The 72,089-nt window shown below is 42.5% G+C and overlaps 3 protein-coding genes across 6 annotated transcripts; all 3 read left to right on the top strand.

Annotated features, from left to right (window-relative positions):
• Positions 1-2,131: 2,131 nt before the first annotated feature.
• On the top strand, positions 2,132-20,460 carry LOC121880220 (sarcoplasmic calcium-binding protein 1). Of its 4 annotated transcripts, none has more exons than XM_042387375.1 (6): positions 2,132-2,281; positions 6,148-6,203; positions 13,815-13,981; positions 14,717-14,846; positions 19,607-19,710; positions 19,961-20,460. In XM_042387375.1, exons 2-6 carry the CDS (start codon positions 6,152-6,154, stop codon positions 20,087-20,089), a joined length of 582 nt encoding a protein of 193 aa, XP_042243309.1. In that variant the 5' UTR covers positions 2,132-2,281; positions 6,148-6,151; the 3' UTR covers positions 20,090-20,460. The 4 variants fall into 4 exon arrangements, with proteins under 4 accessions (XP_042243309.1, XP_042243308.1, XP_042243310.1 ...); XM_042387374.1 differs by lacking the exon at positions 14,717-14,846 and adding an exon at positions 15,862-15,991; XM_042387376.1 differs by lacking the exon at positions 14,717-14,846 and adding an exon at positions 16,152-16,281.
• Positions 20,461-35,977: 15,517 nt separating this feature from the next.
• On the top strand, positions 35,978-44,996 carry LOC121880223. The gene is made up of 3 exons (XM_042387382.1): positions 35,978-36,106; positions 41,609-41,774; positions 44,516-44,996. The coding sequence occupies exons 1-3, from the start codon at positions 36,061-36,063 to the stop codon at positions 44,655-44,657; spliced, it is 354 nt and encodes a 117-aa protein (XP_042243316.1). The 5' UTR covers positions 35,978-36,060; the 3' UTR covers positions 44,658-44,996.
• Positions 44,997-67,210: 22,214 nt separating this feature from the next.
• LOC121880224 (neurogenic differentiation factor 6-like) lies at positions 67,211-70,824 on the top strand. The gene is made up of 2 exons (XM_042387384.1): positions 67,211-67,297; positions 67,656-70,824. Exon 2 carries the CDS (start codon positions 69,476-69,478, stop codon positions 70,259-70,261), a length of 786 nt encoding a protein of 261 aa, XP_042243318.1. The 5' UTR covers positions 67,211-67,297; positions 67,656-69,475; the 3' UTR covers positions 70,262-70,824.
• Positions 70,825-72,089: the final 1,265 nt, after the last annotated feature.

The raw sequence follows: 72,089 nt of genomic DNA on the forward strand, positions 1-72,089 counted from the left end.
TTCACTCCCAATCAATTTGTTTTAATTTTAACGACAACAAACAACGAATACAACACAAAAAACACCCCAATTCCTTCATAACCATAACAAAAACAACAACAGGGTAATGAAATCTGGCCTCAAGACACACACACACACACACACACACACACACACACACACACACACACACACCTCACAGCAAATCAAAACTGACATTAAACTTTAGCCAATTGTTGATAAAAGCAATGAAGAAATTCCACCACCTGGGTAGTACAGTATTACCTCCCCCTCCCCCTCCCCACCCCCCCCAACTTACGCCTTGGCTACTTGGAGATGATTTTTTTTCCGCCATAATGAGTCTGTTGTCAATTTCTACCGAGTGATGTTAATAAATTGTGGTTTTCTTATTCAATTTTTGCTTTGATTTCTTGGTTATTCATTGAGAAATATTTTGTTTTTGTTTTTGTTTTTACTCTGGTGTATGTGTGTGTGTATGTATATGTACGTGTGTGTGTGTGTGTGTGTGTGTGTGTGTGTGTGTGTGTGTAGGTGGTCATGGTACTAGGGAGCCAGCCCCCCGGTCCCCCCCCTCTCTCTCTCTCTCAATTCTTCGTTTCCTTTTTTTGTGTTATTTTAAGCTTTTATTTAATATCGTTTTTTTTCTTTTCTTTACATGATCTGGATTTTTTATTGTTCTATCTTTTCTTCTCTTTATTCTTCTTTGTTTCCTCTTTAATATCTAGTTTTTTGTAGTCTATTCCTCTTCCTATTATCTGTCGTTTTTCTGTCTCTTCCCGTCTGCTTTATTTCTCTTTTCTGATGTGTCTTGATATCTTCCTTAGAGAGAGAGAGAGAGAGAGAGAGAGAGAGAGAGAGAGAGAGAGAGAACTTGACCCAGAATCCTCGTATTTGTTTTTCTTTTCTCTACTTACGTTTGGTTTTATCACTCTCCTATCTTCTCTGTTTATCTCTTTCTCTTAATTTCTCTACATTCATTTCTATACCTTTCGTTTTCTTCATTCCCTCTTCTATAATATCTTATAGTGTTCTTGTCTTCCATATCGCTTTATACTCTTGTCTTCTCTGTTGCTGTTTATTCTTCCCTTCTTCTTCTCTGGATATTTCTCATTCATCTTGTTTTCTCCTTTTGTTATTGTCTATAATCTTTTCACTGTTCTTATATTTATCTTTCTCATTTTAGCTTTTCCTCTTTTTTTTCTAACACTCTTGGCGCATGCTTAGTGTTGCATCTTGAGCTTGGTGGGAGAATAGTGTTGTGTCTCTCTCTCTCTCTCTCATATGCCAGATTCACTTAACTATTGTTTTCCTTTATCTCTCACCTTTTGTATATATTTATTCCAGTTTTTCTCCTCTCCTGCGTATCTTCCCTTCTTTCTCCAGACAGTGATAGTGCTTCTTCTTCTTCTTCTTCTTCTTCTGCTTCTTCTTCTTCTTCTTCAGGCAACGTCTGCCAGAATAGTTCCTTCGTCTTTCTTGCTCTTTCTTCTTATTTTTTTTCCTTGCTTTAACTTCAATTTTATCTTTCTGTCTTGGTCGCCTTTTTCTTTACGTTGGAGTCGTGTGTAGTGGTGACGGTGTTGAAGTTGTTCCTCGAAGTTGAATTCGAATATGGTAAAGCTACTCCTCTACGATGGTTTCGAGTGTGGTGGTGAAGTTGCTCCTCTAAGATGGTTTTGAGTGTGGTGGTGAAGTTGCTCCTCTAAGATGGTTTCGACTGTGGTGGTGGCGGCTAAGAAGTGAGGTAGGTGGTAAGACAACTGTCCAGGGAGGGGGACGTCCCACCACTGGGTTCGTCCCGGCCTCCACCAACACAGCGCCCCGGGTATTTTTACCGAAGTTTCACCTGAGGGCCAGCGTGGTATTCGCCTCACCTGCGACTCCAACAATCAGTGACACTTATTTTTCTCGTGGTCAGGAGGGGGGGAAGCCCAGCTGGCGAAGGATTGGGGGGGGATAAAGGGAGGGGGATAGAGATGAGGGGAGGAGGGGGTTGGATAAGTGGAGTGGATCGTCATCCAAGGACCCCTGCTGGCAAGGAGTGTAACAGAATATGCAGGTGGTGTGTATATTTGGCGCGGCTAAAAGAAGACAACTACCTGGCCCTGCCCTCGACTTTGGGGTAAAGATGGCAGGGTCTACGACTGACCAATCAGCGCGCAGGAGCGGCCGGCCGCCCGGAGTATATAAGCCAGGGACCCAGGCCCAGAGCGGCATCGTGCGGCTTCGGCTTTCGAGATACAAGCGGTCCTTAAAGGCTTAGACGACAAAAACCAACTAGGTGAGTTGACTTGAGTCAGTGAACAGACTCAGTGGCGAGTGCAGGAGTACAGTGCAGTGTGAGGAACTACACTAACAACAGCAAGTGCCGTTAACTCATGTGTACAAGTGAGAGAGAGCACAAGTGACCCGTGAGAACACGACCCCAAGTGTTCACTAACAGAGATAGTGACAGTGCAGTGACAGTTCTCTACACCAACCACTTACAACCTCTCCTTGCTGTCTTGGTTCATTCATTAAGAATTTTCTTACAAACAAAGTGAAGTTTTTATTAATTTAAATTTTCTAAAGGGAATCTTGTCTACGATTTGTCAGTGGTCAGTCTGAGACTCCTCACCCACGGTTATGAGTTAAAAGTAATGTTTGGTTTTTTTCTATCACAAGTGTAACTACTCGTATTTCTCTTAAGTCACCCCTCAATTCAAGATTCATTTTCGTCGAGTAGAGTCACAACGTAGCAGTAGTAGTCATGGTAGTAGTAGAAGTAGTACTCGAAGTAGTAGAGGCTGTTGAGGCCCCGTTGATGGTCTCAAAATCAAAGTTTTAGCTTAGAACAATTCACCTGGACAGCTTAAAGAGGAACCGCTCACATATGACGTAATCCATCACTGCCAGCATTCTAGAAGCTCCATCAACCTCTCTCTCTTTCTCTCCTAGAAAATATCTCTCACATAATTGTATAATACTCTACCATATCTCTCTATTTCTTCTTCTTCTACTTTCCCTCCCTCCCTCTTCCATCTCTCCCTCTATCTACACCTTTCTTCCCTCCCAGTCTATACCTCCTTCTTCTTCTGTCCCAACCTTCCCCCGTTCCCCCCACCTCATCTCTTGACATCAACCTGACACGAAACAACGCTTCAACGGAGATAACTAACCAATCAACCAACCAACTTGATTCCTTTTGAGAGTGTTTGGGACAATTTTCGTTCACAAACTTAAGACTAAAATCAAAATGGATGAAATCAGATGACATGTAAATCAGGACGAAAAATAATCAGGATATACGAAATGTTTTGACGTAGGAGGATCTCAACCAAAAGACGGAAGTGGGACACACACACACACACACACACACACACACACACACACACACACACACACACACACACACACGGGAAATCAGATGACAAAACCAAGTTAGTACTACAAGAGGATATCGAAATCAGCATAAAAATCAGAAATAAGGGAATCAAGATAACTAAATCAGGAATGGGAATAGTGTGTGGTAATAGTAATAGTAATAACCCTACCTCTCCACATTGTGACCCGAAAATAATACTCGACTGCAAAATACTCCTCCCACCTGTTACTCTTAACATAAATTCAGCTGTCTCTCTCTCTCTCTCTCTCTCTCTCTCTCTCTCTCTCTCTCTCTAATCACCATCATTCTACTCTTATGTCCTCGTAACGCGAATCATTGTATATTGAGCCTTATTTCTCACTGGTGTAGATTCTATTTCCCTCTGTCATGAATAAGACTTTTAGAGTAGAGCAAAGTATGGTGGCTCTATATTTACCAAGGCTTGACAGAGTTTTGTATAATAGAGCTCTATGTAGATATGACTACGATAAATTAAATCCTCTGTAGATGTAGTTCGGTAAAAATAAGTCCTCTACAGATTTTGTTCTACATAAATACAGATCTGAGACACTTCCTTGGGCCCCAGTTATAATAGGCCGCAGTCTTAGTAGGCCCCAGTTTTAATAGGTATTAGTCATTATAGGCATTGATCTTAATAGGCACTAGTTATAATAGGGGCCAGTTATAATAGGTCCCAGTCATACTGTAATAGGCAATTATCTAACTTTCGACCACAGGTGAAATATAAAATACCTGATTTCTTCTTTTGCATTACTGTGGCTTCTGATTAGACATAAGAAATTAATCAAATAATTTCCACCCACACGTAAATCAGAATCTCGAATCTGATTTCCATGTTTCTGATTTCCAGCCTTCATTAACACACGGGTCTGAAATCGATACACCTCTATCTATCTATCATCTCGTTGCTTCATCTAACCATTGCTATACAGTCCTTACAACTTCTCTTAGCTCAGTCTACACACACGCTCCCATCACACCTTAGTTCAGATAAATGATAAAATGATATACCCTAAGTTAATCAGTCAGTAATTCTCCTATTGGTCTGTAAGGTCAGTCAGGTCATTGTGTATATTCGCTCCTCTGATGTTTTTACCTCTCCCCCCCCCTTCTCTCCCTACCCCTTCCCCCCTCCTCCCTCCTCACCGCCGGGACAAACAAACCAGGGCAATTATTGATAACTCCATCAGATGGTTGTGGGGGTGGGGAATAAGCTGGGAAGAGAATTTTATGGAACGGGATTAATTCGTATTCTGCTCTTTCTCTCAGGTGAATTAATTCAATTAATTCCCAGTGGCGTCCTAGCCCTGACAACCGGTTGCCTGCGACAACCGGTTACCTGCAATAAGCCACCTCTACACCCTTTGACCTAAAAAAAAAAAGAAGATGGCTGAACTTTACCCTACACGAGAGAGTCAGTTCATTAATGGTGCCTCATGACTTGACTTCATTTCAGAGGTGTAAGGTTAAATGTGTTAAAAATAATATACGAATGTTATTAAAGCTTGAGTAACATTAGTGGAAATGGTCCCGATAACTGCATAGAGTAATATATTCAAACATATCTGCCGTCTATACTCTTTCTATCACTTGTAAATTAATAGTTTCTGAACAAAAATTATCCCCTCGGGTTTATGGTATTTACGCTCTTAGTTCGATTCTCACTGAAAATAGAAAATAAAACACACACTTGTAGTTTACGTGTCACTACTGCAGCTTACACACAAATCCATCCAGCGTGGTGTGTGTGTCCTGGTTGTCTCTTGTACAGTACATGTATTGGGTTGGTCTCGCAATAGCTTGACACATACGCCAACTTAGAGACCTCCAATAATTATCCTGTTGCAATTTGCTTTTCCTTATAGATATTTATTTGGGTTTCTCTAATACGTCTGGCAGCAATACTAGATTCCACTGTTTCCACCCCCCCAACTAAACGTGTTGCCGGACGCTCCAATGATAACATCGTACAGGAGCGCCAGATCACATAACAAACCACAACTACTTAGTAAATATAATAAACAATATATCACAAAAAATACAAGCAGTATATATATAAACACATGGTTAACTACCCCGTGAGAGCCGTAAACATATAACCACAGAGAACTGTTATTTGTTTCAAGTTAACAAGAAAGTACACCTCAAGTGGGTAATGTTTGCGTCTATATGAAGCCAAGACTCTCCACAGTGACGGTACAATAGTATGAGGACGTAGGTACTCACGCTATGATCTGTTTGCTACACCTGGAGTGAAGGAGGGAAGAGGAGGGGGGGGGGGGGTCGGTCCCTTGCCAGGTCACGCTAAATAATGCATCACTTCCCCCACCCATCCTCCAGCATCCCCACCCAGTAAATCTCAGACTATTCCGTTGTTCACCTGATACTCCTACAATACAACAAGATGTTCACCTGATACTCCTAAAATACAATAAGACGTTCACCTGATACTCCCAAGACGTTCCTAACAGAGGTCCAAGAACACACAACCACTCCTTGACGTGTGGAAAAAGCCAACGTTACGATACCAAATTTACGATCTTAAACCGAGAGAGTAAACGAATCATTATTATTATCATTATCTCTCGCTAATAAGACTTTCTCCAGGGTTTAATATTTACTGTGTCTATATAAATCTTAAAACCTAATCTATTTCCATTTTTTAGTGTATATACGAATCTTATAACATTCGTATTAGTTTTAATTTCTTTGGTTCTCTTCTGTTCTTTGTTTTCCAATTGTTTTTTTCTGGTCTCTTTCAGCAAAATGGCTTACACCTGGGACAACCGTGTGAAGTATGTTGTGAGGTACATGTACGGTAAGTAATCACTACAGTTTATTTGTATTTTTTGTCATATATATGAACTTCCTTTTATCCTCTTATTTTTTTGTAGTTCTTTCTTCTTCTTTCCCCTCCTTCTCCTATTCTTCTTCCTTCTCCTCCTTCTCCTCCTCCTCTTCAGTTTTGGTCATTATCTATAAGCACTTTCTTTTATTCTTTTATATTTCTATTTCTATTCCTCCTCTTCTTACTCTCCTTCTGCTGTAGTAGTACCTATCAGAAATACTCCTTATTCCACCTACTTATTCCAGGTCTCTAACTCTCTCCTCGATTTTTCCCCTCCAGCAAAATCCTAATATCTTTCTTGGATCTTTTTTTTTCCCGGGTATAAAATAATTCCCCAGTTGTGAGTGATTTTCCTCCCTAGCATTTGAGAATTGTTCTGGAGGGTATCAACTTAGGGGGAGTGAGGGAAAAGGGTGGGGGGGAGGATCACTAGGAGGAAGGGGGAAGGGGGCTGAATCATTAGGGGGGGGAGGTAAGGACATGAATTAGTAGAGAGAGAGAGAGAGAGTGTGTGTGTGTTCTCCAATAATCTCATAAATACTGTATGTATTCATTAAACCCGACCTCTTCTTCTCCACTACCATCTACCTCAAAGTTCTTAATCCCCCCACCCACCTATCCCCCCCCCCTTTCCCTCTCCCCTAAGAACCACTCGCTGTAGGGGTGACTCTCAGGTGTGTAGGGGTGACTCTCAGGTGTGTAGGGGTGGCTCTCAGGTGTGTAGGGGTGGCTCTCAGGTGCTCATAGCTTAATAAATCAGAGTACCACGGAAACTTGATAATACCACACAATTGCCAGCCTCACCTATCCACTTGGCTAGGTTAAGGATAGGAAAAAGGGAGAGAGGTAAGAGAAGGAATAGGGGGTGGGGGAGGGGAGGTCACTAAGGTAGAAGTCGTGAAGATTTAAGGAGATTTTCCCCTCCTAGATTACTGCCCTTAGTCTAGCCCTTAACCTGTAAACTCTGCTCCCCTCTCCTGTCAGAATACGTATTGTTTAAAAATGGTAAATTATTATGTTTGGAAGTCATTTAACAGAATAAAAAAAAAAGATGATTAGGTTAGATAGAAGTGAATAAATATGGAGGTATATACAACCCGAGACGACCCCATCACACGCCACCCTCACCAGGTATCCCCCCCACCACTTCCTCATCTCCCCACACCAATTAACCTATGACATTTCCCCTTTTGGATAATGAAGTAAAAGGAACACGGAGGCTAAAGTTAAAAAAAAAAAACTCTGATTGATCTGCCTGGAGTGAGTGTGTTTCTGTGTGTGTGTCGCTGCCTTCGTTAATAGTGGGGACCAAATCATCAGGGTATATGGTTCATGTTTCCTATCTCTCTCGTGGCTCCTTCGTAGCTAAGGAAGTCAATTCTGTTCTTTATCTTCATCTTCTCGACAAAAGCTTCAGTTAGTTTTGCTTCAAATGTAAAATAGAAACTTCATACACAAAGAGAAGCCTTAAAACTGCCCCCCCCCTCAAACTTATTTCTGAACACAACGTATTGAAACAAGGTAGTTTTTCCGTACACCTGAGTGAAGCCTAATTGCTCCTTTATTCTTCTTTGTACAAATTAATGTTAGAGTAGGAATACATTTTCTTTAAATGTTTGATAAATAATACTAAAAATAACGGCATTAATCTAGACACTCAACGCTTGTATAACTAGATTTTATTTAAAGTCAAAGCAAACAGGAGGCACACAAAACTTGAGAGTACTTCGGCTTTTATGTTCAAATGTCAAGAGTTGGGCTCAAACAGTTACACGACGGTGAAATAATAAAGAATAACACTGGTAGTTGAGTGTTTGTTTTCCAAATATCAAAGTTGATGAAGCTAGTCGGCGGTGCCTCGGGGTGGGGGGTGCGTTTGCGCCACGACAGCCACGACCTCATGAGATATTCAAACCTCCAGAATTACATCACTTCCTAAAAAAAGACCACGATGCCTTATTTCTCTCTTAAAAACGACAAAAAACAGTATTAACAGACATGACTACTGTCGTTTATTACTGGGTGACTTAGGAGGGGTTAAGTTCGTCTAAATGTAAACAATGGAGGATCAACACAGTAAACAGTGGTCGCTTCTTGATGCCTCTCAACTCCGTGTCTGGCGGCTGTGTTTTCTTTTTCACGTCTTCAAAAGTTGGCATCCATATTCTTTTATAGTTAAATATTTATCTTTAGTCTAATTCTCCTTTTACGAGTTATTACATTATTCTTGAGTCTTGTAATCTATTTTTAATACTCTGTAATCTCTCTCGTTCTCTCTCTCTCTCTCTGTCTCTCTATACCTGATCCGTCTTTCGTCTCCCCCAAACAACCAAGTTAGCACAGCGCCATCTGTTAAGGTCGCCTCATCCCCCTTAATCGGCGTTGTCTCTCCTTGACTAATCAATATTCCCCGTTTTCCGCCATTTGTCGAAAATATCTCCTGATCCGAGTTATAAATGTTCTCCAAGTTGTGGTCATCGTCCAAAGGGTCTCTCTGGCTCCTTGTGACGCCCCACCACTTGGGCTGTCCACCTGTAGCGGCTGCCTCATTATTTATCTACCTATCTGTACCTCCTCACTAAGACTCATCCTCCTGGTAGGTCAATAACTATAAATTATCTAAGTGATATTACAAAGACTCCAGGAGGCTCTCTGGTTGTATTTGTTAGAAGAAAATTTCCTCACGAAAAATGGAACCTCCGTTTAATGTATCCGAGGCTTCAAAAATCTGTAAGACACTTTTCCTCCCCCCAAAGCCACTGTTCTCTGTGGCTGGGTGAAAATAGCTCTCGAGCCAGGAGTCGTAAGGTCGAACTCCTAAACACTCTTACGTGGAAACATCGAGCTGAAGAAGGGCGGTGTTTGGCACTATCTTGGCCCGGGATGGCAGAAGGCCTGGGGCTGATGGTCTATATCGCTTCGTTGTCGCTCCTCCTTCACCCGATTCTTAAACATGACAAAAAAAAAAAGAAAAAAAAGGAGACAAAAAATATTAGAGGTCAATTGCTTTTTACAGACAACCCTTCTTGTTTCCCTCCTTCAGAGTACCTTGGTAATGATCCTCACCACCTTCAGTATTTGTTCTTCTCATATGAGGTTAATTTCAGTGGTGAGGTAGAACGGTCGGTGGTGTGTTGAGTGCCGAGGCTTATAGTAGTTTTTGATTCTCTACCTGGACGATCCCGCGCCAGCCTCGACCTTTAAGTCATCAATAAATAAAACTTTACTCTGCCACGCCCACTGGTACCGGAAACCACCGAGCTATGTTACCATCCCGTTACCATCACCTCCTCCCACCCACTATTGTTTACCGGCCCACGCTATATCCACAAACCATTACCCACCCACCTTTGCCCACTGACCCATTGAACGCCCACAAACTCACCTACCACCAGCACACTCACCAGCCCTTCACTCACCCCCCCCCCATAACACAGTGGGGAGAATATCCCTCTTCCCCTCCACTCGCGCCTCATCTTTCTTTATCTTTTCTGCCTCACTCACCCCTCCTCTCTCCCTTCTCTACCTCTTCCCCTCACCTCAGCCTCAACCTTCCACACCTCTGAGTCACCTCCACCCTCCCCTCTGTCTCACCCATGACACCCCCCTCCCCTCACTCTCCCTCCTCCCCCCTGTCTCACCCCCCACCCTCCCTCCTCCCCTCTGTCTCACCCCTCACCCTCTTACCTGACAGACCTGTTTCCCCTTCCCCTCGTTGGACTCGCTCCACTATCTCCAGGTCTTTTCCGTAACCTTTGTTCTTCCCACGAAACTATGTCAGCGGTGGAGGGAGGGAGGGAAGGCCTGCAGTATATCAATGGGGAGTGCCTATGTTAGTGGAGGAGAGAAGGGAGGGAGTGCCTAGAATGACCTCCACTGTGCCTACTTGGTTGTGGCGACGAGTGTCATCTTGACCAGTGTTCACTGTACTAAAGGTGACCCACTCTCAGCCCAGCACACACCTGCCCTCCCCCCTCCTCCTCTCTCCCACTTTCCTTCGTCTCCCCCATCCTTCCTCCTTCCCACTTCTCCTTCCTATCTGCATCTCTCTTTCTTTTCCACTCTCCTCTCTCAATTCCTTCTTCATTCCCTCATCTTTCCCTTCCTCCTCTACCTCTCTTTATTTTAATCTTTCTCCCTTTAACATACCCCCGTTCCTTCTTCATCTTCTTCCCCTTTCTTCTGGTGTCGGGCGCCTCTCCTGCTCTAGTTCCGGGATGGGTGGACCATTAGAGGAGCCTTCTGGTTGTCTGTAGCTTTTGGGATCCAAGGAAGGTCCGCGGGGCTCTGTGGGGCTGTAATTAATGTCAACTCGGAATATTTTGACTGTGCGTCTTCCTATTTTCTCTGATGATGGTGATGATTTGTGTTTTGTCTTCTTGTTTTTCTTCTTAAACGATACTGTAGCCAATCAGATTCCTTAATATTTTTACCCATAGAAGTCATCAGTAAGATTATACACGCTTAAGAATTCAATCCATCCTGACTTGATAGACCCACACACATCACTCTAAAAAAAATAATAATAATGTCGAAAAAAATATCTTATATACTTTGGTCAATTATTAATGGAGGGGAAGTGTCTGAGCGCCGATTGTTTATTTCAAAGAGTAGTTTTTCTCTTCTCGTGCCTCTGCATAGTCACACAAGGGTGAATCTTTAAGCTTAGTATCATGGCGGTATAGCCTGGCAGTGTAGTGCGCGTGCCGTCTCCCCACGCCCACGGATATTCTCCCCTGTGTTGTCTGTAAACAAACTCGCTATAAACTTAATGTATATTTTGTGTTTTCTCCAAACTTAACCCCCAAGAGAAGACGCCAACATGAAAGTCAAGTCTTCTCTTAGTCACTCAGGGGGATATATAAAAGCAGCCTTGTCTCACGTCACAGCTACCACACCAACGATACCTAACGCGACACAAAAATTTACCGCGTCAAAATCTGATCCCAGCGGCCTACATCAGGAGACTCCCTAGCGACGACGACGGGGCAGCAAGTTTATTTTAGTGTACGGTTTAGCGTTTCCTCAGAGAGTGTTGTGGGCAAACACTGTAAGGTTGCCAAGCCCATTGTTGCATTCCCCCACCAGCAGCGGCGCATTCCTCTACCTAGCGTACAGGATTTGGCCACACACACACACCTATTTTCAACCTGGGCGTGCAAGGACTCAATTTCATTTCGCATCTCATTGATTCCCACCTGTTAATAGGACTCTCACCAGTCAGTATACGGGAAGGAACGGAAGGTTATCATACTTTTAATTAATACAGTAGTTGATAAATATATGGTCCTCCATCTTCCGCTAAAAACACGCGCAAATTTGTTGGAAATATAAAGCGACACTAAGACACTTACACCTCAGGGGGCCACCAGGGTGGTGAGAACTGATGGTGGACCGCGTTTCTGAGACCCAAATGACAGGGTAACGGAAAATAAGAAATAGAGAAGCAGTGACGGTATTAAATGGCCCAGAGGAACGTGAGATAGTTAATGCACTTCACTGGGGGCAGGAAACAACACTGAGAAAAATGTATCGTCGAGTTTATTTCGGTTCCTGTCTCTGGCGTCTGTACAGCATGTTAAGCTATTTGGATACAGTCATTGTTTAGTAGAAAATATTGAAGTACTGTATACAGCTAAATAAGTCACTTACATATTTACATTAACATATATAGTGTAAATGCACGTATTAGGTGTCAGTTTATATAGTTCGTTAAAATGCGTCGAGATTTTGACAAATAATCCACTTGTTTTACCTCGGGTCACACCCTAAGTAGTTATAACTTCAGTAGCAGCGACGCGGCATACGATGTTGCATAAATAGAGTGACGGGCTGAGACCATATCAACTTACTACCCCGAGTATTTTACACGTCTGAACAGTGTTTTGAGAACATCACAATGGTAAATGATTCTTGGCAGGAGTGTTAGCCAGGAGTGGAGGCGCCGACATACATAAACGAGCGCCTCTTCTAGTGTTCCTCAGTAGCCAGGCTTTTTGCTCTGACCTTCCCACACCATCGTATATATCCCCAGCAGCTTCTTAAATCAATGTTAATTATCAACTCATTTGCTAATCTCTTGAAATAAAACAGATACGCTGCTTATAACCAAAAACTTTCTGTGAAGTTACATCCAAATATAAATAAAAACAAATGGAAATACTGGAATCTATATTTAGACTTATGGGTCAGTATAGTACTCCCTTGAGAATCGTCTTTAGCCCAACACGTCCTCAGCCTCAGATAGACCCCCCCCCCTACCTCCTCCTCCCTTTCACTGGCCCCTGGCCCCTAAATCCCTTACCACCTCCTGCCCTTCACAGACGTTCTTTCCTCGTAAATCTAGCAGGAATTTTTTGGATATAGCGTAATTTCTCCTCTTTCCTAGTTCATTACAAAAAAAAATATATATATGTAAAAGCAATAAACCGATTAAGATCGAGTGAACCCGGGGGGGAGAGGGGGAGGGGGAGAGGGGGGGGAAACTCCGCCGACAAGTTTTGCCAGCGAGACCAGCAAGGCGGCGCTAATTGGGGGCTTTTGCTGGGTGATCACAATTGATTTTAACGTTTAGGACAAGTTGGCCTCGTTCTGACAACAGTCCTAGGTAACAACAAAAAACTTCCTTTATTTGTTGTCTGTCACGTGCCACGGTCACTCACCATAGGTAGGTACTATACAGACTACGGAGGCACTCGGCAGGTACTGAGGCACTCGGCAGGTACTGAGGCACTCGGCAGGTACTGAGGCACTCGGCAGGTACTGAGGCACTCGGCAGGTACTGAGGCACTCGGCAGGTACTGAGGCACTTGGCAGGTACTGAGGCACTCGGCAGGTACTGAGGCACTCGGCAGGTACTGAGGCACTCGGCAGGTTCTGAGGCACTCGGCTACACTCAACTCCAGTATCTTATTCCTCACTTTATTCGTCTTGACTTTATTATAAAGGACATTTTCCCTTAAATATCGAATTTCAAGACTTCGATCAGGGTTGATTACAGGATCCCTCATTTACCGAGCCTTTTACCTATAGTAGAGCTCCGATATCTTAGCAGCCACTTAAGAGATTAATTTCCTCGGGGCCATCGATCTGGATCAATTTGTTGTTGGTAGGGTGGGCAGGAGGGCGTTGGGCTGATCCTACCTTCTCCTCCGGCTGCCAACATATTGATCGGGAGCCGTCCGTCTTGATATTGGCAATAACGTGGAGCAGCAAAGAAAAAAATATACGTGGAGAATGACTTATTTACTTCCTCAGGTGTTCTGTACTGTTTCTCCATCTCTCTGGCCGACACTTTTACGTCAGTCTTTTGCCTCCTGTTTCACTGCATTGCTCTCACTATCTGTATGTATTTTCAGCTTTGTCATCAGGGTTCATGTTTCTCGTCTGCCTTCCACTCACTTTATAACAATGTATAAATATGATTATCAAAGTCGACGCTCAATCAGAGGCACAAAAACCAATCAGATGTTCAAGTCTTCTTAAGGTTAAGGCCACGAGAAATTGAATCCTGGTGTCTGTAACTCCGTCCCCAAGTGAGTCATAAACTTTGCTAACCGCGTCCTTCTCCTTCTTCCTCAGACATTGACAACAATGGCTTCCTTGACAAGAACGACTTCGAGTGCCTCGCCGTGAGGAACACCCTCATCGAAGGCCGCGGCGAATTCAACGAAGCAGCCTACGCCAACAACCAGAAGGTCATGTCCAACCTCTGGAACGAGATCGCCGAACTTGCTGACTTCAACAAGGTAAACTTGAAATGGACCGATGGGGCGACTAGATGCTCGGGGTTTACACGTAGGCGGGTTACAGTAGCAGCTAGACATTAAAGAGGCTGAGTGGATTATCATGAAGAGCTGGCAGGTAGAGAGGGGTAAACCAAACAGTTTCAGATAGCAACCGCAGTCGTCATGAAGGAACAATGTAGGAGATAGTTGATGAATTAGACTCACCAAAAACACCTCAGTTTAGGAAAAGGAGAATCACAATACAAATATGGATGTGAAGTCAGTAGGCAGTGGGGGAGGATGAGAGGGACACACACACAACTAGACAGTTATCAAACTTTTAAACAAAAGTATTTATCTAACATTTTGTGGTAGTAAACATATCTTGCTTAGATTAAGAAATGATCTTTTAAAGACATTTATATTCCATTAATATTCTTCACCTGAATTATTTCTCGACATTTACTGGGAAAATCCCTCAGGAGGAGCTGCAGTAGATGGGTTGATATTTTTTTACCTTAGAAACTTCACATAAGATTGGAGTGAGCTGAAGCAAGGGACAGTACAACACTCACTGCAGGATGCCCGGGGCAGAGAGGATAGCCAAAGGTAGGAGAGGGAGGATACATGTAGCTAAGTCTCGGGCAGGACATGATAGAGGTGTAGTGAGGAAGACAGAGGGAGGGAGAAGTTCGGTGAAGACCTGCGAGGGTGAGAGAGGACAGCGAGTGTAGGGATCACCACTGCTGTTTACAGAACGGAGAGGTCACTGTGGACGAGTTCAAACAAGCCGTCCAGAACCTGTGTGTTGGCAAGAAGTACGATGATTTCCCCACTTGCTTCAAGACTGTCATTAGCAGACTGTTCAGGACAGTTGATATTAACGGTAGGTAGCAGTTTAACAAACAGCAAGATCGACGCCACTAACAGCCAATTGCTGCCGCTGTTCTTGTTGTTGTTGCTGCTGCTGCTGCACAAGCATTTGCTGGCATAACCAATGTGTCGCAACTGTGTAGCCGTCGCTCTCAACAGTCCAGCCGCAGAATGTCTGCCAACATGGTCTTTTTTCGCTTTAGCTATATATATATATAGTATAAATATATATGTATTTATATATACATATTAATGTAAGGGCCTTAATATTATTGTAGTGGTGTTCAAGTCCTAGTGTATGTCTGTCACTCACAGTAATCCATTCATTGTTGTCAAGCTGCATTTCCTCCTCAATGTTTATCGTGTTCCACCCACTCACGCCATTTGCAACGTTTCGTGATTGCAAGTGAAGTATCAGTTCCTGCAGAAGTAGTCAACTGACCGTTTTGAAAGAAGTTTATCTTCAGGGTTCGCTAGTTCGGTCACCACACCTTCAGTTATCTTGTGGCAGGTCGACGCATCTTGCATCAGATCGTTGCCAAACGTCTTGCTTCCTAGCATGACTCCGTATCTTTTATTAAGTCGAAGTGTAGTACCTTCTGGCAAGACCAAGTCCTGCTGTTTACTCTGGTTGTCACACGGAAGATACATATTCTGATAGGGTTCCAGGTGTTGGTGAATCAAATCTTAGTCGATGCCACTTGTTCTTCCTAACACTTAGCTTCTGACCACCCCAAGAATACATATGGAACGGTTTTGTCTTGCGTAACACCTGTAATGTAGTATCTCCTTAGTTCGAATTACACTTTTTATAGAGACAAGTAAATGCTCTACTGGACAACTGAAGATCAAACAACCACACTTCCTTACCTGCGATACACACAACCTTACATTAGCCCACACTCATAACATATTGACGGCACTCACTCACTACTGGGTTAGGTTGTTGTCTTCTGTACCTGGCGTCTGGTCGACAGGGTTGGTCTCTGTCTGTAGTTTCAATAGTAGCTTTATTTTAACGTTTCCAGGACGGTGAGGTTACCGTTGAGGAGTTCAAGCAGGCTGTGCAGAAGAACTGCAACGGCAAGGGTTTCGGCGACTTCCCCAGTGCCTTCAAGACTTTCATTGCTACCCAGTTCAAGAGCATTGACGTAAACGGTACGTTACCCCACACGCTCTTTGGCGTGCAACAGATGTGCATCCTCCCCAACCTTTGCAGTTAACACCCTCATCGTTATTCCTGTTGCCTGTCGATGGCAAGGAAGGTCTTTTGATGCGCCTACAAACCTCAATTTGAACCACAATTTGGCGTTTACAGGACGGTGAGGTGTCCGATGATGAGTTCAAGCAGGCGGTTAAGGAACACTGCCAAGGCAAGAGCTACGACGCCTTCCCAACTGCCTTCAAGTCTTTCATTGCTAACCAGTTTAAGACTATTGATGTGAACGGTACGTTACTGCCTTCTTCTTTACAGGGGTATAAGAGCACATCTCACTCATCCCAAGAAGGGCATTAGGCCATACACCAACAAGCACCATCACCCCTTCAACACCAACCAACAATAACTTACGGACCTCCTGTTCCCAAACCTCACCTCACAACCTACTTCCAGGACGGGGAAGTTTCCGGCGAGGAATTCAAGCAGGCAGTTAAGGACGCCTGTGTTGGCAAGAATTTCGATGAATTCCCTAATGCTTTTAGGATGTTCATTGTAAACCAGTTTAAAACGGTTGATGTGAACGGTATGTGCGACGACTTAGTTATTCATCTCGGGTTATTTTTTCTTCATTTGTAGTATTATCATCTTTTTTCCTTTCACTTCATCACTTTTGTCCGAGTCCGTTCATCTCCAAGATCTCAAACCAGACACACATCTTCGAGAAGCTTCTAGTAAGCACTACCCCCGCCCCCCCTTTTTCCTCTAGAGAAAGAAGCACCTCACTTTGTCCCCTTTTAGCAGATCTCAGATCAGGTGTACTTTAAGAAGACTTTCACCGGTATTCACAGATTACCCTTGTTGGTTCCAGGATGGTGAGGTGACAATTGACGAGTTCAAGAAAGCAGTACAGAACGTATGTGTGGGCAAGGCCTTTGCTACCTTCCCTACAGCTTTCAAGTCGTTCATTGCTAACCAGTTTAAGAGTGTTGACGTTAATGGTACGTTTTAAATTTAAATAAAAAGTAATGATGTAAATTACACAATGCTTTCATGTACGTTTTTGGCTGAAGAATCAACGTATTAAGTTGTCCAGTTCTCTTTGTTGCATTTGTTACAATACCCCTCTTGTGCATTCCAAGGCTTATTATAATCAATCAAACAGTACTACAATTAGCAACGACCATTTGTTGCTAAAGTAAGAAAATTGGCACCACATACCTGGATCTGTAGAACCTACTTTTGTTGCTGAAATCCCCACGTAGAAGGCAATTTTGCTATCTTTTGTTTTTCTTTTTGCAACACTGTACTTCCTTTTAGCTTGCTTCCACGGTAGGATATTTTTTCTCTCTCTCCTTTTTAAAATTTCTTGATGTTGCTTGAAGCTTTCTGCAGTTTAAGAAGAGCTACAAAGTTCCTGAAAACAAAAGAAATTTTCCAAAATAAAATTTTTGGGCCAATCTTGGGTCAGTAAACAGTTAATCCAAAACACAAGAAGTAACTAGAAAACACATTGACTTTACAAACATTTTATTTTTGCTTTTGTTTTCTCAGTTATATGCTTGAGCTTTGGGGAAATCAGTGTTTCTCTTGTGTTTCTCTTTACTGCGTTAGTCACTTGAAAACAATAAAAAAAATAGAATATCGGAATACTCGACCATACAGTATACGGTCGAGCACGTCGATTATTTTCCCACTCATATACATCACAGCCAGCTACACACACGCCCACTACCTCAACGCAAGAAATCATATTACAATCATCTTCTTCATTCTTTTTTTAATATCTTTTTATGTCTTTCATCTCTCTCTCTCTCTCTCCTCTCTTGTTTCTTACTTGTTCTTTCCTTTATTCACCGTCGCCCGTAGAGTGTTGGATATCAGAGAAGGAGATCACGATTACTTGTAGACAAAGGATTCATTTTGTGTCCTTATAAAAATATATCACTTAAGTTTAGCCTTCACCACTGACCTTCTCTGATCATGCTACCGTTGATCCGACCTAGAGACGTCTCCAGGACTCAGACTAGACTCAATTTTCATTTTTATTATCTAAATAGTAATCTTTTTTTTTCAAGTCGATTTTTATCTTCTTTTTTTCCCAATCTGCAAGAAGCTTCCACCACTTTTTTTATGGAGAAAATCGTCTCGATATTTGACATCAGGTACTTTTTAGCTAATACTCCTATTTTATTTCATGGCTGTTGCTTTTTTATTTACCTTCTTGCTTTTGTCAACTTCATCATTTATATATATATATATATATTTTATTTTTTGCGACGCTTAAGATAAAAGCTAACAGCTGGAGACAATACACCACCAATAGCTGACCCTCATACCAAGCTTTGTTGACACTGCTACCTACTAACCTCTTCCCACCGTGACTCTAACCTGTGTTCTACAGTTTAGCTTACGCTTCAAAGACCTCTCTCAGGGCGCCTATTCACAGCTCTATATAGGCTACTTAACGTAGAGTTAGAGTAACACCTCGCCACAGACTGTACTTGTAGAATGTAGATTGAAAGTGTGGCTGCTTTTACCTTATTTCTAACTCACTATCACTTGATAACTTAACCTAATAATTTAATTTGGTAACCGATAATAATTTATCCTCGAGCACAAATTCTTCTCTGTAAACTAAGATATTAGGAATTAATCGTAGCTTTAGTACTGAATTCGTGCCCTGTATCCGTGATGGTTATTGCATGCCGCAATGAGAGGTCTTAGTATTGGCTTATACGATGTGAAACTCCAATGTAACATGTGCTTGTATACTATATGTGTGTGGGGAGCTGACAGGCATCGAACACCTAAAGTTGATCGAAAACTCTTAATGAAACCCCTAGAATGTTTATTTCTAATAATTTTATTGCAATGGTGGAACAAAACCTTTCTTATCGCCGGCTGTACATACAGTGACAGCTGAAAGTTCCGGTGCCTATCGGTTCATCGCTCTATGTTGAAGCTTTGTCATATGCTTTAGTGTGCTTCTTGTGCCTCAGTGCGCTGTCTCACACAAACTGAATCGTTGTTGCTAGTTATTATTTTCTATAAGGAATGTATTAATCTCACCTTTTTCAGGATGAAGAGTCGAGAATTTTTTAGAATAGATTTCTTCCAACTAAATAGTCAAAGTTAGTACTAGAACTGAGTTTAGATTACGTATTAACACTGGTACAGATTGTGAGCTTAATGCCTCTTAGATAAGCAACTACTGTAGATCAGTCACTAGGAGCTGAGACATAACACAGCTGAGCCTAAAATACTAATCTTTTCATAGACAAAATATGCACATAGAAGCCTCTCTTGGCGGCCTTTATATACAATAAGGTGAATAATAATGCTTCAGGGGGGGTTAGAAAATGTACATGGCTGCTTTGTGGTAGTAGTAGATAAAGAGGCGGGTAGGAGTAGTAAGAGTGATAGTGAAGTGCCGGACAATGTCACTCAGACTCTTAGGACTTTAGAGAGCCGAGACCTTTAAAGCCCAGAACCTGTTGGACATGGATCAGGAGAAACTCAGATGGTCAGGACGTTGAGAGTTAGTCAGGCCTCCCGTTCACTAAGACCTCTGCACTGTTCTAATTTGGCCTCCTCCATCCCGGCGCCCCCTATAGGTGATGGCCTTGTTGGTGTTGATGAGTACAGGCTGGACTGCATCTCCAGGTCTGCCTTCTCCAACATCAAGGAGATCGACGATGCCTACAACAAGCTCTGCACTGTAAGTTGCAAATTATTCTCTTCTTTAACCCCCTCAGATCAGGTCTACAGTATATATTACAGTATCTAATTCTGTTTTACAATCATTGGCTATTGATTCATTCCAGACCACCTTATTTGATTAAACACGAACAGTTCAATTCTCTCTTGCACGTTTTCATTGTGAGTTTATCAAACACCTTGACCATTCGTGTTAACAATGTTAGAGTGGGAACTGTAGTAATGGTGAGTGTTCTCTCTCCCTTTCACAGGAAGACGACAAGAAGGCCGGTGGCATCAGCCTTACCCGCTACCAGGATCTTTACGCTCAGTTCATCTCCAACCCTGATGAGTCCTGCAACGCCGTCTACCTTTTCGGACCCCTGAAGGTGGTGCAGTAAATGTGTGTTTGAGGCATCCAGACGCTGCCCACGCGCGAGGCCCGACGCTGTGGGTGGACAACCCGCGCACGCGCAACCCGGGCCGGCCTTAGCGCCCGCCCTTCACACCCACCAGTGCCCAGTTCCTCACCGCATCATTTTTGTACTCATCTCCCTCTGACGCCAAGCCGCAATTTCAGGCAACAACACCGCCTGCAGTAGTCGACCCAGTCGCAAACGGCCCTAGCCGGGTTCCTGGAGTGGGGACCGTGCGCGCTGCCCCTGGCCACGACCCCCGGGCTTCTGCTGGCCAGAACAACATCGGGAATGGTCGACTGCTGATGCGATCATCTCTCTATATTAATGTCCAATAAACGTTGAAATGTTTTAAACCTCTGTTATATTATCCTGATGTGTATAATAGGGATCACCTCCCACTGGTATATATTGGACATATAGGTTATATATAGTAATAACACTAAAAGATATACTGTATAATAAGAACATCCCTCTTATAAACATTAACAAAATACTGGCTCTTTGGTGACCACATGTAAACATATAAGTAACCGTACAAATCCCACACCTAAAACACAACCTGAGCTAATGAATGATTGAGAAATTATTAAAAAAAAAAATCATGAGAAGCAGGACATAAACGGGAACTAAACTGGAAATCTTAAACCAGAAACTTAAACTAGACAACTGACCTGGGAACCATAAACAGGAAAACCAAACTGGAAATCTTAAACCAAAAAACTAAACCAGAAATCTTAAAACCGGAAATATAAAGGGATCACACTAAAAGAAATTTATCATCGACTGAGATTCTACATTAATTTACACTACCAATTATAGCAGTAAATTCATCTGAAGACACAACAAACTCTACTACGATGAATCTACCACACAACAAATTCTGCCATGATGAATCACCACACAACAAATTCTACGACGATGAATCTACCACACAACAAACTCTACCATGATGAATCTACCACACAACAAACTCTACCATGATGAATCTACCACACAACAAACTCTACCATGATGAATCTACCACACAACAAATTCTACGACGATGAATCTACCACACAACAAACTCTGCCATGATGAATCTACCACACAACAAACTCTACGACGGTGAATCTACCACACAACAAACTCTGCCATGATGAATCTACCACACAACAAACTCTACGACGGTGAATCTACCACACAACAAATTCTACCATGATGAATCTACCACACAACAAACTCTGCCATGATGAATCTACCACACAACAAAGTCTACCATGATGAATCTACCACACAACAAATCTCTACCATGATGAATCTACACAACAAACTCTGCCATGATGAATCTATCTGCCACACAACAAACTCTACCATGATGAATCTACCACACAACAAATCTACATGATGAATCTACCACACAACAATCTCATGATGAATCACCACACAACAAACTCTACCTGATGAATCTACCACACAACAAACTCTGCCATGATGAATCTACCACACAACAAACTCTACCATGATGAATCTACCACACAACAAACTCTACCATGATGAATCTACCACACAACAAACTCTACCATGATGAATCTACCACACAACAAACTCTGCCATGATGAATCTACCACACAACAAACTCTGCCATGATGAATCTACCACACAACAAAGTCTACCATGATGAATCTACCACACAACAAAGTCTACCATGATGAATCTACCACACAACAAAGTCTACCATGATGAATCTACCACACAACAAACTCTGCCATGATGAATCTACCACACAACAAACTCTGCCATGATGAATCTACCACACAACAAACTCTACCAAAGCCATGATGAATCTACCACACAACAAAGTCTACCATGATGAATCTACCACACAACAAACTCTGCCATGATGAATCTACCACACAACAAACTCTGCCATGATGAATCTACCACACAACAAAGTCTACCATAATGAATCTACCACACAACAAAGTCTACCATGATGAATCTACCACACAACAAACTCTACGACGATGAATCTACCACACAACAAACTCTACCATGATGAAACTACTACACAATAAACTCTACTACAATGAATCTACTACACAACAAACTCAACTACGATGAATCTACTACACAACAAACTCAACTATGATGAATCTACCACACAGCAAACTCTGCCATGATGAATCTACCACACAACAAACTCTACGACGATGAATCTACCACACAACAAAGTCTACCATGATGAATCTACCACACAACAAACTCTACCATGATGAAACTACTACACAACAAACTCTACGACGATGAATCTACCACACAACAAACTCTACGACGATGAATCTACCACACAACAAACTCTACCATGATGAAACTAATACACAACAAACTCAACTACGATGAATCTACTACACAACAAACTCTACGACGATGAATCTACCACACAACAAACTCTACCATGATGAATCTACCACACAACAAACTCTACTACAATGAATCTACTACACAACAAACTCAACTACGATGAATCTACTACACAACAAACTCAACTACGATGAATCTACCACACAACAAACTCTACTACAATGAATCTACTACACAACAAACTCAACTTCGATGAAACTACTACACAACAAACTCTACTACAATGAATCTACTACACAACAAACTCAACTACGATGAATCTACTACACAACAAACTCAACTACGATGAATCTACCACACAGCAAACTCTGCCATGATGAATCTACCACACAACAAACTCTGCTATGATGAATCTACCACACAACAAACTCTACGACGATGAATCTACCACACAACAAACCCTGCCATGATGAATCTACCACACAACAAACTCTACTACAATGAATCTACTACACAACAAACTCAACTACGATGAATCTACTACACAACAAACTCAACTACGATGAATCTACCACACAACAAACTCTACTACAATGAATCTACTACACAACAAACTCAACTACGATGAAACTACTACACAACAAACTCTACTACAATGAATCTACTACACAACAAACTCAACTACGATGAATCTACCACACAGCAAACTCTGCCATGATGAATCTACCACACAACAAACTCTGCTATGATGAATCTACCACACAACAAACTCTACGACGCTGAATCTACCACACAACAAACTCTGCCATGATGAATCTACCGCACAACAAACTCTACGACGCTGAATCTACCACGCAACAAACTCTGTTATGATGAATCTACCACACAACAAACTCTACGAAGCTGAATCTACCACACAACAAACTGTGCCATGATGAATCTACCACACTAACACCCCTCCCACCTCAACACTCCACATGTCAAGACCGCCCTGGCAAATGGTAATCCCTAGGTCCACAACAAACTACACAGGAATTTTAAGTGAATGTTCCTCCCATCACCAAACATCGATGGTTTTTTTTTATGATCCGAAATGCCATCAGAGGAAAGTTCAGGTTTAGTGTCCATCTCTAAAAGAAAGTTCAGGTTTAGTGTCCATCTCTAAAAGAAAGTTCAGATTTAGTGTCCATCTCCAAAAGAAAGATCAGATTTAGAGTCCAACTCTAAAAGAAAGTTCTGATTTAGTGCCATCTCTAAAAGAAAGTTCAGATTTAGTGTCCTCCTCCAAAGAAAGTTCAGATTTAGTGTTCATCTCCAAAAGAAAGTTCAGATTTTTTTTTTGTTACGGGAATTAGCCCACCCGGGCACAGGTCAAACGACCCACAACGGAGCATGGGGGGCGAAAAAAAGAACGGAAAGAAATTGAAAATATAGAAAAAAAAAAGGTTATACTGTATTAATCTACACCACGAAGATGCCGGAAAACCAGCCTTTTAAAGTGAGACAGATTGTAAGAGCATGGAAACACAGATGAAGGCAGAGCATTCCACAGTTTGGCTGTGTGAGGAAAGAAGGAGGGACTATAACGGGTTATTCTCGTGTGACCGACATCCACAGAGAAATGGTGGGCACCGCGGGCAAGACGTGTGTTACGAACCCACGGCCTTGCCTGCGGTACACAGGATGCCAAATCCACTGAACATTGCCCGTTAAAGTACCTGTAAAAAAGAGAGATTGAAGCAATATTGCGGCGAAGAGAAAGGGGAGAGAGATTGTCGACTAAAGGAGGAGAGTTAATAAGACGAAATGAATTTGATTCCACCCTATCTAATAGTTGGACAAAAGAAGAGCCACCCCAGATATGAGAGCAGTACTCCAAGTTAGGACGTATGAATCCCTTATATACGTGGAGCACCTGCTCAGGAGTGTCCCTCTCCAAAGAAAGTGTCGATCTCTAAAAGATAGTTCAGATTTAGTGTCCATCGCTAAAAGAAAGTTCAGATTTAGTGTCCATCTCCAAAAGAAATATCAGATTTAGAGTTCAACTCTAAAAGAAAGTTCTGATTTAGTGTCCATCTCTAAAAGAAAGTTCAGATTTAGTGTCCATCTCCAAAAGAAAGATCAGATTTAGAGTCCAACTCTAAAAGAAAGTTCTGATTTAGTGTCCATCTCCAAAAGAAAGTTCAGACTTAGTGTCCCTCTCTAAAAGAAAGTTCAGATTTAGAGTCCCTCTCTAAAAGAAAGTTCAGATTTAGAAGGCCCATCTCCAAAAGAAAGTTCAGATTTAGTGTCCCTCTCTAAAAGAAAGTTCAGATTTAGAAGGCCCATCTCCAAAAGAAAGTTCAGATTTAGAGTCCCTCTCTAAAAGAAAGTTCAGATTTAGAGGGTCTGTCTCCAAAAGAAAAGCATGGGATCTCTTCTGGCCCCCTCCAGCTACTCTCACTCTAAACAGGGATGAGAGAAAGTAAAGTCCCTGGACCATACTATCCCATTGTGATTCCTATGACATATGGCCGTAAGTTATGTACCATAGAATTCACATAGAGCAAGTTTGATACGTTTTCACATATGCAAATAGATTGAAAACTAAACTAGCGAGAGTGAAAATCTGTCTTCGTCACCTTTAGTGTTATATTTTCCTCTCTTATATACACTAATGATTATGGTATTTACATTATGTTAGGAATTAGTCATCTCATCACCTTACAGGTTCATAATTATCCGGTGTTGAATTTTCCATGTCGACACTGTAAAAATGTTTCCCCCTTTACATTATATTTAACCATTCTAAAACTACTGAGAATGTCTGATGTAAAAAAAAATACCTTGTTAATTAATGAAGTAAAACACACAAACACACACACACACACACACACACATACACACACACACACACACACACAGTATAAGTTACTCTATAGATTCAATTATTACACAATTATACATTATAGGGGTTAAATTACCTTCAGTTTTAGCTTATTGACTGTATTCGATATATTTATGTTACTTTGTTTTTACTTTGCTTCAAGATTTTCAACAAAGTTCTCCAATTCCTGTAAGTTAATGTCACATTTTGCTTAAAGATGGATGAAGAAAAATATTTATTTACCACTTATCTTTACTTTTATTGTAATTTATTTGAATTGTTTGGTAATCCTGCCCTTGGTTTGTGTAATTCAATCTTAACATTTCCTTCAGGAGTATTCAATGTTCTGATAACAGTTGTAGAATTCGTTATATCAAGCCACAGATTATTTATTTCACCTCAGTTTCCTCTACGTATTGGATAATAGAATAAGCACAATGACCACAGCTTGGGTATAAGGTTCCGAACACATTTTTCACTTTGCCATATCAACACAACCAACAGAAGCTAAAATACAGACCTCCAGGAGACCAGAGGCGATTTACGTCAAGACCAAATAAGAACTGGATATTCTTTTTTAAACGCAATAAATACGACTGTAAAATTTTCCCAGAATTTAAAAGATAAATAATATAATATTATTCATATACTCCATATAAAACACTTATGTGCCCCGTCTGCTCACGTTTTAGTCAGTCTACCCTCTCATTAATTCATAGAAAACCATCATCTAGTTTTGTTTTCGATCGTGAACGAAAGTATTATCGTGACACTACCTTCACTCCATCACAATACCATACCAAATGATATTATATATTTAGCTTCCTTATCTAGTCTTTGAAACTAACTAATTACAACAGGGGCTCAATTGTAATAGGGCCCTGATCCATCTCACTCGTTACAATAGCGGTTCAATTCTAATGGGGCTAATCCATCTCACCCATTACAAAAGAACTAGTTCTAATATGGCCCTAAACCCATTACAACAAAGGCCTATTTCTAATGGAGCCTTGAATAATTTCCCCCATTAAAGGAGACCCAGTACTAATGGGACTCTAAACCGGCGCTAATGGACAATAAATCACCTCACCCATAAATTACTTATCTATAACTATTTGCATATCGTAGAGTTAAATTAAATAAATGAGATGCCACAATTAAAAAAAATACCATAAATAAACTATGACAAGAAATATCGCCGGAGTAAATATTGAGAAACAAAAATAGTTTAAATATTATTCATCTCGCTTAAGAAAAAATGGATTACTCTTGCGTGAATCCATGACTAACTATACTAAACTGATGATTGATGTAGGTATTGTCGTAGTAGGTAGTGGCGGTGGCGGGATCATTAAACAAGGAATACAAGCCATAGTTTCTCACAGCACACTAGTTCTCTTGATTACTTAGATCTTAAGAGACAACAATTACTTTGGTTTTGTGTGAGTGAATGATACACACTCGTCTCATTAGTTTCACGGTACAAATAACATGAGGGGAAGTCATAGTCGTCTACCAGCTTACTCACAGTCCAGTTGTAGGTCCAATGGGTTTCAACTCTAATAGGTCCCTAAATAACTTAACCAATACGTTTGAGGGCCATTGGGGTTCGGGTTCATTAATAATAGGGCCAATTATGACTGGTTCACAACCCCGATAGGTTATGGTAGAGCTCATTAACACTAAGGTATGTTAACAGTGTGCCCCATTAGAATTGAGGTATATTATAAGTGTGCCCCACTGGTCTCTCCTGCATCACTAACCACAGATAACAGAGGAGGGAGCCACTGTCACAGCCGATTACTGAGTTATATACACTCACGGTGAATGGCATAAAAGATGAATGAGCTGCCAGGGAGAAACTATAACCTATATACAGTACTACACCCTTTAAAGTAAGAGGAGGATGAGTTACGAGTGTCCCCAGGCGTTGAGATGTAATGATAGTTTGTAAGCAGAGTGATGACGAGCCCATACACGGATAATGTAGGTCCTCGACACCCGCTCTGGGGAACCTCTCACCCCCGATACAAACAACTTTAGTTATAAACTCATCGATTTAGCAAAGGGTAAACACTGTACCGGCGACACATTTCCAAGTTTGATAAACATTTGCTGATATCAGTTAGTGTTAAGGCGATACAGATTGGCTGTCCTTATCAGTCTGTGAAGTGAAAGTTTGGGAGTGAATTTAATTTGGACTGAACAAATTGGCTGGTGTGTAGCCCCGGTCCGGAGTGCCTGTGGCGCCTCCCAGCTAGTCCTGCGTTTACTATATAGTCACAAATTTTAAACGCACGCCACTTAATCGGACGTTTTTCTCTCTCTCTTAAATGGGAGAGAGAAAGAGGGAGAATTATTCTTGAATGGCCAGGAGTCACCTTGGGTTCAGCCCCTTTTCATTGACAAAATCACAATACAATTTTGCCAAATCTGGGCAGCTCAGTCAGATGCTGCCACTATAGATGACGTCACCACTTATAGCCACGCAAGACAGAGGTTTACGAATACAAAATAGGAGATACTGTCTAAGTTACAAGTCCAAAGTTTCAAATGCCAGTGTGGACAAGTAAACCTCGGTGCTGGTTACAAGCATACCTTCAAGGACTCAGACTCAAGGTATCTACTGTACATACCCTATCACAATTTTGAAAAGTGAAACTGGAAAAACGAATTTAGGATAAAATTTCAGGATATCATCAAATAATACTTGATTCAGTAATATAATAAATAAATAATAATATTACCCGAGTGGCCCAGGAAGTTCTCTGGCAGTGTCACATTCAATAATATAATGTTCAAGCGTAAGTTTCAAAAATCTATCAAAAAGGTTCCCAGATGTACTTGTATCCTCCTAGACTAATTTTGGCTACGACTACATCACATTGTCTGGTTCTGTTCTTGGTGTTGGCCATAACGGTACCTCTTGTTACAAAATTCACCATACTCATGCTTTTTCACTAGTATGTGTTTGATAATTGCATCAGGTTACAGACTCTATTTCCTTGGTAACAATCACATTTATTTTTATTATTATATCACGTGTTACCTGAGACAATAAGGATAATGGGAGCATACAAGGCACTTTGATACAATATCACACAATTCCATTTCCTTTTTAATTCAGTTTTGGTTCTGCTAGGCCTAGTTGACGGTAGGGGGGTCAGGGCAAGGCAAAGACTAGGAAGGATGAATTAAATAAAAAATTGGGTCCCCAGAGAGATACAAAACCCTGGAGGATTGGTAAAAGCAACCCGAGAACGTTTAGGGTGGAGGACTGTGGTCGCCAACCCTCGGATATAAGGACGGTACTCTGATTGGGATAGGAAGCCTGATAGTCAGGTTCAGCGTGTATAGAGGTAAGGCAGAAGACGCGATCATTTCGTGATGTTAATTCCACAGCCTTTACTAATAAGGGTTCTGAGAGGTTAAGTTCGTTGATGACATTTGTGTAATTAATCTCAATTCGAAGATATTTATAGGGACTAAGTAGTTCTAAGGGCGTTTAAGCAGAGCAAGGATCGAGGAGACATTGGGAGGTGGTCCCACACTCACTCACCGTGATCATGTAACTCTGTCAGTGCTCTGAAACCCACACATTATCACTGACATGTCATTCACTCATTCATTCTTCACAAAAGACAAATTACAGATCTAAGAAATTGTCGCTCGCTAAAATTCTACAAACCCTACAATGGAGTTCATTAGAAATATTTAAAAAAAAAATCAAAATTTCTTTCCATGCTTTTTATGAAGAATTGTTCAATAACATTTATAAGTTTATGGTATTTTTTTTTCTCAAGTAGTTTCACTAAGTTGTTAAACACAATTCTAGAGAAAAACATCCACGAACGTCGCCTACACTGTCTCATGCAATCATCTTCTTAAATACGTTCACTGTTGCATTATTCTGTCCATAATATTTCGGATTCACGAGTCTGAATCTCTGGGTTCGTGGTTCAGGAGGAGAGACGACAGGACCTTTGTGGGTGACTCTACCAACAATTTGTGTTTGTGTCAAAATACCTTATATTATTCTCACTCACGGGCGTCACCAAAATGATTAACACCAAGCCCCTAGTACTATAGGACCAGATAAGGGAAGAGTTAGGTTAGGTTGGGTTGGGTTAGGTTAGGTTGGGTTGGGTTAGGTTAGGTTGGGTTGGGTTAGGTTAGGTTGGTGGATGAAACGCTCAAATCAACACCCCCCTCCCCCCACACACAAGAAAAAGGGATTACCTGGTCTAATTTATTGCTCAAGCTATATAGATAACCACACGACAATCACTGCTATAAAACTGGACAATTATAGAGTAGGGGAGACTGGATCTATATATTATAGGGTCTATATAGATTGTTTATCGCTCGATTAAGAGAGGGTACAACAGGCATGTTTCAGATTAACCCGGGTATTGGTAGGTAGCTTTAGATCAGCGAAGGCGATCTTAAACAGATTTTTAGGTAAGCAAGAGTAGTTCAAGATAGATTTCGGATTAGCGAGGGTAGTGATAAACAGATTTCACACTAAGGGGTGGTGCTAAACATATTTCAGATTAGCGGAGGCGATCCTAGACAGATTTTATTAGATAAGCGAGATTGGTTCAAGGCAGATTTCGGATTAGCGAGGTGTTGTTGTCGCTGGCCGCTTGATGTACGAGGAAGTACAGTACATTAGACGCTTTTAATGACGCGTTGATTATTAGTTTTTAAAAAGAGAAAAATCACACACACACACACACACTTTATCCTTGACCACAGAGGGGTCAAGACGTACCTGGTGCTCCTCTGGGAGCAGCCAGGTTAACTGTTATGTTGGCCCATACCAACTCCCTCCCCTGAACCCTCCTTCCCACCCGAATATCAACAAGTTCTCGCCAGAAGTTACTATTTCATTTAGGAAAGGAATGGAACCAGTGTTGAATATGTGAACAGTGCAGTGTTGAATAGTGGTGAACAGTGCTTAAGTCAGTGTCCCAGTAAAAACAACTCAACTAGTAACAGCTGTATATTAGTAATTCACCCATTCCCCACTGTATATTTTCACCTTCACACAGTGAGGACAGGCACCCAGTAATAACTGCCCCTGAGACTCAACAACACCAGCTATGTGTTATTCCGTCCCACGATAGGGAAGCCTGGGACCACACCTACCTCACTTGAGTGTGTGAGATCCTGTGACACCAGACCACGTGGTGTCCCCATGATGCTACGACACCATCTGCGAGGGAATTACTACACCACGTGAGGCCCCTCATAACACCATCTGTGAGGGAATTACTACACCACGTGATACCCCTCATAACACCATCTGTGAGGGAATTACTACATCACGTCAAGCCCCTCATAACACCACTTGTGAGGGAACTACTACACCACATGATGCCCCTCATAAACACCATCTGTGAGGGAGTTACTACACTACGTTGTCATGGGCTGCGTTAGGCTTACCCACGCAACCAACTCCAAAGTTTGTTTTAATAGAGATAAGGCACCCGGCGAGCCATGACTGCGCCATATATTTTCCATTAGTGGTATGTTAGGCCAGTGAGACAGTGTTGTACTGTTCGTCTCCTCACGCCTCAAAATCACATTTTAAGTAGTATCCCCTGCGGCCATGGGTTAGCTAAGACTTCCACTTTCTCCCTCCTGAAGGGAACGGGACACCACACAGAGTCCTCCACCGCCACCCCGCCCTGTGGACCGTCGTCGACAAGAGATTAAGTGTGTTAACCTAGGTTCGTTATCCCCGTGGAAATATCATGTGTGGATGCCTGGTTACGACAAGAACAATCCAGGCTGGCCTATCAAACCTACAGTAAATGGTTAACCAATTCACGCTTACAGAGTTCTCCTGCACGACACCCGTCTACAGTGACCGTGATCGACACGAAACTAAGTGTGTTAACCTAGGTTTTTTATCCACGTGGAAATATCACGTGTGGAAGCCTAGTTGCGACAAAAACAATCCAGGCTGGTCTATTGCACCTATGTGGTTAATCAAGTCACGCTTACCAGTTCTTGCCACAACAACCGTCTACAGTGACGCGAGACTGTGTGTGGTAACCCAAGAGTATTTTTTTTTTGTTATTCTCCGTGGAAAGAAGTTCTTGTTGCAACAAAAGTAATCCAGGCTGACAGTAAAGGAATCACTTGAACAATTAAGGCTCTGTTAAGTCATACCCATAGTAGAGTAATCACATGTGTCCCCAAGTTGAAAATTCCCGCTTTTAGAAGATTAATTTTATTACAGCGTAAATGTGAGTGACTCATATATCCATGCAAATTGTAAATCATTGAATGGAAGCTTGACAAATAAATGTAAGTGCAATTATCTGCCCGTATCTGTGATCCTATCTTATTATTACTTAAGGTAATGACTAATTGGTTATGACAAAGTATAACCAATAACTTAAATGGATGTTGGAAATTAATGGAACTCATTAAATCATCATTTATCAAGTATAAATCATGGAATGTCGGGTGGTGGAGTGAGTTACGTAGATACACCATAATCTCCTGTAAGTAACCAGTGTGAAGGTATCGAACTGTACGGTAAGAAATATAAGAAACACAATATATTATAATCTTTATATAATATAATCCACTCTTACACCTTTACGAGGAAAACCATGACATACCCTGTACGTGTTTGCTGTTCAACACCTCAGCACACAAGATCTACGTGACCTCCACTGTAAACATTAATCTGTATGTTCACTGTATATTCCTTTACCTTTCTCTAATGAAGGCTTTTGTTAAACCACCAATGTCAACGTATGTAATAAGTCATTTATGTCCAATGTATATTTTCAGCCTTCGGGCTGCAGAACTTTTTCAATAAACCGTTAATAATTATTATTATTATTATTATTATTATTATTATTATTATTATTATTATTATTATTATTATTATTATTATTATTATTATTATTATTATTATTATTATTATTATTATTATTATTACACACACACACAGAGCAGTAGCCAAGCTTCGTGTACACCATCCCAAACCATAAACAAAATATAAGTGCCTAACACACCGCACAAAAATACAAGACACAAATGAAATAAACAAACAAGCTCGGTAACTTCTTGAGTGCCGTTTCTGATACGTGGAAGTGAAGTGATGAGGTTGTGTTTATTTACATTCTTTCGTGTGTGTGTGTGTGTGTGTGTGTGTTATAGGGTCTATCATGTGTATATGTGTGTTCATGTACGTATATGTGTGTGTTTGCTGTTTGAACTGTATGTCTTTTGTATGTATGCATTCATGTATGCAAATGTGTGTACGTGTGTGCTTGCAGGCCCGTGTGTGTGCGTGTGTCTAAAAGCATGCACTGTAGGTTCTAAGTAACAGCGTAGTCCGCTAGGTCTAATTGATTAACGCTCCTGTATTCATGCAAGTCATAACCAACTGCACTTCTTTGCATTGCAAGTTTTCCTGCAAGTTATCATCCCTGGCAGACCTTTACACTCTGTCCTCGTATTACCACCTAACCACTGGGCTTATCTGTATTAAATAGACTATTATAGGAGGGTAAGTCAAAGCAGGATAAGTTGAGAGATATCGAAGAATTTAAACTGCTAGGGGAACATATGGGCAAGGGGGTGGAGGAGACTGCAGTGGGAGCGGGTAAACAAAGTGAAATATTACAGGGAAATAGTGTTAGGAATGATGACAAAACTAAATTAGACAGGGAGTTTAAACCTAAACGAGGTAAATGGAGGACTCAGAACACGACTACCTTAAATGTCTACTACACGAACAGTAGAAGTATGAGAAACAAAATGGATGATATTAGGGTCTTGGTATGTACCGAAAAAATCGATATAATAGCATTCACTGAAACATGGATCAACCTAGACTCACGTGAGTTACCTGTCGAATACCAAATTGCGGATTACAAATTGTTCCCTACCAATAGGCCATCCAGGAAAGGAGGAGGAGTAGCAATCTATGTCAGGGATAATCTGAAGTGTGAAATAAATAAGGAAATAAAAACTGAGCGGAATACAGAAACAATTTGGATAGAATTAATCGACGGTAGGGAAAAATTACTCATGGGAGTAATATATAGACCTCCCAATCTTGATAGACTTAATGAGCGACTTATCTGGGATGAAATGCGCAGGGCTTCCATACACAACAAAGTCTGTATAGTAGGCGATTTTAACCTTGGCCAAATAGATTGGACTGACCTTACGGGTAAATCAGTATCAGAGGATTTCCTCGAAACGATCCAGGACTGTTTCCTAAGTCAACATATAACCGAACCCACCCGGGGTAATAATATACTCGATTTAGTTCTGTCGAACAGAGAAAACCTCAGTAGCAGTGTCGAGGTAGGGAACGAACTTGCAAACAGTGATCACAAAGAAATTAGATTCCAGTTAGATTTTCAGGTCAAACGTAAGGAGAATTCCATTAAAGCCCCAGATTTCAGAAGGGCAAACTTTGATAGTTTAAAGAGGCAGCAGAGAGAGGGGGTGTCACGCTTGGGTGTGAACCTGACAGATGACACCGACCTGATAACGAGATCTGAGATTGCCGAGTTCCACGACAATTTAAATAATGAGTTACTTAATGCACAAAGGCAGAACATACCATACAAAAAACTCAGATCAGACAACAATGACCCTAAATGGATAAATAATTATTTAAAGAACATTATTGGCCAAAGGAAGGCTATAGGTAGAAGGATAAATCGTAGCGAAATTATAAGGTGTTGGCCGGTTGGGTTAAGACCGAGATAAGAAAAGCAAAGAGAAATTATGAACTGAAGATAGCAGGGGAGGCGAAGACAAACCCCAAAGGACTCTACCAAATGTATCAAACTAAAACAAGAGATAAGATTGAACCAATACGTTCAGATACCGGCGAGCTAACTGATAACGACAGAGAAATGAGCAATAATCTGAATAAATAATTTTCAACAGTTTTCACCACCGAAAATTTAAACATGATACCCGAGGCACCGACTCTATTCAGAGACAGTGAAGAAAACAAATTAAGCGAGATAGTAGTGACTAGTAACGATGTTAATAAGCAAATAGACAAACTGAAGCCTAATAAATCACCTGGTCCCGATGACATATTTGCCAGAGTATTAAAGGAATGTAAGGAAGAGCTTAGTATGCCCTTAGCAAAGTTGTTTAACATGCCATAAAAAACAGGTGCAGCACCAGAATCCTGGAGGATAGCGAATGTAATACCGATTTTCAAGAAGTGGGATAGATCACTATCCTCTAACTACCGCCCAATCAGTCTAACATCAATAGTAGGCAAATTACTAGAATCAATCATTTCAAACTCTATTAGAAACCCCCTGGAGAAGCACAAGTTGATCAATGATTCCCAACATGGCTTCACAAGCGGGCGTTCATGTCTAACTAATCTATTAACATTCTTTTCATCAGTTTTCGAATCGGTAGATGAGGGGCACAATTATGATGTGGTATATCTCGACTTTAGCAAAGTCTTCGACAGAGTCCCCCACGAAAGACTAATTAGAAAGGTAGAAGCGCATGGCATCAAAGGTAATATCCTTAAATGGATTAGGGCGTGGTTACGGGACAGAAAACAGCAAGTGAGCATAAACGGTACTAAATCGCATTGGAGCAACGTCACTAGTGGAGTTCCCCAAGGCTCAGTACTTGGACCATTAGTATTTATTATATACATAAGCGACATAGATATCGGCATAGACAGCAACATAAGTAAATTTGCTAATGACACTAAAATAGGAAGTGTAATTAAATCTGACGAGGACTCTGCAAAACTACAGGAAGATCTAAACAACTTTTTCGAATGGTGGGAAAAATGGAGGATGAAATTCAATGTGGACAAATGTAAAGTACTCAGTATAGGAGATGCAAACAGGGAAACCAGTTACCAGATGAACAACGATGCCATTGTGGAATCCGACTGCGAGAGAGATTTAAGAGTAAAGATAAGTAGGAATCTTAAGCCACGTAAACAATGTGTTTTTGCGAGTAACAAGGCTAATAAAGTACTTGGGTTCATACAAAGGAGTGTTAGTTACAAGACTAGTGAGGTCATCTTAAAATTATATCTAGAGCTTGTGAGACCTCACCTGGATTACGCAGTTCAGTTCTGGTCACATTATTACAGAATGGATATAGAATCCTTGGAAAGAATCCAGAGGAGAATGACAAGACTAATCCCGGGCATTAGGAACCTTGAGTACAGAGACAGGTTGAAGCATCTTAATTTGCACTCCCTCGAGAGACGTAGAGTGAGGGGCGACATGATAGAGGTGTATAAATGGAAGTCAGGGTTAAACAAAGGGGACATTACAAAAGTACTCAAACTATCCAACCAGGAGCGAACTCGTAACAATGGTTTCAAATTAGACAAATTTAGATTTCGGCGTGAAATAGGCAAACACTGGTTTGGAAACAGAGTAGTGGATGAATGGAACAAGTTACCAAATATCATCATTAACTCGAATAGGCTGGATAGCTTTAAACATAGGTTGGATGCTTATATGAGCAATAGGGGTTGGGTATAAACGGGACTGCCCAGTATCGGTCAATAGGCCCGCTGCAGTTTCCTCCAGTCTTATGTTCTTATGCCAGGCAGTCCCACGCGTCGTTGTTGCCAGCCAGCTGTGCGAGGTAGGGTCGGGAGTTACTAAGAACTACTCGTGCAAGCAGTGACTCTCCAGACACCAAGCAGCGCGCTCCTGTGACACAGCAGCGCGCTCCTGTGACACTACAGCTCGTAATGTGGCCACTTGTAGAGGAAGACAACAATCAGTTAAACTCTGAAGGTAAGCTCTTAATTTGACTGTTGAACTTCACAATAAAAACAAATTAGAAGTAGCCAAGTGAGACAGTAAGGCAAGGGCGTCGCGGAGAGTGTATGATGTGTATATCCGTGTACCTGTTATTACTGGTTAGGAACTTACAGGGGACATAAAGTAAATAGTTGTTATTTTTTTTATTTACTGTGATGTTCTTCTCCTGGTTCCTTGTTGCATTTTCCTCACCTCATGATGCGCGCGCGCGCGCACACACACACACACACACACATATGAAAGTTGGGTTAATTAGGTTAATTTAGGCTTAGATTAGTTAGGGTTATGATACGTTAGATTAGGCTAGTTAGATCGGGTTAGTTGGGGTAGTTAGGTTATTGAGGTTAGGGTAATTAATGGTACAGTACATCATCACGTAAGCAATGGGAGTAACTGGCCAAACACCGGAGCTGTCACAGAAACCACCTGCTGCCTGATAGTGCAACTGAGAGGCGGGAAGGTGATGAGAGGGAGGGGCGGTTGATAGGGTGGCAAGTGGGGGATGAGGGGGTGTTGGTAGTGAGTTTTGGAAAGTGTCTTGGCATTGATTGATGGTGAGTGCGTTGGTGTGAGCTGTGGGTTGAGGTTTTTCTTTTTCTTTTTTTTTGTGTAGAGAAAGGAGGGGTGAAGGGAGATTAGAGGTGGGGGAAGGAAGTTATAGTTCGGAAATTGAAGAAATTTAGGAGGAGGTAAGAGAGGGCGGGCTGACCGCCTAGCTAAGCTAATAGTGTGTTAGGGTTGTGTCATGGGTTAGTTATTGTCTGTCGGTAAAGGCACTAGACATCCTACCCTGTCCCATATATGGGGTTGGTAGTGGTGTTGGTGAGGGTGGGTGAGGGTGGGTGGGGGTTGGTGGGGGTGGGTGGGGGCTCGATAGCCCCGGCACCCACACTCGCATTACCTCATCTCGATGTAAAGTAAAAAACATTGAAACACACGTGGCCGCCGGGGTGTATGGGATTTATCAAATGTCCCAAGTCAACTTCAGGAGTCACGTGGAAACAAAAATAAATAATAAGATGAATAATGAGGAAGCACAGAAAAAGAAGAATAAGAATAAGAAGAAGAATAAGAAGAAGAAGAATAAGAAGACGAAAACTAAAAACTAAACAGCTATTTAGAACAGAGGGAGGAGGAAAATAGAAGGTGAATAGAATATGGAGGAAAAAAGGCTGATAATAATAAGATGAGGGAACTAAAACAACAGCTATTCAGAGGTGTGGAGGAGGAGGAACAGAAGGAGGAAAAGAAGACGAGGTGGAGAAGAGAAGAATTTATATACTAACTGCTAACTCCTCTGACACTGGACGTTCGGTGACGGCGGGGCGGAGTTAAGATTAACCGGTGCTATCCTGTCAAGTGTCACGCACTCATTCAGAGATTACAATGATGATGTTATGCCATTCCTCCTTGGCTGGACATATCAGTTCCTATTAATTACACTCCTGTTGGTAGTAAGCAAATGTTAAACACCGATGTGGTGAGATGTGTCACACTAGAAACTATTAACAGACACATAGAGAGTATTAAATCAAGTGAATGTTATGCTTTTACTGATGGTTCTGTGCAGACAAACACAGGTAGAACAGGCTGTGCAATTGTAATATATAAAGAAAAAGAGATGATAGTGTCAAACAAACAAAGGCTGAACAACTGGGCCAGCACAACACAAACTGAACTAACTGGAATCTACTTAGCCACAGGCAAATTTATTGGCAGAGCTTGTAGTACAGTTTGCCTATTCTGAGTAATTCAGTCAGGTCTTGACACTGAGGGTGGTATCACTTCTCACTGCCACGCAGGACAGAGGTTCATACACAAAGAAATACATCATATTCATTAACAGCTATAAATGTATAGAGGTCAGATTCATATGGGTAATGTTACTGTTCATTGCCATGCAGGACAGAGGTTCGTACACAAAGGATGCATCATATTCATTGACAGTACATATACATATATGTACACACACACACACACATATACATACATATACATATATACATACACATATACATGTACATATATATACACACACGCACACATACATACATATACGTCGGTCAGATTCATGTGGGTAATGTCACTTTTCACTGCCATACAGGACAGAGGTTCGTACACAAAGAATGCATCATATTCATTGACACTATATATAGGTCAGATTCATGTGGGTAATGCCACTGTTCACTGCCATGCAGGACAGAGGTTCGTACACAAAGAAGGAAATACATCATATTCATTAGCAGTATATATAGGTCAGTGGATCACATACATTGGAGTCATATTCTAATTGAAGACTAATCAGTGTGGGCTAGCAAATTTGGGATAAACAGCAAGAATGTCCTCAAGCACACTTGATTCCATGAAGTAATTACATAGTTCAAGATACAATAAGTCAGGTGGCCTGAAGTCTTTGACAGTGTCACATTCAATAATATAGTGTTCAAGTGTATGCTTTAAAGGTTTATCACAAAGTTTACATGCTGAGTGTTCCGGTATGGGTACAGCGTTACTAACTTGCCAGATGTGTCTGTATCCTAGCCTAATTCTGGCCACGACTACATCACATTGTCTGGTTCTGTCCTTATGCTGGCCATACTGGTACCTCTTGTCACAAAATTTGTCATATTTACTAGTGCTACAACTGTCAGTTCTCTCTGCATTTCTCACTTCTTCTAGATCAGAGTTCATGATTCTGACTTAAATGTTTTTAATTACAGCATTGGACAGGCCAAGGTCACGGTCAACATTTTCTTTCTTACATGCCTCATTGGCCAGTCTATAAGCACGGTCATGATACCTGATTCCAACTTTAGACATAGAGCCTGACGGGCTGTTCATTGATTTCAAAGCACTTTGAGAGTCACAGAATATCACCCCACCTCCATTTTCTTTAAGGTAGTCTGTGGCTAAGTAGATTCCAGTTAGTTCAGTTTGTGTTGTGCTGGCCCAGTTGTTCAGCCTTTGTTTGTTTGATACTGTCATCTCTTTTTCTTTATATATTACAATTGCACAGCCTGTTCTACCTGTGTTTGTCTGCACAGAACCATCAGTAAAAGAGAGAGAGGGAAGGGTGATGACTGTCTGGTTGGTGTTATTTCAACGTCCCCTTAATAATAATATGAACTAGGAGTCTCAGATTCTGAAAAAAATCGTGTGATATTTTTCTTCTCCTAAGTATAGGAGAAAACAAAGGTAAAAATATCCGTGCAAGTTTCAATATTATAATTTCACTGTTAGTTATAGAGGGGTCACATACAAGCAGTTAGAATGGCGTATTATTCTTAGGTCATTAGGGAGTATACTGTAGGTTTAAGGTGTCGTAGAGTATACTGTAGGTTTAAGGTATCGTAGAGTATACTGTAGGTTTAAGGTGTCGTAGAGTATACTGTGGGTTTAAGGTGTCGTAGAGTATACTGTAGGCTTAAGGTGTCGTAGAGTATACTGTAGGTTTAAGGTGTCGTAGAGTATACTGTAGGTTTAAGGTGTCGTAGAGTATACTGTAGGTTTAAGGTGTCGTAGAGTATACTGTAGGTTTAAGGTGTCGTAGAGTATACTGTAGGTTTAAGGTGTCGTAGAGTATACTGTAGGTTTAAGGTGTCGTAGAGTATACTGTAGGTTTAAGGTGTCGTAGAGTATACTGTAGGTTTAAGGTGTCGTAGAGTATACGGTAGGTTTAAGGTGACGTAGAGTATACTGTAGGTTTAAGGTGTCGTAGAGTATACTGTAGGTTTAAGGTGTCGTAGAGATTGTTACATAGTATGGTGCAACTCTTGGGAGACGAGGTGGGTGGGGTAGGGGGGGGGGTTGGCAGAACAGGATGAGGGGGCGGGTGGGTGGGGGAGGGGGAGGTTGGTAGCTGCGATAGACAATGACTAACCCATGACACAACCCTAACACACTGTTAGCTTAGCTAGGCGGTCAGCCCGCCCTCCAAAATTTCTTCAATTTCCGAACTATAACTTCTTTCACCCCTCCTTTCTCTACAAAAAAAAAAATAAATAAAGTGGTAGGTGGGTAAGTCTTATCCTCACGGGAGATATGTAGTAAAGTGGACTCAATATAACAATAATACTAAGGGTGATATTACAATGGCATCACACATACTATACTGAACAGATTAGTCCGGCAACTTAAACTTTCATTAAGCGTTCATACAGTAAAACAATTTCCGCTGCTGTATTTGTGTCACATACAAAGTGAACAAAATACGAACCACCAAATGATTAGACGGCTTATTTCACCTGAAGATAAATCATCCTAATGCTATCTGAAGAGTGGGGAGGGAAGGAGTTAGGTTAGGTTAGGTTTTCTCGTCACCCGGATCTTCAAAGGATGCCGCGTGATTTATGTTTTCTATTCCCATGTAGTTTGAACGAGAATGACAAGACTAATCCCTGGCATTAGGAACCGTGAGTATAGAGACAGGTTAAAGCATCTAATTTACACTCCCTGGAGAGACGTAGAGTGAGGGGCGATATGATAGAGGAGTATAAATGGAAGTCAGGGCTAAACAAAGGGGACATTACAAAGGTACTCAAACTATCCAACCAGGAGTGAACTCGTAGCAATGGTTTTAAATTAGACAAATTTAGATTTAGGCGCGAATAGGTAAACATTGGTTTGGAAATAGAGTAGTGGACGAGTGGTTAACAAATATCATCACTAACTCGAATACGCTGGATAGCTGTAACATAGGTTGGATGGATATATGAACGATAGGGGTTGGGTGTAAATGGGACTGCCCAGTATGGGCCAATAGGCCCGAAGCAGTTTCCTCCATTCTTATGTTCTTATGTCAAGGGGCTGTGCTTCCGTCATAGCTTGAGGTAGCCAGTTGGATACGCCCACACATTCCCATTAACAATAACCATGAAGGCAATATTAATATGTAACATCGGTCGTCTATACACGAGAGAAAAAACAACATTACATTTAGCCTGATTATTTTAACATTCAGATAGTTAACTTCTAATATTTAAATAGCCGCCATGAATTCCTAGACGTGGAAGATCTTACGTGTTTTGTTTTTGTTTTCCTGAACCGGATGAGGGCGGTTAACTGGCACATACACCACGGGAAAAAAGTGTAGCAAGTGCAGTGAGAATCTACTGGTGCACTAAATGTTCTAGTGTACTCAGTAATGTATTTGAGATGCTTTATATTTCCAATGATAAACAGATCTTACACACGAACAAGTACCGATAAAGTAGCAATATTTACACAACAGAGAAGAATAACAAAACGGGATATACAACAAACCCACTTTCATCAGATACGAGTCAAGGCCACATGAAGACCTGATCTCCAGCGCTGCAATAAAGATATAAAGGTCTAAATGGAAGTCTCGATCTAAAACCTCGTACAGATCATTCCTGTTGGGGAAACTGACGAACTCTTGTACAAATTATTCCCGGTGTTTATGTATTGTAGTCTCCCCTATCCCACCTAACCTTTATTATCTCTATCCCTAAGGTGACTCCTCCCAAGCGGCGTCCCTCACCCTAGTTGATAGCCAACCAGCTCAACCCTCTGAACACCCTGAGTTACCATTGGTCTGCCTTGCTAAACCTTCGGGAGCCTCTGGGTTATCTGCAGGTCTTGATACCAAAGAGGATGAACGTAGGAAATTCCAACTTGAGTGAGTATTGTATGGACTCTCGCAATTGTCGATACTGTACTGCTATTAGCACTGATATTTAGGTAGTAGTAGCAGTATTAGTATTATTGGTAGTAGTAGTAACAGTATTAGTATTAGTGGTAGTAGTAGTAGCAGTATTAGTATTAGTGGTAGTAGTAGTAGTAACAAGTGGAAAGAAAATAATAGTGGCATAGAGACAGGTGAAACACGATACTTACTTTCATAACAACAATACTGATAATAATAATAATGACGACAGCAACAAAAACAACAATATTAATAATAAAAATAGTACTCAACAACTACTGTGTATGTATATTATGTATGTTGTATGTATACCATGTATGTACTGAAGATAGCAAGGGAGGCGAAGACAAACCCTAAAAGATTCTACCAAATGTATCAAACTAAAACACGAGATAAGATTGGACCAATACAGCCAGATACCGGCGAGCTAACTGATAACGACGGAGAAATGAGCAATAGTCTGAATAAATGTTTTTCAACAGTTTTCACCACCGAAATTTAAACATGATACCCGAGGCTCCGACTCTATTCAGAGATAGTGAAGAAAAGAAATTAAGCGAGATAGTAGTGACTAGTAACGATGTTAATAAGCAAATAGACAAATTGAAGCCTAATAAGTCACCTGGTCCCGATGAGATATTTGCCATAGTATTAAAGGATTGTAAGGAAGAGCTTAGTATGCCCTTAGCAAAGTTGTTTAACATGTCATAAAAAACAGGTGTAGCACCAGAATCCTGGAGGATAGCGAATGTAATACCGATTTTCAAGGAGGGGGATAGATCACTATCCTCTAACTACCGCCCAATCAATCTAACATCAATAGTAGGCAAATTACTAGAATCAATCATTTCAAACTCTATTCGAAACCACCTGGAGAAGCACAAGTTGATCAATGATTCCCAACATGGCTTCACAAGAGGGCGTTCATGTCTAACTAATCTATTAACATTCTTTTCATCAGTTTTCGAATCGGTGGAAGAGGGGCACAATTATGATGTGGTATATCTCGACTTTAGCAAAGTCTTCGACAGAGTCCCCCACGAAAGACTAATTAGAAAGGTAGAAGCGCATGGCATCAAAGGTAATAACCTTAAATGGATTAGGGCGTGGTTACGGGACAGGAAACAGCTAGTGAGCATAAACGGCACTAAATCCCACTGGAGAGACGTCACTAGTGGAGTTCCCGAAGGCTCAGTACTTGGACCATTACTATTTATTATATACATAAACGACATAGATATCGGCATAGACAGCAACATAAGTAAATTTGGTGATGACACTAAAATAGGACGTGTAATTAAATCTGACGAGGACTCCGCAAAACTACAGGAAGATCTAAACAAATTTTTCGAATGGTCGGAAAAATGGCGGATGAAATTCAATGTGGACAAATGTAAAGTACTCAGTATAGAAGATGTAAACAGGGAAACCAGATACCAGATGAACAACGATGCCATTGTGGAATCCGACTGCGAGAGAGATTTAAGAGTAAAGATAAGTAGGAATCTTAAGCCAAGTAAACAATGTGTTTTTGCTCGTAACAAGGCTAATAAAGTACTTGGGTTCATACAAAGGAGTGTTAGTTACAAGACTAGCGAGGTCATCTTAAAATTATATCTAGCGCTTGTGAGACCTCACCTGGATTACGCAGTTCAGTTCTGGTCACCGTATTACAGAATGGATATAGAATCCTTGGAAAGAATCCAGTGAAGAATGTCAAGATTAATCCCGGGCATGAGTAACCTTGAGTACAGAGACAGGTTAAAGCATCTTAATTTGCACTCCCTCGAGAGACGTAGAGTGAGGGGCGACATGATAGAGGCGTATAAATGGAAGTCAGGGTTAAACAAAAGGGACATTACAAAGGTACTCAAACTATCCAACCAGGAGCGAATTCGTAACAATGGTTTTACATTAGACAAATTTAGATTTTGGCTTGAAATAGGTAAACACTGGTTTGGAAACAGAGTAGTGGATGAATGGAACAAGTTACCAAATATCATCATTAACTCGAATACGCTGGATAGCTTCAAAACATAGGTTGGATGCTTAAATGAGCAATAGGGGTTGGTGTAAACGGGACTGCCCAGTATGGGCCAATAGGCCTGCTGCAGTTTCCTCCCATTCTTATGTTCTACAGTATATACATTACATCTCTAGTCAGTAGCGCGGCAATGTCCTGTTTCATGTCACACACGCCTAGAAAGTGCCTGGCGACATCTGGATGCTAATGTACCACTTGCCACATGTCGCCTGAGAGGTCAGAGAGAGGTCAGTTGACCCTATAGAGTGTAAGGACTACCTGGTGCTTGTAAGACCCTGTATATTTCCGTTGAATAGAACTCACAGAACTCTACAGGTGTTTATGTTTGCTCCGTAGTTAGAACCAAGTACCCAGAACATCTCCATACTGTATATGCGCATGACCTATATGCCACTTTCCCCTTAAATGCACTCTTTTGCTTGTATAGAATTTTCTGGGTTATATGACAAAACCATATAATTTCTGGTATATTTAAGAGACTTTATTATTATTATTATTTATTATTATTATTATTATTATATTATTATTTTATTGTATATTATTATATTATTATTATTATTATTATTATTATTATTATTATTATTTTATTATTATTATTATGTGTTGTTGTTTCTGTTGTTATTAAAGAGTTCATCAACATCCAGTTCAATTTTTTCTTTTACTTTAACAGGAACGAAAAGGAGTATGAACAAATGCTCGAGTTGTCCTCCCAGCTACGGAAAAATGTCCAGGAAATAGTAAAGCTAAAAAGGAAGCTGGCTGCTTTTCCTGGTGTATTGACACTCTCGAGCAACAACTCGAACGTACAGTAAAGGAGGAGATGGCGTCGGCCTTGCAGTTAAAGGTTTTGAGTAAGATCTTGGCAGTGGTCGCCGAGAGCTGTGGTCCGGATAACCCAGCCAAAAACCGTTTAAAGAAACTTCTTCACACTCTCGGATCAAATCACAATTAAAAATCACATCTGTATTAAAAATCTTTCTCTAAAATAACTGTCAATATTCAACTAGAATGAATTAATAGTTGTAGAAAATGATTAAACTGGAAATATATTGATTTACCCCTCTGTACGTGATATCAAAATGCGTCAGATATAATTTTGGGGGTTATGGCATTGTATTGTAAACTGTAAATAAAGGACACATCGCAGGTTACTTACAATTTATTACTAACAAATCCTATAACTTTTTTATCTCAGGTACGATACATAAGCGGTACTTAGTTACAATTTTCCCTGAGTTTTTTATTAAAATTTATTAAGTCATTTTACGAGCATTATGAATGAGGAACAATAAAATCAGTAACGTTACTTAATATGTGCTCAATTTTCTAATGATGAAACGTGACAAATGAAACACTAAAAAGATTATTAAAAAAACCAATAATTATCAGCTTAGAGGATAGATATAAGCCTTTGTTTATTTACATATATAAATCAAGGAATCCATCATCTACGAAAAAGGCTTCTTCATCTACATGATCAAAATTCTGTCTACAGAGGCGAGGACGGACACGCGGTGGGCGAGGACGGACATGGGGCGGGCGAGGACGGCCACGGGGCGGGCGAGGACGGGACACGGGGCGGCGAGACGGACATGGGGCGGGCGAGACGGACACGGGGGGCGGGCGAGGACGGACACGGGGGGCGGGCGAGGACGACACGGGGGCGGGCGAGGACGGACACGGGGGGCGGCGAGGACGGACACGGGGGGCGGCGAGGACGGACACGGGGGCGGAGGAGAACAGACACAGGGTGGGATCTCCTGATTGATGCCGTCTTTAGCGAAGGACAGAGGCAGTCAGGGTGGCTGAAGGTAGTGGATAGGTTCTAAATGCTGTTTATACCTTATACCGTGATTAAAATTATATTAATCACTCAATGTCTACAGGAGCGAGGATAGAGGATGTGATTTCCTACCTGATGCTGTCTGGAGTGATGGATGAATGAGGAGGGGAGGGGGTGGTGGAGGAGGGTTCGGGGTAGTGGATATCTAGGAAGAGAACAGGGGGGACTTTGTAAACGTAACCTCACCCTGACTGATATTATATGATGAATCACTGAAATCCAAGACGATAGTAGCCTTAATACCAAATCTTCAATTCATAGCATTTTTAAGGCCGTGACCAGGGTTCAAATTGTGCATGATATTGTTGGTATGTGTGTGTGTGTGTGTGTGTGTGTGTGTGTGTGTGTGTATAACAGTAGACTTGTAGCAATATGTACCAAGTTAGTAAATACATCAACATTAAGAGAGATCCATGGTTCCTGGATGATGTACACTACAGGTGCTTCTTTAGGGCAATCATTACCCATAGTGAGGAGGCAGAGGCAGAACACAGCACCGGTAATAGAATAAAAAAAACACCAACAACTTATTCCTTCACAAACTTTACTAAAAAAAAAAAAAAGATAATAATAATAATAATAATAATAATAATAATAATAATAATAAGATTTCTTAAGCAGAAATAAATGAACCAAATTTACGAGCGTTAAATGGCACACACGTCACTTTGAGGTGTGCTTTAATATGACCGACTTTGGTGATATAAATTAATCAACTGTGAGTGGAAGAACCTGGGCTAATATATCAGTGAACTCTGACAAGAATATGAGCTGGCCTAACATTTACCACCACCATCAGCAGTTATCAATATTCCATCGCGGAGGGCAGGTGCCAACGCCAGCGGACTTACGGGTTGTAAAATCTGCAAGTGGTGATTTAGCGACGGGTGGGTGTAGTGAGTGGCGTAGCTGTTGTGACGGGAGGAGGGGGCAGCTCACAAGGATCTTATTAACTTTATGCTAAGGTGAGGAACAGTGAGGGGTGATGTTCCATATGAGTGGATGCTTGATAGTGCGGGTGGATCTTCAGCCCCTGCAGGTGAATACATAGCAGCCTGGTAATCCACTATACGAGCCATGCCACAGGTCACATACCTATGCCATGGGACAACAGTATTGTGCTTAAAACCATAGCTTTGATACCTTTCGTCCCATATCACTCAACTGCCGCTTGTGTAGAATGGCTCTCGGCACACTGTTATATGGAATCGAAATACATGTATACATTTCACACATAATAAAAGTGTACGTAACTGCGTCACTCTATTCGTAGCGTTTATGGGGACAGAAAACACAATACAATGCATTTCTTTACTTAAAACCTATTGGCAACTCATAGCACCTAAACGAACTAGGTAAAAGGGACATATATAGAAGGTTAACTGTTACCTTGTATAAGATCTTTTTCCCCACAAAAGGCTGCAGCACTATTTCAAAGCAACAAACGTGAAATCAAGAAGCATCTCCTGTTAGTCCCAAGATGTACTTAGAATGCATTTGTTAAAATCAATCCGAACAGCCACTGTAACATCACGCTTAGCTAAGTTAATACTACAGCCATTGTGAACTACATAGACGCAGCCTGTGAGAAAACCTGGTCATCATTTCCACAGTCAACATCTAAACAAGACAGTAACCTAACAAGAACAACACTACTATGTCTCATTTTAAGTACCTCGGCGTCTTTAGCCCTTGTACTACATTACAGCAGCTAATTCGCTCAACATACAGAATAATTGAAGTCAACCTCATGATGTAGCCTTGAGGGTCTTGCTTGACGTTCCAGGTATTATCGTTTCCATAGAACTGTTAAGTTAGGTTGGAGTTAGGTTAGGTCTTTAATCGCGTAATAAACTTTGTAACATAGAAGTCCAACAACATTAAAAGATTCAGAGATATGATTCTCTTAACTGGATTAAACAGTGTGTACAAGGCTGAGACGCAACAGCACCTCCTGCCGCCTGACATGACATCACTGATATACCACCTAAACAGGTCACTAAACAGAGCTCATACTGTAACACACAGTGCTCTTGAACACAACCATACATATGTCGTGCAATAACAAAAATAAATAACATCAGTATATAAAATATAAAAGCTAATTAAATAAAATGTTCTTAAATGATAAAATCTAATAGTGTTGTTAGATAGTAATTAAACAAGATAAAGAGATGGATGATAAATAAATAAAGAATTGTTTAATGATATATAAATTATATCAAGTATTCAGTAACAAATTTATATCAACTATTGTTACTTAAGAACAACACACACACACACACACACACACACACACACTCCAATAAGTTCACAGGTTCAAGAAAATATAATTTTTATAACTACATACAGAAGGGCAGTTAACCATGGTAACAAACTAGTCTTTACCTATAGTTTCAGTACTAATGACACCTGACCTACGAACTGAACACCTAAACGGAGAACCAATCCCAGAAAAAATTCTACATGGCGGATTTTTTTTCATCAGTGAGGAGTCAGACAGCTGGATGCGGTATCACTGGTTTAAAAGGGAGGCACAGTGATGGGATTGGTGAAGGGTGATGGGGAGGAGGTGTCTTAAGGTGAAGGGGTGATGGGGAGAGATATCCTAAGGTAAAGGGGTGATGGGGAGAGGTGTCTTAAGGTTGAAGGGGTGATGGAGAGGTGTCTTAAGTGAAGGGGTGATGGGAGAGATATCCTAAGGTGAAGGGTGATGGGAGAGAGGTGTCTTAAGGTGAAGGGGTGATGGGGAGAGAGATATCCTAAGGTAAAGGGGTGATGGGGAGAGAGAGAGGTGTCTTAAGGTGGGGGAGTGGGGAGAGGGTGTCTTAAGGTGAAGAGATTGATGGGAGATATCTTAAGGTAAGGGTGGGGAGAGGTGTCTTAAGGTGAAGGGTGATGGGGAGAGAGGTGTCTTAAGGTAAAGAGATGATGGGAGAGATATCTAAGGTAAAGGGGTGATGGGGAGAGAGGTGTCTTAAGGTGAAGGGGTGATGGGAGAGGTGTCTTAAGGTGAAGGGGTGATGGGGAGAGAGGTGTCTTAAGGTGAAGGGGTGATGGGGAGAGAGGTGTCTTAAGGTGAAGGGGTGATGGGGAAGAGATATCCTAAGGTGAAGGGGGTGATGGGAGAGAGGTGTCTTAAGGTGAAGGGGTGATGGGAGAGAGATATCCTAAGGTAAAGGGGTGATGGGGAGAGAGAGGTGTCTTTAGGTGAAGGGGTGATGGGGAGAAGGTGTCTTAAGGTGAAGGGGTGATGGGGAGAGAGATATCCTAAGGTGAAGGGGTGATGGGGAGAGATATCCCAAGGTGAAGGGGTGATGGGGAGAGAGAGATATCCTAAGGTAAAGGGGTGATGGGAGAGAGGTGTCTTAAGGTGAAGGGTGATGGGGGAGAGAGGTGTCTTAAGGTGAAGGGGTGATGGGGAGGAAGTTGTTTTAAACTATGCAAAAAAGTGTTCCTTGTAACTTCAGATGCAAAAGGATAAGATCTTCTCGTTAGTCAGCCTCATTTATGACGTCACTGATAACAATTCAAGAAAATATACTGTAACTAGACGTTGTGTGGTCTGGGGGGGGGGGAGGGGGAATGTCCGACGCAAGAGCTGGTAGGAAGTTGTTATTTTGTGTCTCCTGATGCTGCCATATTTCGCTTGTAGGATGTTATCGTTTTGTGTGTGTGTGTGTGTGTGTTTAGAAACAGCTCACAGCTCCATCCCACTCACACCACTCAGTCAGGATAGAGGATGTTGGATGTTGTTAAGGCGGTGATTAAACAAATGCACAAGGAACACGGCACAACCTGATCTTAACTAACTTGACCTAACCTGACCTGACCTAACTTGATTAACCGAACCAAAACTGCTTAACAAACCTACTTCTAATCTTTAAATTTCCGTCTTTGAAACTGAGTCTAGCCATAATCTATTGGCTGGTGGCGCTATCATCTTAGCTAGCGCCTAGCCACTCGGCATTGTGGAACCCCGGCCCAGAAGGGGTGCTCAACCTCCCATCTTTTCCCAGTAAAAGAGCAAAGACCATCTAGTCAACGCCACGATTTTTTTTTTTTCTTTTTTAGCCCATTCTTGCACAGATCACAATTATATCGTGCCTGGGGGCGAAAATAATAATATAATAATAAAAATAAATAAATAGAAATATGATTTATAAAAACAATAATAATATAATAATAATAATATAATATAGTAATAAATAATAATAATAATAATAATAATAATAATAATAATAATAATAATAATAATAATAATAATAATAATAATAATAATTAATAATAATAATAATAATAATTATTATTATTATTATTATAAAGAAAGGATAAATAAAAACTGAAGAAAGATCAAGGTGAGAACGATATGGTGTTGTGTTGTCAATAGTAAGGAAACAATTATGATCCTGTAAATGTGTAATGAGGCAGAAAGTCAGATTAGCAACCTGGGACTTGGTGACATAAGCAGGGTCTACCATTAGACAACACATTATGCTTCCAATATTTCCCAGGCGGTAGTACCTCCCTGTTTAGCGCCTACTACTTCATGCAGTAGAGTCTCGATAGTCATGACACGTGGAACGTAACTCAATCAGGATGAGATACACCTGAATTATTTGGATGGGTGAAGATGAACATGATATTGACAGAGGACTACGTGTTTGAACACCTTCCTTCCTCCCACACTGCCTCTCCCTTTGCTCCGCACACTGCTCCTCCCTTGCTCCCCACTGCTCCCTCCTCTCCTTCCCACACTGCTCCCTCCCTCCCACACTGCCCCTCCCCCCACACTGCCCCTCCTCCCACACCTCTCTCTCCACACTGCCCCTCCTCCCACACTGCCCCTTCCCTGCCACACCCTCCTCTCCCACTGCCCCTCCTCCCACACTGCCCTCCTCCCACACTGCCCTCCCTGCCCCACTCCCCTGCCACCTCGCCCTCCTCTCACACTTCTCCCTCCTCCACACTCTCCCTCCCTCCCTCCCACACTGCTCCCTTCCCTCCCTCTGCTCCCTCCCCTCCCTCCCCTCCCTCCCCTCCCCTCCCCCCCTTCTCCCTTCCTCCCCACAAACTGCCCCTCCCTCCCTGCCCCTTCCCTCCCCTGCCCCCCTCCCTCCCCTGCCCCCTCCCTCCCCTCCTTCCTCCCTCCCCTGCCCCTTTCCTGCCCTACCCCCTCCCTCCCCACCTCCTTCCTCCCTCCCTGCCTTCCTGCCACTGCCCCTTCCTGCCACACTGCCCCCTCCTTCCTCTCACACTTCTCCTCCCTCCCTCCCCCTGCCCCCTCCCTCCCCCTCCTTCCTCCCTACCTGCCCCCTCCCTCCCACCTGCCCCCTTCCCTCCTTCTCCCCCCTCCCTCCCCACTACCCCCCTCCCTCCCCACACCCCCTCCCTCCCTCCCCTGCCCCCTCCCCCACTGCCCCTTCCCACCCCTGCCCCCTCCCTCCCCACACTGCTCCCTTCCTCCCAAACTGCCCCCTGCCTCCCCTGCCTTCCCTCCCCACCCTGCCCCCCCTCCTCCCTCCTTCCTCCCTCCCCTGCCCCCCTCCCCTGCCCTTCCCCTGCCACACTGCCCCCTCCCCTGCCACACTGCCCCCTCCTCCCTCTCACCTTCTCCCTCCCTCCCCTCCCCTGCCCCCCTACCTCCCCCTCCTTCCTCCCTCCCACACTGCCCTCTCCCTGCCACTGCCCTTCCCTCCCACACTGCCCCCTCCCTCCCCTGCCCCCTCCCCTCCCCCTGCTCCCTCCCTCCCCTCCCACCACCCTCTCCCTGCCATACTGCCCCTTCCCTGCCCTGCCCCCTCCCTCCCCACTCCCTCCCCTGCCCCCCTCTCCCCCTCCCCTTCCCTCCCTCCCCTGCCCCTCCCCTCCCCTGCCCCTCCCTCCCCTCCCCCTGCCCCTCCCTCCCTCCCCCTTCTCCTCCTCCTACATTGCCTGCCATAATAGTCCAAAGTACAACATAAGCGAATATTTTTAGTAAATGTAATGAAAATAAACCGAGGAGGACGGAAAATACATCCCCAGTAGCCAGGTGTGCCATGTCTGTAATAAAAAATCATCCATATGTTTATTGCATAAATCTTTTTTTTAGGTTCATTTGTTATGCTGCTACATTCATATTACTATTTTTTGCTTGAAAAAAAATCATTATGTATATACATGGCTGCAAGACCGACCGGAAGTACTGTAACAGGACTGGGAGCCATAAGCAGAACTGCACCAGCCCAGGATTTCAATACCAAGTAGCGCTTTTAAACGAGGCGAATTGCCACTTTAACTAGTATTTCTTGTTTTCTTAAATAATTTGGGGTTTTTTGGGCCTTAAAACAAAAAATCGACTTATCCTGACCTGGGGGGGTATCATATACTGTACAGTAAGTATAATAATGTGGGAGTCGTGGCAACAAACAGTAAATGGTGAGGTTCGTTGACTACTTCAGAGGGAGGGTTGGGGGGTTCATTACACCCTTATAATAAATAAAGGGAATTTACTTTGAATAACAGTCAGTGTGACACTTTGCTTGACAAGTGATCAATTAACTATAAAATAGACTAGTGTATAGTATGACAAGCTGGACATTGAACATTCACAGTTTCAGGTTCGACTCTTCGTAACAAAGCAACAGTTACAACCATGTATTTCTTAAACTCTCAATACACAAATATAACACAATTACACAATCAATGGTCACCTAATATAATCACTAGAGCAGTACTGATATACAAAACGTGAGTAAGTGGTCCCCAAGTTCAACAAACATATGTCTAGTAAGGTAGAATTGAAGATGGTGTCGGGAAAATTTGTTTACCAAGATTTTTTTTGTGGAATGTCTTCGACTCGGTACAGAATACCCCAAGGCCCATGTTTCCTAAACTCGGACTACTCAGGACGGCATTTTTTTTCCGTGCACATTTTCCTAACTGCACAAGTTTTCAGAATTGTAATGGTGAACATGGACAAGTTAAGCACGAGAAATCAATTGGAATGGCTAATTTTGCGCTAGCACCTTCCTTGTACCCAAAAATGGTCATTACGATTCTTAGTGACACACAAGAGTGCCTAAAAATTGGAAAATTCAAATCGTGTCTATACTTACTAGTACGAGTTTTAAAAGACATGTTTTTTTGAGCTGGAATTCGATTAAAACACTGAAAATTGACCTCATATCTCCTGGAAACCTAAATCGGTGTCACTCACTTTTGGAGACAAACGGAAATGCTTAAGATTTCATTTTTTGCTCAGACATGCCATCATGGGAGTCCACAATGCTTTCTTGTTATGGGAGACACTGATCACAGGTTTTGAAAGAACGTTTATTGTTTCCAAATTCAGAACACAAAAGTTTTAAAACATATACAGTAAATCATGGAAGAAATGACATCCTGAATTCACTTTCACATCTCATCTGAAGATGACTCTTTGTCTGTGTCGACAGCTTCAGTAGCAATGTATCACAATTGTTGTCACACCTACAAGCTCTGCAGCATCAAACAAAATTTTTCCTGCAGCGACACCTGTTCATCTGGCACTGACCATTGTGAGTCGGCTTGCTATATATTACAGCAAGTGACTTTGAGGAGTAAACCTGGTGCACATTCAACCTCTGATGGCACAGGGGCTAGATGATTTTTGGTTTCGTAAAGGTCAACATTGTGATGACCTCTTTCACTGGCAGCCAGACTAACGGGTCCCAAGCCTACCACTACTTAGTGTGGAACTTAAATTTGGCTCGTCCTCTACATTAGTCTTAACTATTTTTAACAGTTGTTCGTCTTAATACATTACATTACACAGAGCATCATATAACAACAATATCAGAAACAATAACATTATATAATATAACAACACCAGATACAATTTCATCTTACTACATCAGTCCACTTTACATTCAAAACATTTAGAAACGCAAACATTAAACCCAACCACCAAATCGAGCACGCATACCGACACACACGTAGGTAACCAATCAACTACCGGTAACAATATTATGCAGTAATGGAGTCTGTCACTCCAAGAGTTATGGTGATGGACGATCATCTGTGAATACTTCTTTCTTGGGTGTTCTTTTTTCACGTGGATAGAGAGAGGAGTGTGTGTGTGTGTGTCTGAACTCGTCAAGTCACAGCTTGAATACTTCACTAAACAGCAGCAGAATCTCGACAGGTCTGCCTCTACCGGTACATAATCGCACATCTCAGGAGAGGTACTGGAGCATAGCCACAATATCTAGTGTTTACTGGAGCATATACATCGAGTCTGGAGATCTGAGAGGCTGATAGCGAGGTATCATCAGCACAAGATAACCTACAGGAATGTGTCATGCTTGATCACGGCAGTAACACGATAGATTTACCTAACCTAAAAAAAACTTAAGCTCAGCTAGTCAGAAACTCATAAGTTAAATTTCCTTCCTAGTGGTAATGTGAGAACGCCTCTAACTGGTTCATTTAAGCTGCGACAAAAATACGGATTCTCATAAGCTCGGACGGAAACTTAACTGGCTCATTAAATTTACAAAACAAAATTGATGGCAGGCAAAATGACGTCGAAAATCCACTAACACTTGACCACATTTACACGAGGGGAGAAAAAACTAAAAAACTAACAATATTTCACAATCTGGATGCGGATACTCAACACTTCTCACGTTAATTAAATTCCACCCATAATTCCACACCTTCGAACACACCTACAGTATATCTCGTCACTCACCATTACATCAAATTATGGCATCGAAAATGTAATAAAACTCTACCGTATACGCAACTATAAACGCGTTCTCTCAATCTTTATTAATAACGAGGAATATTTTTTGTTACCGTGTCCTCAAGGCTCCTGTTACCACATGTTGTTGTTGTTGTTGAGATTGTCGGACCGTAGTCCGACACGGATTGGAGGTGGTCCTACCTGCAGATTTGGAAGGATACTGCAGGTTGCAAGTGTGAGCGGACTCCCGATCAGTGGACGCTTACCACCAACCCCCACTCTTGGACGTGGTCAGTTTCGGAGTGGCGCGCCCCCCGAACTGGGGTCCGCACTTGCTGGGAGAGGATACTTTCTAAGCTATCTGGGTGGTGGGTATCGTGTGATGACCCAGAGAAGGTCGTGAATGTGGTTTGTTTGGGACGTTCGGGTTAGAGTGGCCGTTGGTGTTGTGTGTGCTTCTTGGGAGATTTGAGTTCTGTTTCGGAGGCTTTGTGTGACTTCGCAGTCGAGGAGATAGTGTTCAAGTGGGTTGGCTGCTGGCTCCTGACAGTAGGTGCATTCGCATTCCATAACGTCATTTCCGATTATCTGCCAGGAGCACTTGTACCCTAGTCGTAGTCGATGAAGGCTGACTTGGGTTTGTCTTGGTGTTTTCTTGTCCGCGAAAGGTGGTTCCCTTTTTGTAGCCGCCAGGTACCATTTGGCTGATTGGGAACCAGCGTTGAATGCGTGAAGGAAGCTCTTTTTGATGTGGAGCTTGGTAGTCTTTCTGAGGTGATTCTTGATCTGTTGCACACTTGCTGGAACTTGAATGTGTGCGCTACTAGAACGTGTAGCTGCCTTGGCTGCTTCGTCTGCCACGTCGTTTCCTCCGATCCCTACATGACTGGGAAGCCTGTGTAAGACGACTGGGCGGTTTTGGCTTTGGAATTCCTGTAGCTGTGCGAGGATCGAGGTTATGATGTGGACGTTGTCTCTTGGTTGACTGTGTTGCAGCGCCTGCATGGCCGATTTCGAGTCCGTGTGAATTATGATGGACTTGTTGTGTTGTGTTGCAGCGTGTTGTAGGGCCTTTGAGATTGCTACCAGCTCTGTTTGTAGGGTGGAGCAGTCATTGGAAAGTCTCCATCGGAGGGTCTGACCTTGGGTGTAGAAGGCCGCTCCGGATCTATGATGTTTTGGGTCCACCGAGCCGTCTGTGAAGTATGATGCTGCATCAGCCGGTATGCTTGCAGGTGTCGGATGACTCGCTTGCCTCGTGCGACCAGGTGGCCTCGCCATGGTCGAGGGTGGAGGGAGAGCACTGATTCGGGTACAACGCTGTGGGCTATCTGATCTACAAATTTTGGCGAGGAGACTGGCTGCCACCTGCTTGACTCGTACTGCCAGGGAGATTGGTAGTTCAGTTTCCATTTGCAAATTGCAAATTCTGGTCCACATGGGTGCTCGAGCATGGTCTGAGAGCATTATTTTTGGATGACTTCTAGCTTGGATTGTTGGTCTTCATCCAGTCAATGAGTGCTGGAGCACTGTAATCTACCAGCGATCTGATGGCGGCAAGCGAAGTGACTTTGAGGCACATGAAGGTTTGCTCCTGCGGTTGTGCTGGCGAGCCACCTCATTGCTATTGTGTCTGCTCTTCGTCGATACCTGAGCATACTCAGTTGCGGCGAAAAGTGAGTTTCTGGTAAACCAGATTCAAGACACTGGTGGGCGTTGGTCGAACTACCGGCGTGTTTTATGGAAGCATCTTGTCTGGTGTGTCTGTGCAGATGGCCATCGCTTTCGACTTTGCTGGTTATCTTGGGTAAGTCTGTTGCACTCTCCCTCTTCTATAAGTTGGAGTGCGTGTTGCCGTGATGGCTAGTCCTGTTTGATTATCTTACTATAAGCTGTAAGTCGTCTGCATAGCATAGGAGCTTGGCTGTTTGTCTGAAAGAGTTTGACAAGATTTTCCATCAGGACATTGAACAGTATTGGACTGAGGATCGCACTCCTTGTGTTCGTTTTCATGGACCCTAGCAGCGAGGTTGCTCCTGAAAGCGTACTCTTGCTCTCTCTGTATGAGGTGGTTCTACGGATCCACCCAGCAACCTTCAGCACGACGCCTTTTTCGCTGACGTCGTTTATGACCAGCCGGTAAGTTTGCTAGTTCGAAGGCCTTCTCCAGGTCGAGGAAGACCACCAGAGCTGGTTTGTAGTCCACTGTGCTGGAGTATCTCGGTGATGTTGTTGCTTCCTGTGCCCAGTGTTCTCGGTGTAGCAAAAATGTGAGGGTGTGGGCTGCCTACTTTCCACTTGAGTCAGTTTGAGAGCCATTCTTTCTCCCGTCTTCGCTATGCAGCTGAAAGGGAGATGGGCCTCGATTTGTCTGGTTCTCTGGGCTTCCCGGAATGGGCTGTATATCTGCCTTCTATTTCCATTCCGGTGGAAGTCTTTGTGCTTTATCCCCTGACATTGATGACTTGTAGCAAAGCCTCGTGTCCGGCTTTTATCGGCATCAGGAAAGCATAAGTGCAGGTTATCCTGTCGGCCCTGGTGCTGTGTCCTTGCTTCGTTTTAGCGACTTCTGGAGTTCTTGCTGGTTGAAAGGTCTGTCGGTGTCATCTTCACTGTTGCAGGCCTCTTCGATCATCTGGAGTCTGACCTGTCGCAGACGCCGTTGTGTCTCCTCCGCCTGTCTCGGGAGGTTTTTCGTTGCTGCTCGGTCAGAGAACAGTTTTGCAAGTCTCTCGGCTTCCTCTTCTGGGTTGGGATGGGTTGATGGTGGTGGTTTTGCCTTCCCAGATGCCCTTCGGATCTGGGCCCACATCTTGCCAAGGGAGGTGTGCTCGTTCAGTTCGGAGCACCACTTGAGCCAGCTTACGTTTTTTATTTCTTCCTTCTCTTCCCTGGTATCCTTAACTATGACTTGCAGATGTCTGTTTGTTGCCGTGGGATGTCTCCTGTAGTTTCTTCGGGCCATGTTCACTCTGTGGTTGAGTTCTTTCACCCTGGGACAGTAGTACCAGTAATCATTGTACTGTCTTGATGTGGGTTTTGTTTTTGGGATAGCCTCTTCTGCCGCTTGGTGAAACGCCTCGACCAATTGTTGGTGGAGGGTTGTCTCGTCCACGGGTGCTGCGCCGGCCGGCTGTGATTTTTCGCGCCACTTAGCCAGGTGTTTCTTAAAGAGTCCCCAGTCTGCCTTTTGGGTATTGTATCTCCATCTCGGCGGGGGTGGAGTGGGGAGTTTGTTCACCTTCAGCGTTGTTAGGGTGGCGAAGTGGTCGCTGGTCAGCGTGGGGTGTAGCTGCCAGGAGGCCGAAGGCTGTAGTGCACTGGAGACGAAGGTTAGATCTAGCCTTCCTCCCCTAGTGTGGGTGGGCTCTCCGGTGTTCAGGAGGCAGATCTCGGGTGTGTCTTGAAAGGTGGTGTATAGGTGTAGGCCGTCTTCATTTGTGGGGCTTACCGAGCTTAGGAAGGGATGATGTGCGTTGAAATCCCCTCCTATGAGTGTGGCGTGGTCAGCGGCCGAAGAGAATAATTGAGTCACCTCCAGTGAGCCCCTTGGGTCTTGTAGATGTTGTGAACAGTTAATTCCCGTTCTTGGAGGGTTACTTTGACGGCCTGTGTCTCGATGTTTTCCCCACATGGAAATTGCTGCGTGAACTCGGAGGAGGGTATGCTTGACTTGACCAAGATCATACATCCTCTTGTTGACGCCTGCGTGAAATGCCTCCTGTATGTCTTGTAACCACTGAATATGAAACAGTGGTGTTCTTGTAGAAGTGTTTCTTGTAGCAGTATGATGTCATGCTTGTCCTTGGCTGCTGCTTCTTGCAGGAGGAGTTTCTTGTTTTTGATGCCCTGAGCATTCCATGTAAGGATGTTCAGGGTGCTGATGTTTTCCACCACTGTTTCATCGGGGACTTCTGGTGGTCCTCGATGGAACTGTTCAAGTCCGATTCCGACTGGATCAGGTTCATATCTTCTTGTTCTGTGGTTTTTGCCTTCTGGGCCGTGGTTCGGTTCAGGGGAGTTGAAACGTCCAATTTCTTTCTGGGAGCTGTCGGTATCTTGGGTTCTCTGGTGGCCTTTTTCGGTGTAGAGTGTACCTCGATTGTCACTCGTGTGAGGACCGGCGTGGCTTCCTCCACTGAGGTGGTTGGAGCTGTGGCGACTTGCCCGAGGACGCTCCCCATGAGTATTTGGAGCTGTGTGGGTTGGATCTTGTGGCCCAGTAGTCCGGTTAGGCCCTCCGCGAAGGTTGTCAGTACCTTGGCCAGGTCTGATACGTGTATCATTCCTTCTGGTGCCTTGGTGTGTGCTTCTTTTGTCTTTTTCGTGGTTGTCGTTGTCTGCTGCTTGGGTGGCTGAGGTGTGGCCGTAGTGAGGCCAGGAAACTGGGCTGCACTTTGGGTGTTGACCGGCTGAGGAGGTTGGCTTTGTTGTTTTGGCCTTTGGGTTCCCCACACGAAGGTACTTGGTGGGGCTGGTGTGCAGGCGGTGGGGGCCGGTCTTGCTGCTGGTCAGTTTGCCTGGACCCTCTTTGTCCTCTCAGAGCATCCAGGGTTCCAGGCGTGGTGTTTGCCCCCGCAGTTGGCACACTTGGGGGCAATTTTTTCTCCATTTTTCAACTTGGTGAGGCAGGAGTGTGTGCCGTGCTTCTGTGCGCAGACTGCGCAGATTTCCTTGTACGTGCACCTTGTCTGATGGTGCCCGTATTTCTGGCATCTGAAGCACCGCAGGGGCTCTGGGACGAAGGGCCTCACTTCGTAGATCCCCCAAGTTTTGAGGTCTATGGTGCTGGGGGGTGAACCGTAGTGCGTTATGAGCACTTGTTTTGTGGTGGCCGTCTTGTCAGACGGGGAGAGCATCCCTCGGCTTTTAGGATCTTCGGGTGGTTCTCCAGGGGTTCGAGGGGTAGTTCCTTTGGGTACCGGAGGACTACCGACTTCATCAGTTTCTGGCGGGGTCCAGCTTGGTTGATGCAACGGTGGTGGTGTTTTGCAGGTAAGTGTCGAGGGTGGTGGCGGAGTCCTTGTCTTTGGGGTGAATAATCATCTCCCCCTTTAGGTTGGGCCGCACTGAGAACTTGGCCAGTGGATTTAGTTTTTCCATCTCTGTGATGGCGGCATATGTCGTTTTTGTGTCCGTTTTCGAGATCCGGAATTTTGGCAGTGTCGTTGGGGGTGAGCTGGTGGTGATGATGGGTGCCTTTTGGGCTGCTTGACGGCATTCGTTTCCCTAAAAAGCACGTCGGCGTTTTTTGTTTTCTACCTTCGTCCAGTTGTCGTCCTCAGTGGCGGTAGCAGTGGTGGTGGAGTTGTTGGAGGTGGTGGCAGTGTTCCTGCTTTTCAGGGCTTCGTTGAAGGCGCGTAACTGGTCCGCTTTCTCTGTGCGGAGCCTGTCGTGGTTCGGGTCGTCAGGTTGGCGGTTCAGGCGGGGGTCGCGGTATTCCGGTTGAGTAAGTAGCAGAGGAATTTCAGCACTCCCCACTGGCTGGTGGTCGTAGAGTGGTTCCTGAGCTTCTCTCCCAGAGCCCCGTTGGGGAAACCTACTTCCTAGTGTATGTGACTGCTCACTTATAGACGTGAGCTAAGTGTGCGTATTGGGGAAGGATAAGGATTGCTACCCTCTTTCCAGGTGGACCCGCACGATCACGGTTTTCCTGGAAAGACTCGGCTGGGATGGGTTCTTGCTCCAACCCCCTTTCGTGTTCACAATCTCCTGGGAGGGAGGTGAACAGTTACAGGGGGGACCGCAGGACGAATACACTTTTTGAGGGTGCAGGTCCCTAGGCCAGAGCGAAAAAAGGAAAAATAGCAGTAGAAGGAAACGAGCTCAAAACACGTCGGGAATATCGCGCTATAGCTGCTCTCCAGCTGGAGTGTGGGTCACTCACACCACCAGTGGGGAGGGCAAGCTAATGCTCGATAAACCGAAAACGCTCGTGAGTTGTTGTCGACGATGTCAGTGGTGGATGGTCCGGTCCGGGAAGATGGCCAACAATGGCACCAGAGAGAGGGCGGTCTTCACAGTTCTGGGTCCAGCACATTACCACATATGTACTATATTTGCATGAATATCCGAACCGAGGCTAGAGATGCATTATACATGGCGAGTAGAAGGTCGAGTCGGCATGGATGTGTGATGAGATTTACCAATATCTTTCCTACTACTGTACTTCTTCGCTTATACTGTTGTTCCTGCGTAATTTTTCTGACTGACTGACCGACTGATTGACTAAACGTAACGTAACTTAACTTTAATCAAAACGAAACTAACCTAATTCAACATGATCGAACCGAACTTAACTTAATCAAGCAAAACGTAATCAAAGCAAAACTAACCTAACTTAATCAAACCGAAAGTAATCTATCAAAACCTATTCTACCTCAACAAACCTATAACCTAACCTAACCTAACCAAAAATACACTGTAGCCTACATTGAATCTAACCTAGCCTACTCTTAACTTCTATTAATCTCATGTATCCCTAACTTAATTCTAACCGAACCTATAACCTGCCTCTCACATTACTGAAGTTAACATGCAAGATGATAAAAGTAATGAAAAGAGACCAGTTCATAAAAAAAAGACACGATGATAATAGGCAACACGTTCAATGTATACAGTGCAGTCACTCACAAAAGTCTTGTCGCCTTTCCTTCTGAACCACAAACCCCGAGATTCTGACTCATGAACCCGAAGCAGTAAACACAGATGCATTATTCTGTCCATAAATACTTTGGATTCACGAGTCTGAATCTCGGGGTTCATGGTTCAGGAGGAGAGGCATCAAGACTGTACAGAACAGTCAGGGAAAGGTGTTTCTATAACCCCTGTGATATCCCCAGTCAAGATCCGTATCGTGCATGAATCTATTATCCATATACAACTGCAGAGGATGACTCGAAGCGGGAGCCAGGAGACATTAGTTTAGCCCCAGGCATCTCTACTACTGCGACGTCCGTGCCACATCGTGACTGGGGATATCACAGAGGTTATAGAAACATATTTCCCTGACTGTACTGTACTGTGGAAAATATGCAGTTAAACGAAGCATACGTGATGAACCTGATGATTAAATGAGAAATACTTTCCTTCAATTCCTCCGTTCCTCAGCAACAGATTCTAAGCTATGAATTATATCTAAAGATGACGTAAAACATCATGGCCGACTCTATTATTAATAAGATTTTCATTTATGAGGCTTTTTTCACGGATATTAATACCTGTCATGGAGTTAATTTATGTATAAGAATATTTCGGAAAACATCTTCAGCGACTCTCATAGTCAATTTCCCGATACTCTGAACAGTGAGCGATGTCAGTGTAGAGTTTATGATGAAAGTTAGTGCTAGATTTATAGTGGTGTAAAATTTTTATACCGCCGGGTTGGGCGTTAAAATGATATGCTGCATATGCAGGAATATATTGAAAGATATATAAAGGTTTCTTTGGCTTATTGACGATGTATTCTGTTTCTTTTATATCCAACGATTATAGTAATTTATATATTATAAAAGGACTAATATTTATGATTTATTCAGTCTTATTTACCGTATTCTTTCTACCACAGTATATAAAATAATAATTGTTCAAGCTTTTATCAGTTTTCTTACTGAGTGAGGATCGCTCAGGACCACCATCATTGACGCTGTTGCCGAGACATGATCATAAGTTCTTTACTCCAGTGAGGGATATCGTCAACACCTTATACAGGTTGGAGCCGGGGAACTCGACCCTCTTGGGAGCAGGATCCCAGAGGCTTTGTAAGGGATCCGAGCGTGTTTATTCAACCGCCACCCCTTATCTGACGCGCTAATACTGGTACTTATCAAATTTATTGGCGGGGAGTCGTGTTACTTGGGGTTGAGTGTATTTTGATTCGATGATTAATTGAGTGGGTGTTTGATGGGTGAGTACGAGGTGTTACAGGTTGGGCGGGTGCTGGATAAGTGATCAGTGGTTGTGTGTTTAGGGGAGTTTTGTGGCGTTAGTTTAGTTTAACAGAGATGTTTAGTGGGTGTTAGGTGAGGATTACATGGGTGTTTAGTGGTGTTAGACAGGTAATTCATCACTTAGTGCTCGGTTCGTGACATTACGCTCACACTGAACATAAACACCTTGTCCGAAAAAGTAAAAAAATAAATAAATAAAAAAAAATTACTTTCAATAAGGAAATATCAATTATCACAACCATGGAATCAGACAACATCAGCAGAGTTTGTGGAGGTTAGAATTAGAGGGATTAAACCACTCACACACACACACACACTCACACACACACACACACACACACACACACACACACACACACAATAATGATATCTAGTTACCCCGTGCGTACCATGACCGGTTCTGGTGGCTTCTTTACGGCAGGTGAGTGTGAAGGAGGGAGGGTGGGCACGAGGCGACTCTAGAAGGTCGAGCTGGTCTTATTTGGTCAAGAGAGTTGGACTGGTAATGGGTGGTTATGGTGCATGTCTTAAGAGGTGAAGTGATGTAAGTAGAATTGGAAATGTGCTATGTTGACGTATGAGTTAAGAAAGTTTGATTGGAAATGCGTGATATTGATGTGTGTATGATAGCGTTTGGAGATAGACACCGTAATGGATAGTTCATTTGATCTAAAAATTAACCACCCTAACGCTAACATAACCTAACCTAACCTAACTTAAATTAACCTAACCTAACCACCCTAACGCTAACATAACCTAACCTAACCTAACCTAACTTAAATTAACCTAACCTAACCACCCTAACGCTAACATAACCTAACCTAACCTAACCTAACTTAAATTAACCTAACCTAACCACCCTAACGCTAACATAACCTAACTTAACCTAACCTAACTTAAATTAACCTAACCTAACCACCCTAACGCTAACCTAACCTAACTTATTCTAAAAATTAACCTAAGCTATACTAACTAAAACTAATCTAACCTAACCTGACTAAACCTAAAAAAACTAACCTAACCTAAACGTAAATAAACTTAAGCTAAACTAACTATACCCATCCTATCCTAACCTAACAAATCCCCCTCAGGTATAAAGTTAAAATGCGGTTAATCTTCAGGTGAGAAAAAGTCGCAGTGTCTAATCTTCAGGTAACTCAGTGTCCGTCTTAGTAATAGTATTAAAGAAAGATTAATTACGAAATACGTAGCAATGGTAAAAAGAAAAGATATGTAGATCATGTAAAGATTACAGTAGGCCCACAGCCCCTTAATGACTATCCATCTAACCTAACCTAACTTAACCTAATCCCCTCAGAGTGTAATAAGCTGGGGTACCTAATTTTAACGTGATTACTGTAGGTATGATACGTGATGCAAATTTGGAGAGAAAGATTAAAATAACCAATACTGATATTATGTAGTAGTGAAATATTTATATAAAAAAGTAATAATTATACATATCTGAGAAGAATGCGTTAACAAAACAAAAAGTGATAATGTTGATGTAATGTTTCAGAGGTGAATCTGTCAACATCACCAAGTAGAATCAAAACCACTACGGCTGTTTCAATCTGTATCTCATCTTCTCTCTTACTCTCTTATGCTGTCTCTATCTCTATCTATCCCTCATTATTATCCTCCTTTATCTTCATCTCTTTCTCTTTAAAATTTCTTACATTAAAGACAAACTCACAGAATACGAAATAGATAAGTTTACCATGAATATATGGCATAAAGACCTCACCATTACAGAAAACGGTTTCTTAGGGGGAACTATTTTATACGGGAAGATATACACTAATACACGCGACTAGCAAGAGACCGTCATCCAGGGCTTATCCTAACCAAACAATAACTTAGGTTAGGTTAGGTTGGGTTGGTTCGATTCGAGATCTTGTAAGGTTAGAGTGGCCGGTCTAGTCATTTCTAACACACACACACACACACACACTGACCCACTCATTAGCATGTGTTAGCCTTCATCTTCTGGTTAGCTGAAGCAAAGTAGGTGTTAACATGGCCATCAGCTAAACACCTGTATGCGTGAGTCCCTTGTTACAGACCAGACGAAAGCTAACCTCTCAATTGGGGTCCTTCTTCACAATATAACAATATCAGCCTTCCTCTTATGTCACTAGAGAGCACCAGAATAAAGGAACTAGCTTGCACATTCAGTATACGGACTAAAGCAAACGTAACCTTACCTAATTTAACTTAAACGAGACTAAAGACCCGTGTCCACTTGAGAGTAAAGTGCTGTCGAGAGCATTACTATCAAGTGAACATGGCTTTGAGAGTAACTCTCAAATAGTTTGAGTTTACTGTCGGACAGCTACTCCCTGCTAGTTTACTATCGTGTGGACACATGGTAGCCCGCAACTGTCACGTCAGCTCTCAGCTATACGGACCAGGTTCGCAGTCTGGCAGTGCTCTCGAGAGGTGAAGCATGGCGCTCTGGATTCAGGAGAAGACTTTTCTGTTGATATCCTTGTATGAAAAGATTCCTAACTTGTGGGATCACAAGAAGGAAGACAACCTCAACTAATTATTGGCACAGGACGTTTGGGTGTATTTTTGTTGTTTACTTACCTGACGCCAAAAACCGTGTGTCCCTCTTGAAAATTAATGGTCCAACCAATTTCACCAACTCTTCCACCTGAACTGCTGACATACGGGTGAAATTACGGAACTGTTGAGCATCTTCTATCTGTAATTCTTTCACAAGCACGCCAAGCTATTTCGGGAAATTAAGAACCAAGCAGACTGTGAAGAGCTGCAGAAGGACCTCTGTGGGCTCCAGGAATGGTCGAAGAAATGGCTGCTGAGATTCAATATCACGAACTGTAAGAGGATGCACCTGGGGCGTACCAACGGTAAGGAGGCGTATCGTATGTCCCAACGGAATGAAGAAACTGCACTAGTTAAGACTGAATGTGAGAAGGACCTAGGTGTGTATGTTGACAATGAGCTGAAGTTCTCGGGCCATTGCGAGAAGAAGGTAAACCAGGCAAATAAATTATTGGGTCTTACAAGAAGGTCGTTCAGATATCTAGACGGTCCATCCCTCGTAACGATCTTCAAGAGTGAAGTGCTTCCCCATCTGGAGTATTGTCACCCCGTCTGGTCCCCGAGATATGCTAGGGACTGTCAGTTGGTTGAAAATGTTCAAAGGAGGGCCACCAGACTGGTGCCTGGACTTCGGCACCTCAGCTACCCTGAGAGATTGGAGCGCCTGAACTTGCCTAGCTTATACTACAGACGGGCAAGGGGGGACCTAGTTGAGGTGTATAAGCATCTCAGGGGGTACTGCTCAGTCGAGTGTCCTTACTTGGAGCTGGCGGACGCTCGCCCTACAAGGGGTCACAGCTCAAGATTGAAGAAGCCGCAAGTCCAGAAAACTGTGAGGGCAAACTTTTTCGGAGTGAGGGTTATAAACTCTTGGAACAATCTACCAGAGAGTGTAGTGACGGCACCGAGTGTGAGCTCTTTCAAGACAAGGCTTGACCAACACTGGAACGGGTTCAGGTACATTCAGGAGCCGGTCCATGCCCAGTATTTGCCAACAGTGCGTGACAGAGACGTGACCGATCGCCCGGGCGGCTAGCGAGCCGATCTTTTGGTGAAGAAGATAAATGAAAAGGAAAAGTAATCAAAGACGTGACCGATCGCCCAAGCGGCTAACGAGCTCATCAGTGGCGAAGTGGATAAAAGTAAAGTAAGCCTGTTGTTAACTCCTAGTTCACCTCTTCGTTCCACTCAGTGCTTTATCCAACACCTTCTTTACTGGTTTTCTTTTTTCTCCAGCATCAGTATAACTATTACTGCTGCAGCAAACTTTCTGTCACGTCCTCTACCACCCATTGCTACTGACTGATTCAGAGTCACTATAGAGTGTAGCTCTAGTCAGGTGGACACACCACTGAGAGTTCTCTCCGACAGCTACTGTCGGGAAGACTCGCGACAGCTGAAACTCGCCAGAAGTTTGTTCTCATGTGGATATACAGATGAGAGAACTATCGACAGTAACTATCGAGAGTCCGCTCTCAAGTGGAAACGGGCCTTACTGCTAACCCAATTTAACCTTACCTACCTTTAATTAACCTAATCTAAATTTATTTCACATGGCGTAATCAAACCTAACTTAACCAAACCTAATTTTACTTAACCTAACCTCAATTAACCTCACATGACGTAATCTAAGTCCGTCTAAGCTTACCTTACTTAACTATATATAGCATAATCGAAACAAAACGAAAAAGAAAAATTAAGGAAAATTACAGGAATTGAAAGCAATTACAGAAATATGAGAAAGGTAACAAAAACAAGAAAACTATAAATCACAAACTAGGAAAATTACACAGAAAATTGGAAAAAATATTAAAGCCAAAAAAAGAGGGAAAATTCGGGAAAAATCACAAACTGGGATAATGACACGAATGGGAGAGATACATACAGTTCGTTATAGTGTGACGTGTCTTATTACTGGGCATGAATGAAAATTATACACGTCATCCACTCGCATGTTTGCACCAGGTTGAAGGAGAAGAGGCACCTCTGGACCCCATGAACGTCTAGCTTGCTCTGACTTGCTCCTGACCACTCGACCCTTCATGTCAGGTGCATCAAAAACTTTCGCGGAGATTTAAATTCACATGATCCTAAATCTTCAGTTTTACTGACCAAACCTCAATGTGTGACAAAATATATTCTATACGGGAAGAGTTTGATAGGGTTTTCGTTTTGTTTCCTGTTGTGAGGTCTTAGGATTAAGGTCGTTAAACATTGAGATACATCATAGATGAGGGCACACGCGCCAGGCAAGGGGTGAGACCGTGAGAGAGAGAGAGGCTCAGTAGTGGTTGTGCCCTCGACAAGGCAGCACGGACCAGTACCACCTGCCCATTACCTTCGTGTCACACACACACGCGCACACACATCACTAATTAACAGGTACAAGTACGATGCATCCGAGGCCCGATATCAAAAGGGGTAAAATGTGTAATAATAATAATATTGTTTTGCAAGTATATACTGAAATTAACAGTTTATATATATATATATATATATATATATATATATATATATATATATATATATATATATATATATATATATATATATATATATATATATATATATATATATATATATATATATATATATATACTTCTAATGTTATCGATATATTAAATTAAAGTGAGGAACACATATCATAAATAATAGATAAAATACCAAGTGAAGAATGGAAGCATAAACCCATTTAAGCAACTATATACACTTGTTTATTTTTTTTTCTGTTAATTCCCAGGTGACAGACAAGCACAGTGAGGACGGACGGTCGTGTCACACACCTCAGCCAGTGACCGAGGATTATATACGTTAAAACACAAACAAGAGTGATTCTCTCCTGTGAGCTGGGGGTCGAACTGGCCTCTAATATAGTGCTGGTGAACCCGGGAACTAGGCAGTGCAAGGCAGTACTTGACACTCACCTGTATGCACTTACTCTCTCGTACCCAGCCCAGCACGATCTTGAGAGAGACGAATGAACCCATAGTGTAAATCGTGGCCCAAGAGAGGTCTGACTACCAAGTGCCAGAAGTTGGTGTCTTTACAAATGTTACGAGTGACGGGGAGTTTGTTAACACTGTCTCCCGAGTGTCTTCTGGTAGAGCGCCTGAGTGTGTGATCCTGGAGAGAGAAAGAGTGTGGTGTTGATTCCTTAGAGTGTGTGCTAGCTATGCCAACGGAGGTGAAAATTGTTTGATCATCCACTGAGAAACTTTCCGATCACACCTTAGGAACCATCGTCGAAGAGACCCGTTTATTCCGTGACTTTAAAATTCCCTCTACAAATTGTTCTCATCCGGAAAATAAGTATACGTCTAGTAATCTGTTCAACTAAAGATAAGTAGTGACCTGATACAAAGTAATATTTTTGTGACGAATAAACTTAAATAAACTAGAGTGAAAAGACGAAGAAGACTTTTAACAACGGCCAAGTGTAAAAAAAAAGAAGAAAAAAAAAGTATCGCAAGTGAAGTTCACTTCCTGAGGCACCAGGTATCAGCCACCTGCACGGCGCCAGCTTATTTACTCAGTTGTTTTCACCACCGACACTACCACCACACCACCATTACCACCACCACCGCCACCACCTGTCACTACAGCTTATTAACAGCCGTGTACACCTGCTGGGACTGGCCACTCAGGTGCACGAATGAAAAAAAAAGGAGAATTGATTACGAACGTAAATCCACGAGTAGACAAAACGATAATAAATAGCAATAATAGAAGATAAAAAGAGAAGTGAGGGAAAAAACAAGATCAGGTCAATCCAGTAGAGTTTGTCTGGTGAAAGGAGATAAACTGAGCCTAGAAATATTGTAACTTGGCAATAAGACTCAGATTTCGGGCTTCGTGGTGATGGCCAGGCTGACATACCTGAGCTGATTATCACGCGGAGACCGTTCACCTCAAAAGCTCAGGTGTTATCGCTAGTGCTCAGGAATACACCAATACCAAAAGTGATATAAGTTCAGTTATAAGTGTACTAAATTGATTGTATAAATGAATAATATTAAGTGACGTGTGTTGAGGTATCCGATATAAAAAGAGAAAAATTGACATAGCAGAAAAAGCAAATATTATGATAAGGAATGTGTGGTTTTGCTTGTTGTGAGGACCAGTGACTGTTTAGCAATTCTGTTAGCGCCCCGCGAGTGACGGTGACAAGTGATCTGCGGAGTAGTTGTCGTTCTTGTGGTCCACTGCTTCTTTATCAGTGCCAGCGACTGCAGGAACGAGGAGCAGGGCAGCGCTCGACGGTGGAGCTGACGGTGGCTGGCAAGGTCTGGGGCTGCCGCCGTCGGGTATGAGATTGTCATTACGATGGTGGTAGTGATGGCTGTTCCCTCACTCTGTTTTATACTTTACCCACTGAGTTATCTCTTGATATAATCAGACGCCAGTAAACTATACATCACTTGTGTCTTATTTAAGCTCTTGCTCACTCCAACTTCTTACCCCTGAAGGCTTCTGATGATTTCAACACAGTGACAAACAGTGATCTTAAGAACCGACACAATTAAGTTGGCTGATAGAGCATTTATTTTCATCCTGTGAAAAATGATCGACAAAGAGGATCTAGATATGGAGGAGTTATTGCCACGTTCGACCCAGAATGATAAGATGTCGTGTACAGATAATAACAACAACTGCGGGCAGCGGCGGCCTACCAGGATAGCAGAGAAGTACGGTCTGCGGCCCCGCACCATCATCAGGAGGCTACAGCTGGAGAGAAGTAGAGACGACCTGCCACGGAGGCAGTCCAAGACACCCAAACACAGACCTCCGCCCTTGTCAAAATACAGAAGAAAGACAGCTAACGCCCGCGAACGTCACCGCATGAAGGAAATCAACGATGCTTTCGAGACTCTCCGTCGCGTCTTGCCAGACTTCTGCAGCCGTCAGGCCGCTGCGGCCATGACTAAGATCACCACACTCAAGCTCGCCGTCAACTACATCAGGGCGCTCTCACACATCCTGGAGGACGGCCATCCTGGGGATATAAATTTCTTCGATGGTTTGCAGTTTGCCGACATATCTATGGGCAGCCCTCTAACTCCAACAACCTCTGACGCCTTCACCACTCACTACTCCACCCACCATGTCGTCCACACGCAGAGTCCACACAACTCCACTTCCCCTGTGGTCTCCTCCACTACCTCTTCTCCCGCCTTGCCTCGGGGCTCTCTGGGCAGTACTAGCGACCTCAGCGACCTACTATCAGATGACTCATGCGTCTTCGAGGACAACCTTGACGCCTTTGACGACATACCCGCATTACCTGAGGCAGATCCTTTCGCTCTCCTCCTAGTACCGGACACGGAACCCCTGGCGCTGGGGTCCTAGGGCTGGGATTTATGCTGCAAGTATTTAAAATCTGTAAACCTAGGATTTGAGGAGTTAGGTGCTAAACACGTATGTTCTGAAGACGTAAGTTCAAAGGGCTTAGGTTGTGAAACCTTAAGTTCTTAGGACTTAGATTCTGAAAACTCGAGTTATTCGCTCTTAGGTTGTGTAGACTTAAGGTTACAGAACTTAGTTTCTAAAGACTTCATCAGAAACTTTAAGCAGAACTGGTCTGGAATATTGTTCTGTCACCCTATAGGCGTTTATCAGTGCCATGATACTGATACATCGTCAACCTTCCAGTGTTTACGAAGCGTTAGTTCCTCATGCAAATGGTTATTAGAGGTACGATCGTCCATTATTAGATAAGGAAGTGAATGAACCATGTGTGTTGACGCTTTGGTCATAACAGCTGTTGGTATCGCATGAGGCTGTGTTAACTTCTCAGTACAGCGGATACGTGTACTGTGCTCGTGCAATAATGTTCCCCGTTTCACCAGCGACAGATTCCTTACCGTACCTCTCTCTCTCTCTCTCTCTCTCTCTCTCTCTCTCTCTCTCTCTCTCTCTCTCTCTCCTGTATTGACTTATGTTTCATTCTTCCTCTCCTTCTCAGTCAATTTCTCCTCCCCTACATCATTCTCCCTCAATCCCCCTCTTTGTCACCCCCCCCAAACACGCGTACAGCCGTCCCCTTAGATACGATACGAAAATTATTCCGACTCCGTCCAACATAGTGAGAAAAAAATCTATCAGGGTAAATCAGCTTTTTGAATGCCCTGACTGACTGACTGACTGACTGACTCAATACGTCATGGCCAACAATGTGACACCGAATAATTGATGACCAGTCGGTGGGGGTCAAGACAGTGCTATGTGAGAGAGACATATTTTAAGTGCCTTGAGACGCCTTATTAGATGTGGATTTCCGACTCTGTGGTGTGTGTGTGTGTGTGTGCGTGTGTGTGTGTGTGTGTGTGTGTCCTGAAGCTGTGGTGCCGTTTTTTGTGGTGAAAAACATAAAACAAAAACAAACACGAAAATAATCATAACTGCTGGATGATAACAGAAAAAAAAATTATCGTCCGTGTTAGGTTGTAGTTTCCGAATGTTATATAGTGTCTGTTGTAGAAACTTAAACCCCTTGTGGAAGCGAAAACAACAACAACAACAACAACAACAACAACAACAGCCTCTTCGACGCCCTGAAATAAAAAAAAAAAAACCTAACGAACTGAGACAAACAAGAAGATATGTGTTTACATTATGAGTGGTGAGAAATTCTTAAATATTAATACTGTCAACAAAGTGAAGGAAGAGAGAACGGAAGTAGTAGTTCAGTGATGCTCATGTGTTCAAGAGTGAGACTTGTACATGACCAGTATTGAACATGTTTGTATAGGTGATGTATTTTATTTTCTAATCGGCATAGTTGGTATATAATCGACACAGCTGGTATTTAATAGGCACAGGTGGTATATAATAGGCACAGGTGGTATATAATCGACACTGCTGGTATTTAATAGGCACAGGTGGTATATAAGCGGCACAGGTGGTATTTAATAGGCACAGAAGTAGTGGTTAAAAGTCACATAATTAAACTGCTCGAGAAAACACACCACTGAGCTGCTCTACTGAATGTACTGAACTATTAAATGAGTAATTAAAAAATAATAACATTATCTACAAATGACACTGTAAAGAAGTCATTATTATTGTTATTATTATTATTGTTATTATTATTATTATTATTATTATTATTATTATTATTATTATTATTATTATTATTATTATTATTATTATTATTATTATTATTTACCAAAAAAGG

This window comes from Homarus americanus, unplaced genomic scaffold, assembly GCF_018991925.1.
Source record: "Homarus americanus isolate GMGI-L3 unplaced genomic scaffold, GMGI_Hamer_2.0 scaffold12662, whole genome shotgun sequence".
NCBI classification, from domain to species: domain Eukaryota; kingdom Metazoa; phylum Arthropoda; class Malacostraca; order Decapoda; family Nephropidae; genus Homarus; species Homarus americanus.

What these genes read in the sequence shown, in the direction of transcription:
- LOC121880224 (XM_042387384.1), top strand. Translation starts at nt 69,476, where the DNA reads ATGATCGACAAAGAGGATCTAGATATGGAGGAGTTATTGCCACGTTCG.
- LOC121880220 (XM_042387375.1), top strand. Translation starts at nt 6,152, where the DNA reads ATGGCTTACACCTGGGACAACCGTGTGAAGTATGTTGTGAGGTACATG. An exon ending in TGTTGTGAGGTACATGTACG is followed by an intron (nt 6,204 to 13,814) that starts GTAAGTAATCAC and finishes CTTCTTCCTCAG; the next exon opens with ACATTGACAACAATGGCTTC. An exon ending in CCTACAACAAGCTCTGCACT is followed by an intron (nt 19,711 to 19,960) that starts GTAAGTTGCAAA and finishes TCCCTTTCACAG; the next exon opens with GAAGACGACAAGAAGGCCGG.
- LOC121880223 (XM_042387382.1), top strand. Translation starts at nt 36,061, where the DNA reads ATGTGGCCACTTGTAGAGGAAGACAACAATCAGTTAAACTCTGAAG. An exon ending in CAATCAGTTAAACTCTGAAG is followed by an intron (nt 36,107 to 41,608) that starts GTAAGCTCTTAA and finishes TCTATCCCTAAG; the next exon opens with GTGACTCCTCCCAAGCGGCG. An exon ending in CGTAGGAAATTCCAACTTGA is followed by an intron (nt 41,775 to 44,515) that starts GTGAGTATTGTA and finishes TTACTTTAACAG; the next exon opens with GAACGAAAAGGAGTATGAAC.